Here is a 72,089-nt window from a genome sequence, read left to right as displayed (position 1 = left end):
CTATTTTCACCTACCTCAGCTGAGAACCTCAGAAGTATAATGCATACAGTATGTCCTCATGTGAAGAAGAGAAGCTCTGGTGACCCAGAGCATTTTTTTTTCCCCGATAGTACTGGTATATGTTTACGCACAAAGAGGTTGCGGGGAGAGAAGTGTGTTATCCAGAATGAGGGAACAGCAGTCATCAAGAGTTGATAGGTCTCAGTTTGTGCATATACAAGCAAGTGTTTTGCAAAGAAACAAGATGGGTTCCTCCCACCCCAGCTGCTAACACACAGGCTGAGCTTAGAAAGGCCTGTCTTCTGCTACAGAGTATGAAATGCTCAAAGGCGGCTGGGACTCATTTTCTCAGAGCAGAGATGTTTTTCTCTCAAACAAAAGCAAACACACAAGAACACAGGGGTGCACTGCCCTTGGCATGGGAATCGCCTTTTTTGTGAGGGGTCTGGCACAGGGATGCTTGAAGAGAACTGCTGCGTGAGTGCTAAACAGCTCCTTGCTAGAAATCCCTGCTCCCTGAAGCCTTGTTTGAGATACTGACAGAGCCCAAAGGAAAGGGTTATCAAGAAACATAGCTAAAAAATCCTGTGGCTCATAATTGCCAATGCAAACCTATTATGTAGACATATCTCCAAAGAGGGCTACAGGTCTCTTTCTGCTGATCTCTCTCGTCTTCGGTCTGCCTCCTGGCTAGTTTTGCTTTTGTCATCTGCTGCAGGCAGCAATGTTTCCAAGCACCTGCTGCAACTGAGATTCTACCCCATTCCATCTCAGTATGCACACAGAAAAAATTATATCTAGGAAAATGTCCTAACCCATTAAAGAGTGTAAGACTGGGGACATAAACAGCATATTTGGAGGCTTTCTGGGGGAAGGACAAACAGTTCAGAATTGGTAGATCATGATGTTCAGCTAATGGCGAGCAGATTCCAATCATGTCTCATAAAGTACAAGTGACCCATTGCTGTGAATATACCCACGGTTAAATTCTCTCCAACTCACCCAACCGCAACACAGCCTGAAGCAAACAGACACTGCCACTTAAGGCACCTCAATGTAAGGCACTTCAATGTCCACACACCCTCTTTCCACAGCACATTACCCTGCACAACTGAAGCATCCTCTCTCACCTTGACAAGCTACTATGAAGCCACCAACAGTGCAGCATCTCGACCCTGCTGCCAAAAAACTTCTGTTTTACTGCATGACCAAGCATCTCACCTCTGTCACGCTGAGAGTTAATGGCAAGTTTTGAGCTATATTTCTTCCCTTAGTACCATCTATGACTTATTTTCAACCTATGTATTTATAGCAAATCATAACTATCACAGAACTATTTACCATAGTCCTTCCAAAGTCACAACAGACACGATCCTCACTCCAAGCAAATCCTTTTCTGCCCATTTAGGCCAGCACGGGGTCTCTGCAGATCCCATACCACCAACCCAGGCACACATACATGCGCATCCAGGCTTTCCAAACATGTTTGCATCTCTCTATTTCCCAGAAGCAGAGAAATGTGAGAAGGGATTGTTTTGTCACTGGTTATATCCAGAAAGCATCCAGAAACTGCGTCTGGTCATGCAGGACATCAGAGTGGGAGTCAATAGACACGGTCACTGGAGAAGACACTTCTCAAAGGTCCACTGCTGGAGAGAAAACACTCTGGAGTAGCTGAAGTGCATGTTACATTTGCTCTCCAGTCTTGCGTGCAGCACTGCTGAGCAAAGCACTGGGCAAGGATGAGACCGGCCTTAGGACCAGTAGCAGGGGATATTGGTGCTACCTCTGCTGCACTTGTTCATAGAAGGCCACTGCTCTGGCACACATCATTTCAGGTAAGTGCAAGTGTGCAGAAAAAGCCACCAACAAGCAGGTAACAGCAGGAGTCTGCCAGCACCCCAGGAGAGGAGAGCCGGAGTGATCAGCAGCTCCTCATTTCCCTGGTCTGCTCCAGAACATGGCTACAAATTTGTAGTTCAATAGATAACACAAGGACCATGAGGTCTCATGGAACATGTCACTCTAACACCCAAAAACATCAAAGCAACCACTCTGTGGGCTTTTCCAACACCTGGGAAAGTGCTAAACAAGCTGTTCTATGTGTGGAAACACACCCATGGGGCTCTCCAGTCACCTTTTTTTCTACTTAGATTTCACTCCAGCCAGTAATTCAAGAGAAGTAAAAAAAAAAAAAAAAAAAAAAGAGAGAGCAAAAGAAGAAATATTGATCTGATAGGCTTCTGTTTTCCAGTCCATTTTGGAGAGGTTATCCTCGCTATTTGACCTGACTTCAGAGTTCCTCAGGGAAAGAAAATTGCCTTGTGCTTAAGAACCTGAAATAAAATTCCAGTGGCAAGAGCTCAGCTCCTGACCTGGCAACACCCTTCTGTGGCTCAGACCAGATGGGCAACCTCCATGTCATTTCACCCCTACTGTGCCCATATAGGGAGCCATAACCACAGAAGGAGGACTATAAAACTAGATAGAGCGGACAGCCTCCTCCAGGAGCAGAATGACTAGATGGTGTCACTCTGGGCCCTTCTTTGTGGCTGCTAACAGCATGTAAACCATCTCCAAATCCACCATACCCTGTGCCACCAACAGCTGTTGCAAGTCTGAGAGAGATCTTGAGGTTTTCCAGCTCCTTGAGCACTACACTTTGGCAGAAGTGGCACTGGTGCTCTGCATGATGTGGGCAACCAGCTTTTTTTACATGTCTCACACGGTCTCAAAAGCAAACTCCTTTTGCCCAGACAAGACTTTCCCACACAAACCACATTTACACATGGAATATTTCATGCTAATACACAGTGTCAAATGGTCCCAGCTCTGACCCCATATCTGGAAAGCTGTGTCTGCCACCTGAGCCACCAGAGCAGCAGGCAGGCACGGCTGCCACTGCCCCAGCACACAGGCTGGAGGCACCGCAGTAGCAGTGACCCTGACTCTAACAGATCATGTCAGCCCAGATGAGCCGAGTACAGTCAGATTTTCCAGTAGAGCTGGAGCCAGGATCTAAAGAAACTAAATCCTGAATGTCCACGGTGCATCAGATCTGGGACCTGCAGTGAAGCACATGTACAAAGCTCGGTGCAAGGACAGGCAAGGCACATCAAAGCTTTCGACAGTTTGGTGTTTGTTTCTTTTGTTTTGTTTTGGTTTTCAGTCAGGCCAAAATTTGGGGTGGGGGGAGGAAAGTGGAGCATCATGACTGCTCGTGGAAAACAGAAAGGCAACTCTTCACTCAGCATTGCTTCCCTAAAGGAGTAGATATTCCAGATATGATATCCATATGCCTGCAGAGCACATCTCACACCTAACAGCAGGCATATAAATTCACAGAGCTGCTTACAGAAACACTAATGCTACTTGGCATTAGCCTTTAGGACTCCATTGCTTTGACCAGGCTGAGCACTCCTTGTATTAGCTACAATCAGAAATTTGTAAGAGGGTAACTACTCAGCAGCTCCAATTGCCCAGTTCAGCTCAGACGTAACAGTACCTGGGTGCATTTGTATCAACAAGCTATGGATCCTTGCTCCAAAGAGAGCCCCTGATGTATCCCAGCCAACTTGGAAACCCCAGAAAGGCACTGCACCAGGCACCACTTTCTGACACCTCACAGCTAATTTCATAGGAAAGCTGGATTTCCCTGTGGAAGGAGCTACACAGAAGGGGAGCAAGAAACCAGCAATTGAAAGACTGGTCTCTTTGTAACTATCTGAGCCCCAGAGCATTTAATCTTGTTCCCTAACGGCTTGTCTACAATAACATTTTCTTTGAAGACTGCTCACTGAAAGAAGATAATTGCTTTAAAGCAGTCAGAACTATTTATTTTGAATACTCAAGTGCATAAGCCTCCTTTGAAATTTAGAAAATAAAACAACACCCTGCTCGTGGCTGGGCAGCACAATGCACACTGGTGCAACCATCCAAGTGCTGCAACCCACTGAGGATCTGAAATACGTAAATCGGTTACCCTAAGGGGAACACAGACTAGCTTTTCCCGGGGAACGAACTTTCCAGCTCTTGAGGACTTGGCTATGGATCCAAGACCCCTGCCCTTCTATAGACTGCACAACCACCCTGCCAGCTGTCCTTCTCCCGGCACCCTGAAGAGCCCCATGGATTCCCTCTCACACCAGGACAGAAGCAGTGTCCCTCTCACTCCCTTCCCCAGGAATCAGTGCCACTTTGCCACGTACACTCTTCTCAACTATGCACTTAAGAAACAAATTGGACACAACCAGTCTATAAAATAGGGCAATTTCGACAGTTCCCAGTGGTGCGAGACAAGTCCCCAGATTTCTGAAGGCATCCATGCCTGCCAGAAGCAAAAACAGCCATGCCAGACCCACACTAGGATTTGTACTTCCATCTTGTCTGACAAGGTCCAAGAGACCAGGAAGAAAGGTTGGAGCAAAGAAGATGCACTCTTGGAGGAGGAGAACCAGGTCAGGGAATACTTAAGCAAATTAGACAGAAGTTTGTCCACGAGCTACAATGGGATGCACCCATGAGTGCTGTGGGAGCTGGGAGATATAATCGCAAAGCTGTTCTCAATTAGCTTTGATCATGGTGACTGGGAGAAGAACTGAGAACTGCAGAAAAGCAAAGGTCACGCCTATCTTCAAGAAGGGCTAGAAGGAAGATCTGGGGAATACAGGCCAGACAGCCTCACCTCAACCCCTGGGAAGCTGATGGGGCAGCTAATCCTGGAAACCATTTCCAGGTACATAAGGGCAAGAAAATGATCAGGAAAAGGTAGTACGGCTTCACCAACAGGAAGTCATGCTTGACTAACATGTTAAACTTCAGTGATGAAATGACTGGCCTGGTAGACAAGGGGAGACCAGTGGATATTGTCTGCCTGGACTTGAGTAAGTCTTTTGACACTGCCTCCCATAAGACATGCTGGGGCCTGATCATCCAGAAAGCAGCTTTGCAGAAAAAGACCTGAGGGTCCTGGTTGACACCAAGTTAAACATGAGGCAGATGTATGTCATTGTGGCAAAGATGATTAACTGTATCCTGGGCTGCATTAGACAACATATTGCCAGCAAGAGAATGGATACAAACTGAAATATAAGAGGTTTCCTCTGAATATTGGGAAACACTTTTTTACTGTGAGGGTGACTGAGCACTGGAAGAAGTTCCCTAGAGAGGTTGTGGAGTCTCCCTCCTTGGAGGTATTTAAAAGCCTTCTGGACATGGTCCTCGGGGCAATTGGCTGCAGGTCACCTAGCATGAGCAGGGAGGCTGGACCAGATGACCTTCAAAGGTCCTTTCCAGTCTCAACTATTCTGTGAGCACACAATTCCCAGCAGTGGCATACTACTGAGATGGAAAAAGTGGAATCAGATCTGCTGTATCTTGAATGGGGTTCTTCCTAAGAAGAGAAAGCTTGCACTAGAGCTTTTCAATTTTCATGCATTTAACTTGCCGATCCACCAGCTATTGTAGTTATTAGGTCCTGCCACTGATCAAAACACAAATTGTGACATAAGTGATACCTCATGCCTGGAGGTGAATTTTCTTCAACATCTGGTTTACCATGTTTTCAATGGTTGTACTAAATCATTAATAGAGGTTAGTGGTAAATTCATCTGAGAAGTGCTGAGCTGAGTCAGTGTTATTCTCCCACTTTGGTTTATCCTTGAAAATCAGCTTGAATGGAATATCTCCCTTATTCTGCACCCAAAAATAAAACACATGTAGAAGCTCATTCTGGGACTTTGTTGAACAGGTGCTGCTTTGTGGAATCAAGTACATTCAAGCTGATGTGGTGCGTTCAGCCCTTGGCAGGCAAAACACTCCATGACAACCACAAGTGTGCAAGCAAGAGGGAAGATCTCACATCAGGAATTAACTTCAGCCCCTGGAATTCACCTAGTGAGTCATGCAGCTCCCTCCAGTCCCCACTGGTGCCAAGGAAAGAATAATTCCCTCATCCAGGGGCTCCCAAAGGGCTTGGTATTACCCTTCATGGCCAATGAAGAGGGCCCTCTCTAAGGCAAATCCACTCCAGATGGTGGAAGAACTGGACATGTTCCATCAGCCATTATGGTGGTCAAGTTAACCATGCCCTGTATGTTGGGACAGGTAAGATGACCTGGAGAAATCCACCGTAGATAGGAAAGGAGATATGAGCTAAGGCATTAGCCTGGCCCTGCAAAACCAGCTGTGAAATGCAGACAATATAGCTGGTGCAACAATAGTAGTAGTGATAAAGGAGAACACGGTGTAACACAAATTCCCTCAGCTGTGGGCAGTTAATGAAAATTAAGCTACCATCCAGCAGTGTCCTGCAAAGGATTAATTGCATTTTCACCTTTCAAAAATCACTGATGCACAGACTGTGTCCTCCCCCTATTTACACATCTCTCCCTGGCCCACAGACAATGGCAACACCCCAGAAGGGGGAAATTACAATAACTTCCCTAACGACAAGTTTCCAGTCCCTCCAAAGGCTGTAGATCACTTTGGAAAGAGATGCAACTTATCATTTGTGCAATTGGAAAAGTTGTCCCGCCAGAAGAGGGGCAAGGCTGCAGAGAAGGGGTGCTGCACACCCTTAGACAAACGTCACACTGCTCATCAGGGGAGAAGGAAAGCCTTGGTGTAAGGGTAGAAGGTCTCCTCTGTTCACTCTGGAGATGGAGAGCTTGTTTGCAGGAAGCTGAGCATTTCAAAACACTTTAGTAACTTTTCCTTAAATCCAGATAAACAGCAAATATGTGATGGCAGGTCTAATCAGCACCTGACTCAGTGCAAGGCATCCCACCAGCAGATCCCACTCTTTCAGTGTCTGTCATGGGCAAAGAGCCATTGGGGGGGAAAAAAAAGTCTTAATATTCCCCACAAGAAAACTGAGAAGAATATCTGCTATGAAATCATTCATTGCAACGATAATATTATGAAGTAAATGATCATAAGACAAAAATCACTGCATGGAAATTCTTGATTACACAAATATCCTGACATTCTCAAGCACTATATACATAGACACAGTTACACCAGAGCTACTCTACATACTTCTCTCTTAGAAGAAAAGCTCTGCTGTTTTCATAGTTGCTTCTCTTCTTGCAAGTTTCAATCTTTTGTGTGACTATCAGAGCACAAGTCTGCAGCAGGACAAAGACAAAGATCTGTCTTCAAAGACTTGTCAGAACAGGAAACAGCCAAGCACTGGGGCAGATCCTAGTTGCTGATAGGCAAGCAATCCTGAGAACTCCATTTAGCTTGCAATGCCAGGCTGACTCACACTTGTGTAAGAACAGCTTATTTTTCACTCCTCTAAAAACAAACATGAACCAAAACAACAAAAAACACCACAAAGAAAAAAAATTAAAACCAAATCAACCCCAAACAAACAAGTTCCAGGTGGTTTTCACACCAGGCAAGAGTTCTTATATACAGAAGGAGTTGCCAGGAGCTGGGCAGCATGATACATGGGGTTTTGCAAGAGAGCTCCTGCACCAGGAAGGATGTGCAGAGGACCAGCCCCCAAACAGAGAGAGCACAACTCCAATCCCATCATTGCAAGGCCAGCATGGTTTGGCCTGCAGGCAGTTTAGCAAGGACAGAATTGCAACAGAGTCTACTGCTCTCTGCACCATCCCCTGGAAACACAGTCATGGGAAGGGAAAGATCTCCAGGAAAACAGGCGCTGCAGGAGGGACAGGACAAGCCGTTTTTCTGCTGCTCTACAGCCTCCACCTCCTGGCTAGCATATGTTCTTGAGCACCATCTGCTGGCATCTTCTCCATGCACTGGCTTTTCAGAGACCCAGGTGGCTGTCACCCAGGGTCAGGGGATTTGGGCTGAGGACAACTCATGCCATGAGCAGTAACTCTGGCACAGCACAAGCACAGCCCAGGATTTCACAGGCAAGTCTTACTCCAAACACAGCCGATCTGCTTTCCGGCAGAGCTGAGGCACAACACACAGTGGATCCATGCAGAACCAGCCCAGACATCCAGACGTGACAGTCACAGAGCCCCAGGCTAAGGTCTCTGCAGAAGCCCATGGGTTGGGACAGCCTCAGGGTGCAGAGTGACAGTGGTGACAAAAGCAGATGGGAGCAGGGCTACAAGAGAACCCTAGCAGATTAAAAATATATATATATCTATTAAAAAATCCCATGTAGACGTCTCAACTCTCTGTGACTTCTTTATCAAGCTCCTGCACAGAAGCTCTGCTCCCTGCCTTGCCTGCTGGGTGGCTGCAGGAGCAAAGGAGATCCCTGGGATGCAAAAAACCTGTGCTCAGCCTGGCAGCAGAGCAGAATTATCATTGATACACACATTGATATGCACAACATCTGGAGTTAAACCATAACCTGGCACTTTGCTGTTACAGCCAAAGTTACTGCTGCTTTCCACCAAGTATAGCTGCATTTATTTTTATTTTCTTTGAGAGCGACACTCAGAATTAAGCGCACAGTGCGGATGAAGAGCCCTCTGCATGATTACATATGGGCCCTCTGAACTGCACAGAAATGCTGGGGAATCTCTTCTCTGTAATTAACCAAAGCAACCAGGGAAAACACCAAAATACAAGCATATTCCCTTTGGGAACAAGTACCCTGTGTTTCAGGAACAAAACATCTTTGAAGTGTTACAAACAAAGAAAGAAAGAAAGTCAGACATGCTGAAGGAGGAAGGAGAGATATGCTTCCTTTCCTGGTTATCTTGAATATTTTAATTATGATCCTACTGAGATAATTCAGAACTCCTAATTAGGATATTTCAGGATTGCAATTTGCACTTTTTTTTCCAAATGACTTTCTAAATGTGCCTGGTTGATTGCTGCCCTTTGTGTTCCTCATTCCCCATACCCACTGCACTTAACCCCAGCCTCTGCCTTTTATACATCCAGGTAAGGTGTATACCTTAGGGACTGCTTATGAACAAACTAAGCATCATTGTTTTTCCCAGGGACTGTTCACCCAAGAGGGCTACTTTTGCCATAGAGGAGCAATATGAGGACACAGATACCTGAGAGAACATTGATAAGGATTGTCCTTGCCTTCTGAGCAGTGTGGTCCTTGCACCGTGAGGTTACACATCAGGTGCTTGTCTCCGCCTTTCCATTCTGTGTCTGCCTCACATTTGTCTTCATGCATTTTCTTCTAGAAATACACCTTTATGGGGTACTGTCTGCTGTACCTGTTCCCTTGCGGTCTGCACATAGCACCAAACACAGCTAAGACCAAGGCAGCTTAATGCAGCTTTGACTTCCCCAGCCATAAGCATTGTCACTTTCTTCCTCTATTTTTCCCTACTATTATTCTTATGTCCCAGGCATTTACTATACATCCATGGCCAACAAAGTTTTGTATTCCAGTTCTTGCCAGCTCTTGTTATTGACCTGAGGCAAACCCCTGTGTGAACAGATGTAACCTGAGCAACTGAAACTCACTTCTCTCTCTTGCAGTGATTTCCACAAGATACCTCAGAACTCACAGAAGAGAATGAGTTTAAAATTGCAGCCATTCAAATGGAAAATACCGCTGAACAACTACTAGATACAATACAAATAAAGATGGCACAATTGCAATTGTGGAGCAGGAAAATCTGCACATTTTATCACCTTCCAGAAAGCTCTAGAAACATTGAAAAACACTATGGAAACATTTAAAAAATACAAAACAGACCAAAAAAAAGTATAATGATCCAAATGATTGTGCCAGTCAAATCTGAGCCACGTTTTCTGGGTGTTTGTCCTCTCTGCTGATCTGAAGCTATATGGAAAAATAATATTCAGCTGTCACCAATATGAAAAACTAAGGAGCAGACCCCATGAGAAGAGCTCCACTCACCCCCATCATCAAACAGCAGATCTGAGCAAACAGACCTGACCTCAGCTGCTAAATGATACATCTTGTTCACCAAATGGAAAGAGGACATGAGAGAGAATGTTACTTCAAGCTCGTTATTTCTGGGCTGTTTCAGCTGTCAAAACACTGTACAATGTCCCTGTAATACAGGAACAGGGCTAGAGAGTTCAGATCCAAGGTCCAGGTTCCCTAGTCATGCCCAAGACATGGTGGGTATCCCACCTCCCGTGCCTCCCTACCTAGGAGGAATGTACTCACCTACATACACTGAAGCACCAGCCCTGGAAATGGCTGTGCAGTAGGATGCTTCATTCCTTCCCCTGAGGGTTACTGCTGTAACATCTCTAAACATCTCCACAGCAAAAAAGAAAATTCTAAACAAGAAAGAAAGAGGGGAAAAAAAAAATAATAAAAGGATGCTTGAGCAACAAATTACTTCCTACAAATCCACAGAGTTATTTTTAGTCTCTCCTTCAGGATGGTATCACAACAGCCAGTTTCAGTGCCCCAAGTCCTCCATCTCTGTTGGGAACAGACCTGCACCACAAGCAAGATAAGGGCACATAAAAGTTTCGTGAGCTGAGATGTAATGAAACTTGGGCTTTGATGGATGGTTTTTCATGGCTGATTACAGCTGACAGCTGCTTGCGGATGGCGTGCTTCTGGTCTCTTCCCTGTATGGATTTTCAGGCATGAAAAAGGTGTGAAGTCAGTAGGAAGTCAGGGAAGGATTTGTTCAAGCACGGCTAAGACAAGCAGCATATTTATGCTGCACATGTTCAGTCAGACTCCTTCAGCTATGAAGTAAGTGCTCCATGAATGGTACTGGTTTTCAGTGGTCAGCATAGACACAGATGGGATGAGATGCACAGCCTTGTCAGTCCTGCAGCCTTGTGCTGTTCTTTGGATAGGAACTTCTCCATCCTCCCCTGCAGCCAAGCACCAGGGTGGGCACAAACAAGGTGGTATTTAACAGGTACCTGGCTGCCTGGCTGCTCTTCCCATCTCCCCACACTCCTGGAACAGATCTGGAGCCAGCTGGAGATGATCCGCTCTGCTCCCCCCACTGCACAATGAACTGCTCGTACACCAAACACAAACGCACAACAGCAATAATGAGAGTGGAAAACGCAAAAGTAGCTACCGCAAATCTAAAACACAGCTCAGCAGATATTTATCAGGCTTGAAAAAAATTACTTTCTCCAAGCAGTGAACCAGAATTGAACCAGGGAGAAGAGATGTACTGCGGTTGCTTTTGTCAGCCTCTGCAGGCTGATCATTCTCCCAGGACTTCCAAACAGCACAAGCTGCTGCTGTTCTCATAGGGAAGGAGCCTTGTTTTCCCAAGGACTTCACAGGAGAAAGGCAGGAGTGCTGTAGAATCAATGCTGAGCACGTCTCTTCCCAAAGCTATAAATGTGAATAATTTCTCTATCATCACGGTCTGAGGGAAGTAATTGTGCCCGCTTGGAATTTATGTCCCCAGATCTCTGCACCAGAAAGGATCTGAGCGATTGCCAGAACACAAGCTGGGAAAAATAGGCTTTAAGGATACAGAAGGGGTTGCACTTGACTGGTTGCTTCTTCCCCAATTCCATCCTGTTCAGGCTGTGACAGTACTGGCACTAAGATTTGGAAAAGATCAGGGAGGTCTCTATAGAAGTAGCAATGCAGCAGGATGTTGACTCCAGTCATGCAATGGACATTGGACCATAAAAGAAGGGCTCTGGGATGGGAATTGCAGATTTTTACTCTTTCCCACTGGTGAGACAGGTGTTTGTGGAACATATGGAGAAGGAAGTCTTAAAATTTGTGTTTCTGGTTCAAAGGAAATCAGTTAAGGAGGTATCTATATTTATTCACTGGAAATACATGTCTGAAATTGACACTCAGATGTTGAGATCCCAGGGCAGCTAACAAGCCTTGTATTAGCTCAGGACTAATATGCACCATCTGTCAAAGTCAGAGAGGAAAAGAGCAAAATTCCTGCTTTTGGGTTGGATTGCCTTGCCACTGGTCTGGCTGAATTGGTTTGTAGAAGTTAAAATTATGCTTTGTTGAGGAAAGCCATGGTCTCGAATCAATAAGTACTTTTGACACCCATAAGGAAGAATCCAATCCATTCTTTGAGAGGTCTTCAAAGGCCTCATATCTCTTACTTATAGCTACTTTGAAAGGAAGGAACAGAGGAGTGATTCAGCTGAGCAGACACCCAGACACAGAGCAGCGCTTACAGACACCTGACTTCAAGTTCTTGGAAGGAACAGGAGCACATGTACTGGGCTTTTCCATGGTGTAGATTAACAGCTCTCTCCCCAGTGAAGTGAAGGACTGGAATTAGAAACTCAAGACACAGTCTAAGAGATCTTGCATCCTTAGGGAGAAAGAGGGATGTCTGGAAGGCTTTCAGACCATAGGACACACGTAACCACCCCCATGTCCCTCCTCAGTCAGTTTTCTACCAGAGAGAACTAAATCCTAGACGTCTTCCAGCACAGATAGCTCTAGGCTATGTGAGCCCAGAGAGAAAAGCAAGTGGAATAAAAGGTCAGGTAGCAACAAAAATGGTCCTTCTCTCCTGACAAGCATTACTGCCACAAGAAAAAAAGCAAGATGTCCCATATGGATCTTGAGATATTTCTCCCACTTCTGAGGGCTCCCATAATGAGGACCCAGGACCTCCATAATGAGGTGTGGCTGTCAGTGTTTCTCTTCTTTCCCAGGCAGTGTTCAGACAAATCTGCTCATTGAAAGCAGCTATTTTGGGCTCTTTCACCTTGGATTCACAAATGCTTCCACCTCCTTCGCTCACGAGTCTGTCCTTCCCTGAACTGCTCTGTCCATACTTCAGGATGTCATCCTGAAATGGAAACCAGCTATCTGCATCTCCCTGCCCATCACTGAGCTGTAATCGCAGTGGGAGACCAAAGACGTCCTTCAAGCATCAGTCAGCGGGTTACTCATCCCTGCGCTCAGACCTGCCCAGCATTCAAACCAAGGCAGCCTCCAACTGGGTTCTGCATCCCCTGGCTGAAGCAAGAGCTCCTATTTCTATGCTTGCCCTAGTTTCTGGTCATAATTCCGTGGTGCATTAAGATCAAGGCTGCTCTGACTACCTGTATGAATTTAGAAAGAGAGGCTTTCTCCAGAGGAAGCTTTTAAAAGCAGCAGTTCACTTGGGGTAGAAACTAGCCCAGGTATTAAAAAAAAACCAAACCAAAACAAACCTTCAACCACTAAGTTACAAACAGCAAAATTAAAAAAGGAGAAAGTTGTGAAGAGTGATAGAAACACTTCTAGTATGGGTCAAGTTGAAGTTGTCCCAGAATCTAATTGAAGATATCCCTGTTCATTGCAGGGGTTTGGACTAAATGACCTTTAAAGGTCCCTTGCAACACAAACCATCCTACGATTCTATGATAAGTGCATACCAAAACCTAGTTGGAATTCTCAAAGCAGCTTAAAATGCCAAAATCAGCATGGGGTACCGTGTCACATGTGACAGCACACTGCAAAGTAATTTGAACAGGAGAAAAAAGGAGGAAGGTTCAAGGTAATCTGCTGGTAGCTTCTACACAAAGGCATGAGGGTGTGGGGTTGTGGAGGATATGATAGGTTTGTGGGCTCCTCTAGGAGACTATCAAGTTGTGTGAGGAAGGAAGATTTTTAAATAGCGAGAAGCAAAGAATAAAAAGAAAAAATGGGGAGGGTAAGAAGGAATAGAAGAAACAACAAATGACCATTTAGCACAAAGAAACTAAGATGTGAAGAACAACATTAATCGAATCACCAAGGGATGAGACAAAATTCTGTAATTGCCTCTACACCAATGCAAGAAACCTGGGTAATATACAAGAGAAATGGGAATTGCTCATTTACAGAGCATAAATTTGACCTAGTTGGTATCACTGAAACCTTCTGGGAGGCATTTGCATGATTGGAATATGTAGAAGCCACTACTCGTAACCTGTTTGGGGAAAGGAGGAGTGCTGTGTGATGGCATTATCCGTGCAAGTCTCAGGTGATTGGAGTGACATAATCTCCAGCCCATTCTCCACCAGCGGGCAGGGAGCGCTGGCTGCTCCTGCACTGATGGAAGGATCATTAAGCTCCTTCTCTGCAAAACGCAAAGTAAACTCTTACCAGGACAGCAGTAGGAGTGATTCATCCTGACATTTCCAAAGCCTCCCCAGGACTACAAGTCTTATCTAAATTTTTTTTTTAGAATTTACTAAAAGTGTCTCTGAAGCTGGGCCCCCTGCAGTGCTGTGCTGACACAGACCTTTGTCTGGGCAGAGAAATGCGGGAAGACAGCTGAACTGAAAGTCAGCCATTGCTTCAGCGCAAGCAATCACACTAATCTCTTAATGCACAGACAAAGCAAATGCCAAACTAATGAAATACCGGCTTATGTGTTCAAAGGGGAAAAATTCAGGCTGAACACAGTAGTTAAGGGAAAAAAGTTGCAAGAAGTTAACAAAAGTCAGAGAGAGGATATTTTCCCTCAAAAATAAAAAAGTGCTAGACAGCCACAAGTATCATGATTCAAGGGAGACTGCTGTTTTAAAACGCCTGAGGATGAAAGACCAGTACAAGTGATGTGAGACATGTAATCTTCATGAAGAGAAGGAAGAGTAAGGAGGGATTTGATGCAAATCAGTTATTTAATTCCTAGTTTATATTCATTGCGAAGGGAGGGGCACTCAAATAATTCAACATCCAGACAACTTCACAAGAGCTTAAAGAATCCTGGCAAAAGCAATGCTATTTCTGGTATGCCAAGAATAATGCAGAGATTAATTATTCATTCTGGATTTGGGAACAGGCACAGGCATTGCCTTCTACCTTATCCTCTAGTGACTGACATCCCTGGGAATAGCCACTGTGATCTATTTCTATTGCTCCCTCCAAAGAACAGTCATGGGTTTTCCACTTATTTTGGGGGCTTTTGTTGCCAACAACACACAATAACTTGGTAGGAACCAAACTCACTTTCAGCCCTGCAGCCTCACAGTCCCAAGCCTGGCACAGCGCATACAAGCACTCCCAGTTCTTGTGCCCTGGCAGCCATTTCAAGTCCACAGATGAACCCCCTTTCTCCCCCCAACACTGACTGGCATGTCTCAAGCCTTTAGTAATCCTTTGTGTCCAAACCACATCTCCCAGCAGTTTCCTGCTATCTCCAACAGAAACTCCTAAAGGTCTTCACCACAAAGGTGTCTTCTCTGGCCACAGCATCTCCCAGTTAAGAACCTCTGAATTTCTTTGGACTTCTTTTCTCTAATCTATTTCATGGTGAAAAAAAATAGCTGGTAGGTTCTCCCAGTCTCCCATCCTAGCCTTCATTCTGTCTTACTAATCAGCAAGCCATCACTTCTTCCTCTGCACTGTCAAGTCAACAGGCAAATCTGCTCCAGCCCCATGTTCCCTTGGAACTCTTGCAGCTCTTTGGTGATCTCTTATCTGCTGATCAAAATCTCCCTTTGCTCCCTCCTTGGCTTATTAAGAAACTAGTAGTGATGGATTTCATTCTCATGGTTGAACCCTCCAGTGGACTAAAGAGGGTGTCTGCCTAATGTCTCTCATGCTTGGAATATACCCAAAGCCAGTTCCTTTCTGAGCAGGGAAGTGCACATCAATGGTGAGCCACACAGCACAGTTCCCTCTATGGATTATTTGATAAGGTTTTTCTCCTAACACAGAAACCTATATTCACAAGACTGGAAGGACATTCATGTCTTAGAGAAAAAGAGGTTACTAGCTCATTTTTACTCCACTTGATAATGGTTTTGAAAGCTATTGGCATATAGAAAAAGAGACAGCTTAACCACATATCTTATTTCCTTAGAAAAACAAGCTAAAGGAAGCATTCGAGTCACGTTGAAAACCTTTCTATACCAAGCAGTAATGCTGAATAGAAACTACTAATATCAGATAACTTCAGAATCTTTTCAAAAAGAATCCTCTGGACTGTTCAGATTAGCTCATGAAAAGCCTTTGAACAAAGGTAGTCCCAAGATAACTGGGAGACACTTTACACTTCTCATCCAGTCTTCAGTTCAATGTTTTATAGATGTTCCAAATCAATCCTGGACACACTGCAGTAGTCAGGATGAAACCAAGTAAAAATATTTAAAGGACTGTAATTTTTATTTACATCAATTATGTTGTTTTTATTAGAATAACATTATTTTTATAAGTTTTTGTTAATTAATTTGATTGAGAGATGTCATGTTCTGAGCACCAAAGGTCTGGGAAGCATAACACAGTCAGGCATCACCATTTTGGTTACTATGTTGTTACAATACTAATGCTAATACAAGCCATAGAACAAACTTAAATTGGTTAATCAACAGGTCTCAAAGTTTAATTATCAATAGGGAATCAGCATTTAGAGGTGATATGTCCAGGAATCTCAGGTGATCAACCTGTGTTATAACTGAAGCCAAGTTATGATTAAGTCTGCAGGTAACAACAACCATTGGAGAAGGCTAAATAGTGAAAACAGTTTCAAAGATATTAGACTGCATGTTCAAATAAAGCCAAACAAGGTTATATCTAGGGACTAGAAAAGCAGACCATTCTCACAAAATGAGACTGTCTGAGCCACCATAACAAAAGAACAAGTAGGTGTAAAATTGCCAGCCAAAATCAAGTCCTACATAAAACTCCCTAGCTTAAGAAGTTTTCAGTCATTTCATGCATAACCTCAGGACAATTAAGAGACAGTCCTCTTTTTTTTTATTGCTGAGGCATAACTGTCCCAAAGAAGCCATGCATAAGACCAGCGAGGTTTCAAGAACTCTACAAGTTATTGAGATACCTGGAAAATGGGCTGGAGAGCAACAATGTTTAAGTGCATCATTGGTGATCAGAGCACACATTGATGGGGAGACAAAAATATTAGACAGAGGTTTCTTTCATTATAAAGCAGAAGCAAAAGCCATTAGAGGGAAGCCCGATGGAGGAAAATGCAAGGCTAGGAAAAGTATGTATTGATGACATCTCAATAGAGATAAGAAAACCCAAATCAGAGCAAGTAATCTCAAAGCTATACTTAATTTCCCATTGCTTGGTGTCTACAATATGCTCTAGCATAACTTCAAGACACAAGTTAGACAAGAGCCAGTCAGGCTGAGCTGTCCAGGCTACATAAAAGAGGCACCTGTGCTGGAAAATGGCAATTACAGATAGTCCCAGAATACAGGGTGTGAATTATAAAAAAGAACTTGGACATAAACGCTGAGCTGGACTCCATGCTGCAAGAGCTGATTCCCTGCTGTGTGCAGCTAGCCTTCACCAGAGAGAAAACTATTTTACATTTCAGCCACCTTTAAGCAGGGGGAGGAAATCCACCAAGAAAAACAATCTATTGAAGAAAGAACTTGTTCATTGATCACAAACTACCTGGAGTGTAATCTATGTGGCTTAAAATGTGTCTACACAGGAACAAGCTCTGCACAGTAAAGCACATCCTACAAAGCCCAAAGAAGCTCCACTCAGATGACTGCACCTGCCTCCTCTCCTGCTTTCCAGCCTTTCATTCATTCAGAGCCAGGGTGACAGACCAGGGAAACCCATCACATCCATGAGACTTCAGCTTGTGAGCTTGTCATGTGCAGTAACATCTTCTTAACTATCAAACCAATTTCACTGTGACTCTGGTTTGCTTCCACTGAAGTTTAAAACCAATCCAAGCAAGATAACACTGTGTCATAGTCAAATAATCCCACAGTAATCAGAAATCCTTTGATGCTTACATTAAACCAAGAATATTCTTAGAAAAATGCTGGCTTCAGCTAAAAGAAGAGCCCACACTATATACTAATAGTCAACAAATCAACATATAGATCTTATCTATAAATAACGCTGATCTGAAGAGAGACTGCAACTTTATAAAAAGACACTCACCAGCTGATTTAAAGATATAGAAGAGAACACAAGCAGAAATAGATGCAGGAATGAAAGACTCAGCTCAAAGCATCAACATTTTAAGAAGAAAGCAAAAGCCCTGGATGTCAAAGAAAAAAAAATTATCTAAGCCTCGTAAATGCATCAAGCTCATATACTGCAGCAGAGAAGTATGGGTTAAGGTTTTAGAGTGGTGTCCAAGTCTGGATCTCCCAGGATGCATAGTTCCTGTCTTGCAGATCACTTCTGAAGACCAGGTGACCACAGGTTCTCAAAAAAATCAACTGTAAAAGAGCATCCCCATGAAAACTGAGCCCAGGTCTTGGTAGCTGGGCCACCAGGGTCCCCCAGGTGTAAAGAAGTAATTGAAGACATGCTCTGGAGAAGCACCAGGGATGACAAGGCAACAGTTGAAAACATATTCAGCCCCACATGCTGGACTTAGCACAACTGACATGAAGCATGCAGCAACTAGAATGAAATGTCCAATTGATAACCAGGGTAACATCCGCAAGTAATTCAGACATAGCTGCTGTGTCTCTGGAAGGCACTGGTTTCCAAAGCTTGCCCAGATACTTGCGAGCTGTGCAGCATGTTCACGGAGAGCATACCTTAAACCTACCTGCATTTTAGGGATGCACTGATCTGGTCACTCCAGTCTATTTTGGAAGAGAACTGAAATGCTGCCCAGTCATAGGCTTGTTCCAAAAACATGAACTCAAAGCCTTCCACATATCAGACAGTGACATTAAACATTCATCCCAAAATATCCCGTCCCACATTTAAGCATTTCCAGCAGGCATGACCATATTGTCCACATCATCCTACGACAGGGCTTGTCACAAGCAGAAGAAAATTAATTTGCCCAGCTGCCAAGAAGAGGAGATGCTAGAGTCTACTTTGAATCACTCACAGCCTCTGTACTCATGAGAAACCCTCGCTTCAATCATGCCCTGTCTTGCTGCAAAAGTTATTTAGTCACAGGAGTTCTGCACTTTATATGTCCACCTAGATTCCTTAAGATCTTCAGAACTGCAACTTAAACATTCTCCTGGCCTGAAAATCTTCACTGTAGAGTCAAGAAAAAGAATTAAGAGAATACAGCAAATACACTTTTCATTCCAGTTCTCTCTCATTACCCTGTTAATGCAGCTGTATGTTTGGTGCTTCATTGTTCATCTCCAGAAAGACTACCCACTGTCTCTTCACATAAAGAGCTGACAACATGAAGGAGGTCTATTGCTTTAAAAGGTTACTGCACATGCCCTAGACTACCCGATTTGTATTATGCAAGCTGTCCCTGAGCTTGATCATTTCTTTCATCTGTTTGTTCAAAATGTTCTTATATCTTCCACTAAAGTTTTTGTCTTTTTGGATTTTTTGTTAAATTCTATTTCAATATCATTACCAAAGATGTCTATTTACAGAATGCTTAGCAAGTGTTATTTCTACAAAGCCACATGGTCTTCAGCCTCTTAACCATGTTCATTCATTTGAAGAAGAAACACAGATGTGGTTACTCCTGGACATTGTCTATAATATTGTTACGTACAAAGACAGAGCTTCTCCATTAACAGAGGACAGCACATGTTAAAATATTTGTCCCAAGTAATTATATGTATAATTTCCATAAATTTGTTACAATGCAAAAGAAATAGAATTCACTTAAATGCCTCAGCAAAATGCAACTTTTTCTTCACATACAAACAAGGATGGTCACACTTTGGCCACTGCCTGTCAGAGAGGAGTGCTGACTCTGGGGTGACGGGAGTAACTTCTCCTTTGGCTTCAGGAGACTCACTTGCAATCACCTGTTATTCTCAGACTGCATTCACATCATCTGCTACTGCAAAAATGTCTTTCCTTGCAGGCTGGACTTCTCCCTGATGTGAAAGGTAGCCTCACATCGCACTGAGGCTAGAGACTGTGCTAGAAGAATTAAACAGCAGCGCCACATGTTGTGCATCCTTTCAGCAACACAGTACCCATCATCCCTGGGCAGAAGGCTGCAGGACAGTAAGATGACAACGCACTATTTCAAGTGGAAATACACAGTCACTAGTAGCTGACTTGTGACATACAAACCCAAAAGCCCAGGGCAGCTTATTTGGTGCACAGAGCTTTTCAAGTGCATAACAACTATAATTGAAGATGTCAGCAATGCACCACTAAGGTTTGTATCATGAGCACAAACAGCAGGGCAGCCAGGAGCAAAAGATAAACATGTACTTGTCATGATCTCTAAATTCAGGATATCTGTGTATTAACAAGTATGCATGGAGATTTTTTGTTTGTTTGTTTGCTTTTAAAGAAAAAAAAGAAAAAAGAAAAAAAAAAGGCAGGCCAGGAAAAGGGTGGAAGGGAATAGGAAAAACAGAAATACTCAAGACACAGGGTGGCTTCAGGTAGACGACAGAGAGATAACCCTACCTGGGTGCTGCTGTTAACCCTACCAGGCTGGCTGTTAAGGGAACTGAGTATTTTCTAATGCCAGTCTACCAGACACAAAATGAAGACCATAGAAGTGCACAGCTGTATCCACTTCCATTCTCTCCATGGAAACGCCTGACCCCTTCCCTAAAAAAATATTTTCAATAGCATTTTGCAGAGGAAAAGGTCAGGGAAGAAGCAAGCACCTGGAACAGGAGGAACATAAACATGTGCTCTCAAGCTTAATTTTTATTTTGGACCCATGAGTTCAGATGTAAAAATAAAAGCAGAGAACAGGCTTTTCTTTGACCATTATGCAGAGCGAGCAGTCTCATCTCATACCTGGAGGCAGGTTACAGATGTCCTGAAACCAAGGGGCACATTCAACATGCCTCAGATGAGGCACCTGTCAGGAAGGATTCTGTTGATGAGTTTGAGATACTTGGCCTAATTATCTCATCATAATGACATTCACCATGTGATGCAATCGACTTCAAGCTAATTGTAAAATATCCCGAACAACTTCAGTAACAACATCGAAGCCACGTCAGACAGAGTATTTCCATTCAAGCCCTCAGGCAGTACAAGCCCACCCATCTTTGCCCACCTAGGGGGTGGCAAGTTAGGTCCTTGGGGAAGGGCCAGAGGTTGGAAAGGTCCCTGGGAATGGCAGAGCCTTGGCCAAGCCCAGTGGGTGGTGCAACATAGAGAAAAGGATGCAAGAGGGAGCCTTCCCAGGCACACATACCTCCTCAGCATTTTGTTGGGGAGCTGATGGGCTCCCGTTTCACTGCACAACTCTTACAGTTCCTGCTCACAGACACTCAGCTCCATCCATGCTGGTGACAGTTCCCCAAGACAAAGAAGAACAGCAGTTCAGAGTCAGCAGCAGCATTTCGTGGAGATCTTACCAAAAAGACAGCAAAGAGAATGAAACCTGAATTACTGTTCCTGTTACCCTGCTTGTCCTGGGAATAATTTACAATCACTGCAGACAGCTAAGCCTTACGGTTTATCAAAAGCATCATGGCTTCTTAGATCCTTACAAGTAAAAACACAGTTACTCTGATGCTTTTGCCATTAATACAGAAAGGACACAAGGACAAGGCAAGTTCTTTTATTACAGTCTTTATACAGTAAGTCAAATTCATCTGTGCATCAGCACCTTTTCCCCCCCCAAGATGGTTTTTGGCTGCATATTCATTTCTCCATCAAGGCATCTTAAAAGCTCACTATTTCATTTTATATGTAATGCATGTTAAAGTTTCCCACTGAAATTCACTGCTCTCTATCCTCACCACTGTGGTGTTTTATGGAGCAATTGCTTTGAGATACAGCAGTGCAGAAGAAATAAGTTCAGTAAGCACAGCAAGACACCAAAGTTTAGAAAGAATTAAGAAAAAAGATTCTCAACAAGAAAGCTCCTTAGAGCAATGGAATTGATTTTCCAGTCCTTCTACAAGTCTATCAGATTAAGTATTTTAATTAATATTTATCCTACCTACTTAAATGCAATGATCTGTGCAATGTTAAAAATGCAATATTCAATAACTAATGCTGTAAATTCTACCCAACATGGCATCTCCCTATTCCAGATGCAAAGTAAAGCATACAACAGAGAATAGATATATTTTGCAACCTTTCACATGTGCTGAAAAAGCAACAACAGCTGTAATAATGCGCTCAAGCAGATAAACAGTACAACACAGGAAAGCTTCTCAAGTACAACATTTCTTTAAAGAATCAGTTTTGTCTTCCCTTCGTTTGCAAGTGCCTGCTGTCAGCCTAACAACAACTATTTAAGTCAATGCTTTGCAAAATGAACAGCTAATAGGCCACTGAAAAGAGCTCTTAATAGATTCAGCTTGTGACTCTCCATAGCTGAAATGAAGCTGTATGGTTTCCCTGGAAATAAGGAGCTGGCATGATACCTCAAACCAGCTGTCCTCGGAGAGCACTGGCAACTGTCTGGCCATGGTGTGCTGACTGCAAAAGACAGAAGAAAAGTAGTTGCATTGCCACAGAAGTTTCAGTGAAGAACCAGGTCATTTGGGAGCTGTTAAGAACCAGAAAGCATTGGCTCAGCTTCCACTGGATGTGGCTGCAGGTCAAAACTGGGGAAGGAGACAGGTTTCCACGTAGACTGAGCAGAACAGACATGGGGACACAGGACCATAATTACACTCTGCACATCCAGGGAGACCAGACCCAGACCAGACCAGACTGGGCTCCCGTGACTGTTCACAGGAGACTCTAGCACAGCCATTCACGGCAGCAACCCTCATCCCTGACAGTGTCTGCAAAGATAAAAGGTCAACCCAGAGCACCAAGGGCCAACCCTTACTTTTGATATGCAATAGGAGTCAGCCAGACATGGCCCTTCAGTTATTCCTCTGAACTCCCTGGGGCAGCAGAAGAGAAACTAAAGAGAGAAGAGCCCTTTCAACACTGTCCTGTGGGGCTGCAGGCTCCCAGGCACAGGACAGGAGCTCCATGAGCTCCTATCCCTCAAATACAGCAAGCTCCAAGGGCCAGCAGCCCACAGCTCCAGGATGCATCACCTCACAGGCTGCTTGTTAAGGAGAGGAGCTTCATCTCCCGAGGAGGAAATCTGCTCCTCCATAACATGTCACAGCCTAGTCAGCAATCTGAGGAGTGCTCATGCTCATGGCAAAGAGCCATCTCCACCACTGAGAAATAACATGGTTTCTGCCTCATAAAGACTTGGGGAGAACAAAGAGTTAAAACTCCCCCATTCTACATGGCTTTCAGTGTCATCTCTATTTTTGCAGCAAGCCTATCTTCAGGAACATCCTGTCTGACTCAAATTCAATTACCCTATGCCAAGAGGTGATCATCACTTGAGGGAAGAAGAAGAAAAAAAAAAAAAAGAAAAACAACAAACCTTCTTCAAGCTTCAAACTGCAGAGCATGAGAAATCGAAGAATCCTAGTATGTATCAGGGGGCCCTATTAAGATCATCATTTGCTGTCAGAAAGTCTTCAGGCAGCGTGCAACCTGTTCTAAATATAGAACCATTTAAAGCTTTTCTAGGAAAAGAAAAAAAGAAGGGGGGGGGGGCTGGGGGGGGCAGAGAATAACCTGAAGAAGTAACTTAGAATGAGGAACAGCATAAAAACAGACCCACAGCAGCAGAGACAGACTCCAACAAAGTGATTTTTAAAAGCAAACCTTTGGCCCCACATGCACAAGATCTGCATGGATGCACTCTTTGAGGAAGAGATTTTCAGTAGAGAGCTATATCTCCAAAGCTCCGCTGCCTTTGGTGACTTACACCTTGAACAAAAGAGTTTCCTGGCTTTCTGCACCCCTTACCAAGGTCTCTGCAACACAGCAGTTCCCAAGGGCTGACTGCCTACCTGTTGGAATTGAAGTCTGAGGGACCATAAATCTTGTGGACCACCCTTGCAAGCAGTTTTTATAGGTAAAGGACAGCAAAGTGCTGGCAGGAAAGTTAGGAAGGCTATCAGCAAACATTGCCAGAAAGCCTTAGTCCCTGCTTTGAACTACTGCACTTTTTCAGAGTTGTGGCATGGCCAAGGGCATTGCTGCACATGCAGCCTGTGCACAGAAGGACTGAAGATGTGCAACACAAAGCAGCAACTTCCACCCACCACAAACACCTTTCTCTCCTTGGGCAGCTGCAAGAGCAACAAGTTTGGATCTCCAGAACCCTGCCCTCCATTTTTTGGGACAGAATCAGCCTGGTCCATCCAGCAAAATTCAGTGTTGCTGCTGAAAAGCATCAAGCCAGCTCTGACATGCTGAAGGACAAGCTTCATATTTCAGACAAAGAAGAGAGACTACCCCATGGCTGATACACTGCAAAGCTGGGATGCCCCTGATTCCCTTCTGACCACAAACTGTGACCTGCAGGGCCCCCCATCCCTTCAGGCTGGATATGACTGGGGTGAGATTCAGCACAGGCTGTGTCAGCTCACAGATGCTGCCCTCTGGGCTTGGAAAAGCAGCCCATGTGGGCAGCAGTCCCACCAGCAGCCACAGTTTGTCCCAGCCTTTCTCACTGGAAAAAGCTGGTGTCTGTGGGTGGAGATTTCCCATCAGTTGGCTTAAGCATGAGTAAAGGTGACAGAGCCCCAGTCATGAAAGTTTATATCCTTTTCAAAACCCCAGTTCACTTTAATATTTGCTCTAAGGGATATTGTCATTTGTGCACATAATCCCCTTGGGAATTCTGGAGCCCTAGCTTGTCAGAGACACTTATAGCAATAAATTCCTGCGTCTGGTTCTAAAATGCAGAATCACTTTTGGTCATGGGGCAAACGCCAGCATGCAATGGTGGGTTTTGCCTCTTTGTACTCCTGGCAGAAGAGAATACCAACAAGAGATTGTCTTTTCCTTCTCTCTATGCTATTGACAGTGCTGTAGTGCTTTTCCCCCACTCATTAAACTGAAGTGTAGAGCAGGTCACCTCTCTGAGTTGGGGTGCTGAAAACAACTCCTGCACTTCCATCACCTGCTGCAGAGGAAGGTGTCACTGCAGCATTAGCCTCTTGCAGCATCCCAGGTGAAAGCAAACCTGGAGGGCAGTTGTCTTTACTTACACGGTATAATGTTGTCAACATAACTACTCTGTTCACTGGCAAGTCCAGGGGACAGATAGAGAAGGGTTTGTTCAGAGCACATGCTTCCACAGACAGCATAGATATGAACACCCTTTTGAGAACAGCCACTTAACTCTAAGCCAATTAAACTAAATTGAATAAAAAGCTACTCTGATTCTAAAGGAGTGACATTAATCATGTTTAGTTTCTCAAATTAATCCAGATTAATTTCCACTGCATACATAAGATACAGTATCCTTACGTCAATATATTGCCCCAGCTAGCAAAAATATCTTCATTAACATGTTCATGGTAGAGCTCTTTCTTTTCTCTCATCTACATAACTGTTTAAGCCTTTCCCGGATGTCAGGAACTTGCAGACAGGCTGTAACTGGACTCCAACCCCCTCCATTCCAAACATCCACCCGGCTCACAGAAACACTGGCTCCTTCCTCTGCATAACCACTTGCTTTTTATTTTCAAATCATATAAGCTCACCCAGTGTTCCACCTGTCTCTTGCAGGGGACTCTGCTTGTTTTGCCTTTAAAAACACATGCACACTGTGAAATGAGCAGGAGTGTCTGCTGTCAGGCTAGCTGACCACCTCGTGTGAAGTTCACCTCGAGCTCTACCCCAAGTAGACGTGCAAGAAAAAAAATAAATAAATCCATTCAACCCAATATGTAACAGAAGTTTAGCAGCAGAACAAGCCACCTTGCAGCCACCTACAAGGCTGGCTCCAGGGCAGGACAGACTTGTGGCAGGATTAGCGATGCTCCTGAGGGCTGCAGGAAAACAGGCCAAGTCAGCTCCTGATCCTTCTGAGAGAGACAAACGATTCTAATTTGGAAGCTGCTTTTTAATACGGTTGGTTTTTCTCTTGCTTTTCAGAAGTCTGTTTTGAGCCTAAATGAAAGCTTTGAAGCAGCACTGAATCTTAATGGACCTCGCACGTGCACAGGCAGCTGCTCGCTGCCAGACTATAGCTGCTTTGGGGAGCTGCTCAGAAGCATGTATCTACCCTTTTCTACAAGAGATTGTAAAAGCAGCCTTAAATGCCTTTTTTTTTTTTTTTTTTTTCATTTGAAACAACCAACTCCACCAGTCAAAGAACATCCTCTCCATTGCAATCAATCTTCCTAAAGGAGATTAAAGCCACTGGATCAAAAATAAGGACAGATACGAAAGCACTGGCAGCTTTGTGGGAGAGACAAAACACCGAAGTATGAATAACACAAAGCTGGGTCCTTGTTCTCTCCCTCCAGAAGACTCATAACCAACGGGATACCTTTACCAGTCTTAGAAAAAAATGCTATGTGTTCTGTATCTGAAAAAAATAGCTATGTGTTCTGTACTCAATCCAAGAGACAGTGATGCTGCATCTCCCAGATAAGAGTCAGTGTGAAGTGAAAAAAATGCAGTTATTGAAGACCCTGGTTTTGGTCTGCCAGAAGTGGCAGAGGAGAGGTGGTACAAAGCTCCCAGGAGAGTAATCAAAGCTGCCTAGCACAGGATTAAACCTGTTTCCTCTTTAATGAGCTGCTCCATTCCCAAGAGCTGTCACACTATTTTTTTTTTTTCCTCCCACATTAGCTTCACTAACTAAAAATCAGCTCCCAGAGGAAACCAAGGTCTTTCCAAAGCACAGGCACTGCAGAGGAGCTTGGACAGGCCACTAACCTGCATTGTACCCTGCAAGAATAATCCTCAACCCATCCCCTGCCCTGTGCAAACTCAGCCTTCACACACCAGGCTTCCCAGGACAGCAGGGGCTACTTGTACCCCGGCAGTGACTTACAAGACCACTGCAAAAGTGGAAATTCAAAGAGACATGAGTGACTTTCAAAGGCTTTTTCTGCTCTGTAGTTCATGCAAGGGTGTCCGTGCTTTCCCCAGCAGGCAGGGTGGCAGAAGGCAATTTGTTAATGCAGAGGCTGCAATGCTGCGTGGGTTCATCCACGCACAAGCCATTTAAGGGCAGCATTTGGGATGTAGAAATCACCCTAGAGCTTCACAAAGGGTGAAAGCACTGAGGGAGTGACCTCAAGAAGCCCTGTCCTGGTTTTGTTAAAAACAAGACCAGCTCTCTTTTAGTGAATTTTCCTGTTGGCTAACTTTTTCTAAGTAACTGGACTTTTCTGAATTTAGCTACATGTTTTTTGAGATGCTGTTCACTCCAGGACTGATAAGATGACCAATGGAATGCAGAAGAAGCTCATGTTTAGATTTAATGCTATAACAACCAAAAAGACTGATAAGATTTCACACGTTCCATGGCAAGAGGGGTGTATTTCCAAGGAGAGGTGGACAGAACAGGTGACTAAAACTGACCAACTGAGTATTCCATCCCATACGCGTCATACACGAGGGTCTCGCTCTCTTTGACCGTGGCCGGCATCTAAAGAGGATTCTGCCACCCATGGCTGTGATCCAAGGCCTGAGACTCTGCATCCCTGAATCCAGTTTCTGGTTTACTGTGAAGTCCCACACAGGACTTTTGGGTGCCTGCCTTGCAGCTGCTGGAGTCACGCCAGCTCCCAGCTCTGTCACAGTCACTGTCACTGCTGGAAGCACGCCTACTCCACACGGGAGGCATTAAACACTGCTCTACCCTGGGACATTCAAGATTGGGTTTGTATATTTTATATCATTTTCTCTATTCACTAGTAGCATTAGTAAAGCCTTTTAAAACCTTTCCAACTTGAAGTCTCTCTTCCTTCCTCCTTATCACTTTTTCCTATCTGAGGGAAGGGTGAGTGAGGGGGTAACAGAGAGCATCTGCTATGGTTTATTGTTGCCTTGCAACTAAACTTTAACAAGCCCCGAGAAGTATGAGACTCATATCAGCAGAGAGATTTATGGCAGAGCAGGAACACTTCAAGCTAATCTACACCTGTCAGAAACCACTGACTTCTTTCACTTTTCAAAAGAAATAGAAACTTCAAAGTCTCAGGCAAAAATATTTGATTGCAAAGCAGATATTAGCTGAACTGAAAGGAGAAAGCCAAGTCAGGGCTCTGAGCCCAAGCAGCCCTTCTACAACGTATTGCAAAGTGAAGAGAAACTGCTCTGACAAAGTAAGCAGAACAAAGAGGATTTCTCTTCAGATAACAGCTATGAAGAAGGCTGGGCTGCAGTGCACTGTTTTTCTGTCTCCATTTACTAAGCACATCACACCGTTCATCTAGCCAAAGCATTTCCAGTAACACTCTGGAGAGTCAGCATTCCTGGTAAGTGAGCATTCATCGCCAAGGCACCGCAGGCTGGAGACTCTGCAGTAAAGAGCAGAGCAATGAGAGCACTGATTGGGGACAGAAAGCAACCAAGGGACTCAGCTGCTCCCCAAGATGGGTGCAAGAAACAAAACAAAAGGAGAATATATCCTGGGCTAATATTGGAAGGCTGGCTGCGTGGTTTGTACTCAAACCAGAAGCGAGACTCTGTCTGTCACCTGGAAATGCACTGTTGAAGCAAAGAGACCCTGGTTCAGCTGCGTCATCCACAGCAGATAGGGCACTCAGCACTACAGCTTAGCAGTTGTCTCCCCATTTTTTATAAGCAACCCTGTGTCTCCATGGGTCTCTTGAAGGATCCTGGCACACAATTGCTCAAAGGAGCTGCTGAGAAGCCTTTTTTTTTTAAACACAGTCCTCTGGAAACAGCTGTCAGCAAGGAAGATATCCAAGGGACACCATTTCTGTTAGGCTGAGGGTAAGAATTCTTTCTGGCAGAAAGGTGCTGCTGGCTAGGCATCAGTTTTCTCTTGCCCATCTCTCAACATCCACAAAGACAATCCATACACATACCAGACTTTGCAAGCAAACACAGTAGTTGTTTAAAGGAGCAACTGGGACAGATCTTTCTCCCAAAGAGCTCAGACACCATCATAATTTCAGAACAGGAGTGCATCCAGCAACTGTTGCTCATTAACTGCAAAGTAACACACTCAGGGACATCATACAAATACACACTAACCAACTCTTTTTCAAGGGTACAATTTCAATTGCAAAAGTCTATAGAGACACGGAGCAGTATAAGGTGCATCTTCCTGTAAAAAAAAAAAAAAAAAAAAAAATGGTACGTGATTAGCTAGATGTAGGGAAGAGATCAGGTGATCTGAGAAAATGTAAGTATACTCTTCATGCTGAACACAACCATCAAGCTTTAATAAGCAAGTGGCAGCCCAAGTTCAAAGCCCCCTGCAAATCATTTGTGACTTGAGTATAAATGATACTAAGCTCTATTTCCAAGCCAAGTCCCAGAGCTAGTACTGATGACATTCGATTCATCCTTAGAGTCTAATGTCACATTTCAAAACCCCTAAAACATGAGATGACAGAATATTTTCTAATACTTGTACACAATAAAATTTATGAAACAGATAACAAAAGCCATCCATCTTCATTTATAAGTCACGGCTTTTGCCTTTTGTTAAATTTAATTGCTTCCCCTGTGGCTTTAAATCAAGGGCAGATTCTATTAGAAGTAATTACTTTGCCATGCAGCTGGCATAGCAAAGTTGCTTGATAAAGGTTAATCTTCTAAGTGACAGTAGCTACTAAATGAGGGTGATGATTTCCATTAATAACTTCATGGTAAAGATGATGCTAGAATTAACACATGCATTGATATGATAGCCACAGCTCCAGAGAATCTGGTTAGCTCTTGGATCCAGAAGTCACTACCCAAGCCAACCAGTGTGCCAGGACACACAAGATGCTGTTACCAGGGGTTCTTGCTGCAGATGCCAAGCTATGGGATAAGGACAGCCGTGGACCAAGTACTGGCTGCTTGCTTGCTCCTTGCCCACACGGTTGCCACTCACACTCAAGGATGTGCGAACGGGTCTGTAGTCTGCTGGACTAAGGGCTAGCACCATGCTGCTGGTCCAGCACAGGAGCAGCATCTCGCACATGATGAGTTCAGTCTGAGGCATTTGCTTTTTGGAGGTTAATTTTTTCTTCAAGGGAATAAGGCAATTTTCTGCTGAAAGAAAAGCTGGGGCAGGAGGCTTCTAATATTCAGGAGATCAAGTGGGGCAATGTGCAGGAGAAAGGGGAGTTATGTTGCTTCAAAAAAAAGCTCCTAAAAAAGCAACTAATTTTTCTCTCAGTTCTTCCTCCCACCTCATCTTTTCTCCCCACAGAGCAGCAGCCCAGAAACACAGCACATCCAAATGCTGCAGAATTCTGTGCAGAAAACCACTCATGTAACAAAAAATACTGGGAGAAAGGCTAGAACATCAAAAGTATACACTTTTTTTCCTCTAATGCCAACTTTCAGCAGTTTGACAGTCTACTGGGGGATTTTGCCACTTCTACCTCTCGTGACCTGAGTGTCCAATTGAGCAGCAACAGCACGCCATTTGCTTCAGTCTAACTCTGTACTCTTAGGTACCAGCATTCAACCCTGGATATAGGTGTCCAGTGTCTGCTCTGACAGTTTTTGAATAAGCCAAGTCTTTCCATGTTTTCAACAATCTGCTCCTGAAAACACAGAACCTGGCTTTAGAAGAAAGACATTTCATAGAAAGCTACACTAGCTCTCTAACTACAGAGAAGTTTTACACTGTAAATCACAAATTATTCTGAAATCAGTAGTGCAAGCAAAAAGGTGAGAATTAGAATCTTAACACAGTAGCTATTTTTAATATAATACTGAGAGTAACACCCTGCAAGTGACATGTACACATGTTCTATGAATAAAGTAAAAATACAGACTTCTGCAAACGCCTGCCCCTCCGCAAAGGGAGCTGCCATCTGCACATTGGAAGGATTGTTTTCCATGTGGGAGGCCAGAGAAAGAAAAAAAGAATATCTCACAAACCTTCTAGCAAACACAGTCAAAAGGGCAGGTTGGCTCCTTTTTCAGCAAGCAGAGGTGGTCGGCACAGAATGGGCCTGGCAGAGGGAAGCGCTGGCATTCCAGCCTTTCACCATTAATTCCTCGTTCGGTGGGCTGCGCGGGGCGAAGTGGGAGCATGGCTTTTTAAGGACATTTTAAGCAGGGGCAGAACGAATTCAAGCGCAGGTTGCCATGTACCCACCATGGGCAGAGAAAACGGGCATATCTAAACCAGTAAACAGCTGTTTCAAGATTAGGTACCTTCAGGGCAAGGATTGGGGCTGTGGAAACTGAAAGGTCTGGCTGCAGCTTTTTGAAGCCACTGGCCTCCTTGTGCCCATTGAGGTTTCCTTAGTCCTTGGTTTCTCTGCAGAAGCAAACCTCCCAGCCTTGCCCTTGTGCCCAAGATAAGAGATCAAATGGCACTTATACACTGGGGGTTCCAGTTGTTCTCGGCAAGTTATTACTCCAGAGCAATAAAAATCTCCTCGGGTCAGATGTAAACAACACATGGCTACAAATACTTCAGATTCTACTGGAAAGTCACGGGAAGCTGAAATATTCCTGGGACTAGAAAGAGAAAGCAGTTATTTATTCCTACAGTTACACCAAGCGAGAGCTGAAAAGGTGTTACATTGCTGCCAGCTTAGCTACACATTCAAAAATAAATCTGTTTTCTTGGTGGTGCTGAGAGTGCGCAAGTCACCAGGGAAAGAAAATCAGAATGGAAAGCTGGTGGTGAAGAAGAAGTGTTTATTCAGACTATGGCTGTCAGAAGAGCAGCACTTGCCCACAGCCTCAGCAAAGGGCAAGGGCTGCGTCCAGGCTCCCAATGAGCACTTCGCTGTGTAATTACATGAGGGAACAAGCAGCAATTTCACCGGAGTCCTCTCAAGTTTAATCAAGACTTCAGTAGATAAATGAAGTGGTCGCAACTGCCCTGCCACATTGCTGCTCTTGAGGAAAACATCACAGAGGAGACAATTAATCACTCAGGGACATGACAGGAGGACGTTTCGAAGCGGGTGGGGGGATCAGGTCTCAGTGCACTGGTCAGCAGCTGAAGCAATCCCTGGTGCAGAGATCAAGTTTAAGACAAGGCAGAATGGGCAGGATGAATTTATAGGCTGACTCAAATTGCAATCTCTGGAAAGAGTAAAGAGGTATTTTAAACACGTGTTTTACTGGACCAGTTGTATGGCAACAGTTGTATCATTAGAGTATTAGTCATATCATTAGAGTATACATGAGTATATCCCACTCGCCTGCCCAAGGTTTGTTTTGGAATTTTTTCCATTTTTTTTTTTCCCAAGATGGAGGCAAAAGAGTGACCCACAAGAGACAGAAGGAAAGCAGGAGCTTAATTATTCCTAGCAAAGAGCAGGATTCAAGGCACAGAACAGTCTATACTGTGCTTTTCAGCTCACTGCAGCAGTGTGCAGGAGATGAATATGTGGCCAGTGGAGGCCAACGGAGCAGAAGTATTTCTTTTCTGCAAGGCTGTAGCAGCTCTATGAAGTAAAATAAAATAAAAAAAAAAAAAAAAATCAATGTCATCTTTTCAAGCTCAGCTGCACATTCAAGTCAAAAGGCAAATCTCAGGACAAGAGGGTAGGAGGAGGATCAGTCAATCCGCTGCTGGTGACTCCTGCAACATTGATGAAAGCTTTTCAGAGGATAGTGGGGTTGTTCTTCAGTTTCTCCTCCTGCCCAGCTGGAAGAAGGAGTTTGAAAGATGCAGGCTGGGACCAAACTAAAAACAGCTGCAGAAGTAGCTGGGGTTTGACAGAACCAAGGCAACCCTGCCATGAACTCTCATACATTGCCTGTCCAATCTGGAATACCCTTGGAAATAAGATGGATGCTCTGAGAGCCAGCCCAGCTGTACAACTACAAACACATTTGATTGGCACATTGCAGAAGTTCATGATGCAGCATTAGGCTTTGTATATGGTTCAGGAAAAAAAGCTGCCATAAACAGGCTTCAGCCTCGGACTGTGTGCCCTTCCACAATTTTGGGGTTAGCAATATGTAAGCTGCATTGCAACTCGCTCTGCTGTAGTGCTGCCAAAACCAAGGCACTCTGGTTTTCTTCTCACAGTAGTGGATATAACAAAGAAGTGGTGTGTGCTGAGTCTTGCCCCAGCTTCATGAGTCTGAGAATTCACTGCCCTGCCTTGGCACACCCCAGACATCATTTGCCAAGAGAATGCCTTAAAATATTCTCACACTCTCTCAAACTCCAGTTTTCTGTCTGCATATCCTCTAAAGGTAAAAGATTTATGGAAACTATTGTATTCCCAGTGCCTCAAACTTAAAGAGATGTTACATTTTCCAAAGGAATCTGATGTTAAGAGCTTTAACATAAAAAGGAAGAAGAGGACCTAAAACTGGATGCTTTGTTTCTTGTTTTTATGGTCACTTTAAAGCTCTTCAAAGGGCTATTAACAAGAGCAATCACTAGTATATGAGTGCAATATGATTTCTTTGTACCTGTTCTGTGCCTTCAATCCTGCTCTTTTCATTTGTACCTCAGTACTCTGCTCCCTGGTGCAGACAGGCTTGGAGAATTGCTGTGCCTGCATTGTAGCTGGTGAAGGGAAGGCAGGAACTAAAATGCATTTACAGACCCCCAGTCACCAAGGGCTGACTAGAAACCAGCTGCTGTCAGAGAAAGAGGAAAGGAGTTCAGAGAGGAAACAAGTGCAAATACTCAACAAAACAAACTACATTTTTTCATGCAAAGAACAGTTTCATTTGCTGACATAGGAATCCAGTCTAAAACAAAAAATCTCTCTGGAGAAAATGTAAGACTAATTGTAGCCCAGTATTTCAGTTTCTGGAACAGAGCCCTGAGGCTGGTCCTCACCAGGGAAGCATCGGCAAAAGATGATGCTTTAGCAGTATCTACCATAGGAAGACAAAAAAAGGCAAGAACACAGCCAAAAAAAAAAAAACCCACAGCACACAAAAAAACACATAAAAGAAACCAAAACCACAACCACCCTTTAGATTTCAGATCTTCAGCTAGAAACAGAATATGAGATGGCAACAGAGCTCCCTCTTCTTCAGCCTCTGTAAAAATCAATATAAGAGTCCATCCAAGCTCATGGTAACCAGCAAAGTAGGATGCTCACAAACATCAAGGCAAGATTTAGAGCTAACCCAAAAGCAGAAACTCTAATTTGTCAGAGTTTTAATTGGTTTCAGTCCCAGAAGAAATACTCAGTAAATGTGAACTGGACCTGGCAGCCGCACAGGGATACAAAAGAGGCACACAGCAGTTCTACAGAGAGATCTTTAAACGACAAGACTAAGCCTTGGACACTTGAATTGGTTTCTGTGGAAAGGCAGTAATGAAATTTTACGGCTCCTTTACAGCCACAATAGGACTGGTTGAATTTGAGCAACCTTCAGTGAAAAACACACACATAAAACAAACCTCTTTTTTTTCCCCCCTTTTAAAGGAAAAAGCTTGCTACTTTAAAAATGAGGCAGGGAGGAGAAGTTAAAGGGAAACTGGAAAAGCTCTCCTTTTAAAAAAAAAAAAAAAAAAAAAAAAAATCAAAGGGTTTTTCCTCCCTCAAGGCACCAGAAATTAAAGATAATCATGAAAAAGCTGAATGAAGCAAAAGTTTTGTGGATGTTCACGTGTGGATTTGACCTAGATACAGTTAACTTTCTTGTGATTAATTCATAGGTTATCATTTTCTACTAGAGAGCTCAAACTCGAGCTTTAAAACAAATGGGACAGTGTCATATTATTCTCTCATACCCCTTGATAGATTGCTAAATAACCACGTATTTTAATTATTTGAAACATACCAGGATTAATTATTTTCCCTTTGAATCCTGCTATGGAGCTAGGTTTTCTTTCATGCTCTGCAAACTGTATTAGACTATAAAGGGACTGGGATACTAAAGAAATATTAAACCCTTTGCCAACATGTGAAAATCTGTGGGAGGCACCAGGCGCTCATGCCCACACTGCACACTCCACCTAAAAGAATGTTTAAAGCTAAAAAAGCAGGTGAATAGGGGTTTGAAATATATATATATATATAAAATAATAAAGCAGCTGAATAGGAATAATGCTTCTTGAGAGCTTCAGACCCATGGGTTTTCTCTTCCCAAAAAGGATGGGAAAGTCTGAAAAAACAGACACCCCCCCCACCCAGCTAAAAAACTAATTGAATCGTGAATCAGTGTTACTTCTCTACTTCTGTTCCCATCCAGAGCTGGATTTCCTGTTTTCAATGGGCAGCTTCTGGTCTGTCGCCCCTTTCCTATGGCACCTCAGAAGCCCCCAGGACCCCCCACAACCCATGAGATTGGTCTCTGTCCTGACCCCATCTCAGCCCACTGATAAATGGAAGTTACAGCATTTAAGTGACCACATATATCTTATGACATAGGCTGGCATGCGCACCCACACAGGACATGACCCAGCACCTGAATTTGTCTCCTAACACAGTTCCACAACATTGCATAGGCAGCTTCTCTTACCAACAGGATCAACAGCAGGCCTAAGGTAAACATTTGCAGCAGATATAGTAAGGAAGAAGTTAAGTAGTTTTTAGTAGAAAAAATTGAGCCACCTTAGACACACATTAATTTCCTACTAGACACAGTCTCCAAGATCTGAAAGCAGGGAAAATGCTCTTGCCCTCCCTGATAGGTCCCTGGGTGATATGTTCTTGTCACACTTAAGGCAACCATCTCACTCAACTAGATGAAAAATAATAAATTACAGCATCTCTGCCAGGGCAGAGCTAATCTGAAGGTTGGTTTGAAGATTAAAAATCCTGCTCTGGTTTGACAGATGTGAGCACCTAATCACACTGCGATTCTTGAGCTGGCTGTAGAGGTCTCCTTCATTTTTATGAATTAAACATTCCCAGCTCATGTTTCCTCAGCTGTGGTGGTTTCATGGATATTCTCATGGTCACCTGAGCATCCAGGGCTAACTTATAATGTTCTGCAGATTTCTGCAAACAATTTATCCACTGATGCCAACCTGAACAATCCAGAGAGCCAAAGCCTGGACAGCCCTTTTGTCTTGAGAGAGTTCCCAGTTTTGAACTTAAGAGAGTTCCCAGCAGCAAATAATCAGCTCCACCGCTCATCCTCCAAATGCACTCAGATCACTGAACCTGCCTGCAAAGAAACAACCCTCTACCAAGGCACTGTCTGCAAGGGGAACTCACTTGTCACATCAGTTCTTCTGGCAGCCTTAAGTTTGATAAGGCTCAAGGTTTTCCTTGCTAGCCCTGTCATTTCAGTGAGCTGTGCCACTTGCACTAGTACTAGCAAAAGAAAACCAAACCCAACTAAGCACCCCAACAGACTCTAGACTCAGAAAGCATCTTTTGTTTTATTCTCCCACTGTCCCATGAACACAGCCTCCCGTTCTCCCACTGGTCAGAACAATACTCCTTCTGTACTGTAAAAAATAGGGCAGGTGACTTCAACTAGTAGATACCTCTTGGTTCGTGAAAAGCAAGCACCTGTAGACAGAGTTCATCCTTAATCTTTGAGTGAAGACAGGAGGAAGAAAGCCCTATAAAAAATAATTTCACGTCAATTACCTTAATGGCTCAAGTTAGTGGTAGTGTCACCCTCCAAGTCTGCACAGAACTGGCCGATGTCTGTGCAACCTCATATGGTCATGTCTGCTCTGCCAACATACACCCCAAGCCTTCCTTGTTGTCATTTCAAAGTCCAGACATTTTTTTATTTGCTCTACAAAGTATGAGCCAGACAAGGGAAAGCCACAATTGACATGGTGAATCAGTAACACAGAGCTCTCCATGGACTCATGAGCTTCACACCAGTGTCCGAGTTTGCCTTTTGCAAGATGCTGAATGGGTATCTCCTCAGAAAAGACAGTACAAGGAGTTTACCCAAGTTTCTGGCAAGTGTCTGCTAGCTGAGAGAATGCCATTCCAGAATGTCAGTCTGCCTGTAAAGAGACTTGAACAGCAGAGCGTTCACAGATTCAATTTAAAATCCCTCTTTCCCTGTCCAAAAGTTTTTTCACGGTTGTTGGTGTGGACAAAGTAAGGTGGCGGCTACACAGCATCATGGCAACAGGGAATGTACATGAATACAAATACAAATCGTCTCCCAGGTACTTCGCAGGACTAGCTACTACTGCTTAAAAGCAACACAACCACCACCTCCAGCCACTTCTTTGACTGTTGTCACTGACAAAACAAAATAGGGCTCATTGCTACCACTGTCTGAAACTTGACAGTTTTTCTGTATTATGGTCTGATTATTCAGTCAGCCTCAAACAGGAGAAGTTCCTGAGCTAGAAATGCCAAAGAAAGCCCATAAAACCAGGGAAGATTCTGTCCTTGAGTTGTCAGCTTCAGTTACCAAGGCACTCATTGCAAGACACCAGCTGAAGGAGGATGAGTGATGTCCTCTGCTGCTGATTCCACATTAAAAAAAAGTGTTTCCTTCTCTGTGCTGTTTGTTGCGCCGCTTGGCTTTCCCTCTTCAGGTCAAGAGCCCGCTATTTCTGTGGGTATCTCCCCCAAGGCTCTTATGGTGAAGGTTCCTCAGAACTACACTCACCCTTTTCCATGGGGAGTTCAAAGCCTTTCTAACCCTCCCAGCCCACCACTTGCACTTCTGTCTGACTGGGAAGGAGATGCCTCCAGGCAAGCTACAGCAAGGTCTGTAGATATTTCCCCCAAGAGAGAGGAAAGCAATGGGAAGGAGATGCTGATATTGAAGAAGACAGCCAGCTCACATAGGCATCTCTGTCTATTTCATGCCTTAGGTATTCACCTGACATAAATTTGTCTTGCTCTACAGACAGCATTTTAAACAGAAGAGAAAGTTTTTCTTCTTACTACTTTATGCCCAGAAGGCCAAAATCAACATATCCCTGAAAACAGACTGGTATAGGTACTGAACAGCTGAAGAATGTGCTTTTCCCCTAGGCTATATACATCTAAATAACATTCGATTCCACTAATGGCAGATCCATTAGTATTTAGAAAAGCAAGGGGGGAACACAAGCTTATTTTGAACAGAATCAGCATTGTGGTAGCCAAAGATCATTAATTATGAAGTTTATCAGCTGCTCACTGAAAATTTGTTCTGCTAGCACAGTACAATTAGATGCAAAAGTGATGCTTTTGAATGAAAAAAATATCATGCTACAAAATAACCTTAGTTTTCCAGTAGATGCCACCTATTTGAACCACCACAATGCTGAGGGAATCCTTGAGATTCCTTAACCATCCTGTTGGAGTAATCACTGCAACAAGCACAGAAGAGCATAATTTGGTGAAAAGTGCATGCCTCCCCAGACTGGAAGCAGGAGGAATAGTTTCTGTTATTCTGCCACAACTCAGCTTTGACATAAGGATTATATGCAATAGCACCCTATCCTCGGTGCCGGGCTATGGATAGTGAGTTAGCCACCATTCAAACACAACATTATTCTCACTCTTAAGGCTCTTGTTTAAGCACTGAACTAACAGAAAACATCAACCACCAACTCTGCCAGGCTCAGGCAGTATTTAACATTAGAGTTATTCATAGTCACTGATTTTAATCAGCAATCAAACACTCTCTGCTTAATTACATTTTACATGCACACACATAGAGATTTACCTTTACAGTAGATCAGCATTTTGATAGCAAAAAAAAGGATCGTCCTCAACAGAACAGGATCTTTACATCAGGTACTTTGTGAACATCCAAGCACTGAGCTTACGAACACCTGTAGTTCTTGGGTAATTTTATTTGAACAAGCTGCCATCTAGTTTAGCCAGCACTTTGAAATCCTCCACTAAAACTATCCCACTAATAGCTAGCTCCTTACACAGACAGTGCTGTTAATAATACCAGCTTTCCAGACCAATAACTCTCTGCTTTTTGTTCCTTACTGCTCTCTGGTGTGTTCGCACTTGCTTAAATAGCATTTTCCCAGATGTGCCTCACCTGTGGCTGATGGGCTCAGCTGTGCCCCTGCTGGGTCCATTGGAGACAGCTGGGACCTCCACAGAGCCCCCATTGCAGCCCCCACCAGCTCCTGGGCACCTGCACCCAGTATAAATCACTTATCACAGAGAGATCAATAAATTATGTATCTATATTCAAAGAGCAGCTGTTGGACTAAAACAAACTACTTCCAACTCAGAAGTAATAAAGGATATTGTTATCCCAACTAGTGCTGGTGAATTAGAACTGTCCGGGATGACAATGATGTGGGAGTCCTGGAGGAGCTGGTTGAGATCTTCATTGTCCACTGAGGGTTTTAACACCAGCAGAGCTCTAGGTGCCTTACTGATGTGATAGAACCATCTGGATTAAGCAACTGAGATGATGACCTTCACGGTTACATTTCTGTTCCACAGAGACACTGAAAATGTGCTGTGAGATTTGACTTCCTTCCTTTTTTACCCTGATGAAAGCATTAACAGAGCTGATTATTAGCAAGACCTCAGTCAGGTATGTTAATGACTGTGTAAAGAGATTCTGTTAATCAATTATCAATGAACAATGGTATTTCTAGGATAATTTCCAGATGCAAAGCTGTTAAAGAATATTTTCGTTGACAATCTGCATTATATTTCCTCACAGTGATATTTTGATTGGGATGAAATGAGATAAAGTAGTATTACTCAATCTGAGAGAGATCTATTTCCCTTCTTAAGCGGGGCCCTTTCAAATAAAAGACATGTAAATACTATGAGATACCAGACACAAGGACACACATCCTGCACCAACATAGGAGAGAAGCACAGTGGGGAATCAAATTTGAGCTGCCAGCTCAGTGTCACTGTAGAGGAGAACTACAGCATCCCTACCTGGCGAAAGCACAAGACATAAAATGTGCTACAATGAGATAAATTCACAGAATACCACCACGCTACAAATAATGGCAAGTTTGTTCTTGAAGGGAGCGGCTGCAGAACGGGCAGCCATCTGTGCTTGGCTTCAAATACCCAGCCTGCCAAAGCCTGTGATTAACGCTGTCCGGACAGATCTTCTCCTGTCTGCTGTCAGCAGCACTGTCTATTCCTGAGCCTGCCCATGGCACTAACAACAGATGTCCCTCACACTTCAGAAGCTTGCACAAAGCTCCACGTTTGCATTTCAATTTCCATGGTGTAAGCTGCATCACTGGAAGATATAGGAAAGGTTCCTAGTGTTTTAAAAAATAAGCTAAATATGTCCTTATGGCAGCTTCTCTATGCTGGAGGAAAGAAACCTCAGCAGAGTTACCATCAGGTGGGACACTGAAGAAAGCAGCACAGAAAGGGGGACATGGATGGAGCTGAGTTGTCAGCTTGCAGCAAGGAGCTGACATGCGTTGGATCCTCTCTCACAGGCAGCTCTCAGCAATGCTCCCTATTGCTATTTTGGTAACGTTACAAAGGTCACACCTCTAATGTCCCATCTGGGATTTGTTGCAGTTATTCCTACAAGGTACCATACATCCCACTGGCATCGCTGCTAAAATATAGGAAGCATCCTCAAAATCTCCCAGGATACATTTTTGAAAGACCCTAATAGGAAGCACTGTAATTAAAATTTGTTGACACAGCTTCAAATGCAGACAGGTTAGATGACTTGTCCAAGCCCATATATCAAGACAGTGAAGGGCACAATTAAGATTTAGCTATGCTCTCCACTTGTACTTTTCCAGTGAAAATTTCATAACCCCCAAAATAAATAAAAAGAGAACAAAAAAAATCCACCACAAAACAGACAGTTGAGTAGGAAATAAATAGTCCCGCAGTACAGCAATAGCTTATGTAAATTTTAAATAGCCACAGGGTCTAAGCTGCATGAACGGTCTGGGTAAGACCTTCGGGGAACACTCTCAGTTGTATTAGCTCAGAGAAGCAATCACCACAGAAGCGTGACAACAAACATTCATGAGAAAAAGCCTCTACAAAGCCACTGATAGCTGTCAAATTTGAAAGAAAGCAGCAGGAAAGCCAGGGGCAAGCTAGCGCTGATTTAAAAGTTGAGAGTTCCTGGAAAATATTTTGTTATTGGGTAAAATAATTAACTTACAATACAATTAGATATTGCTGCTAATACTTAAAAAGTAGTGTACTTAATATAAATCTATAATTTGAGTAGCAAGTCAGAACATAAAACAATCATTTGGTAAGTGGAAAAACATCTCCATCTACCTGCATTACAGAGGGGCCATTCTCCAGGTACACAGGTAGGTGGCCAGGTTAGACTCATCCTACCTAGGTCCTCAGGAAACAATATCGTTTTGGTGCTAAATTAATTTGAAAGGACACAAAGAGTGCCAGGGATGCTGAATTGTGCTCCTTCCTTAGTGATGTCCCTCAGGAACCTGCTGCAAACTGTATAAAAACCCTGTTTGCTGTCTGGCAAAACATCAAGACATACAAAACATCTTCCAACCATTTGCAAAATACCACACTAGAAGACAACTGCAGGAGACAAAGGTCTCAATATTGAATGAAATGAAGAATAAGGCTGTTCAAAAATCTTGCCGAAAACTATGGTGAAATATGAAGTTAGGCATGTAGTCCAGAGGTTTCTACTCAGTGAGTGCTTTTCCTAGATAGGAAAGGATCGTGGACCATGAGTTTACTTTGTATAATGCTCTTCAGCGATCTGTGCCTCTAAGCACGAGACTCCCACTGACATTTGTTAGAGCTTACATGAGGTGACAAAAGCATACAGCATCCTGCCTGCTTGCCAAGTTCTTGCAAAAACTCCACTGCATTGAAGAAAGGCACAGCAGCTTCGCAATGCAAGCTTAATCTAAAAAAGAGCTGATGTCTTTGGCAGATTTTACAACCTTTCATGTAGAAGGAGCCCATGCATATCAAAGATGATTTCAAAATTCCTTGTAGGTTGCTTGGCATTTGTGTGCCGCACAATCCAAGTTCCCACAATTACTGCTGCAAAGAAAGCTTTCGAAATCCCTGTCCAAGTGCATTTCATCACCTTGGCTGAAAAGTGACAGGCAGTGAAGCTGACCCTGATTTTGGAACTACCGATCAAGCTTGAAGAGTAAAACTTCAGGGCAGCTTTTTCTCTACTTTTCTGTGACTTACTGGAAAACCAGCCTGCAGTGACATAACCCAAAATAGAGAGTTTGTTTACGTGGGACACAAAGTAATTTGCTTTCAGAAGGCTGAAGTGGACTGGGACTGCAAGTGTAACAGGATATTTGACAGTCACTCCTCAACACCATTTCCAGATAACAGTAATGATAGGTATTACAGCTTGCTGGAGCTTGACTTGACTCATTTTTCACAGTCAGACACAAACCAACAATGTCAGCACAGGATGGTGTTTGGTTTGTTTGTCCATGGGAACCAGCATCTCTACCATCACAATGGCATTACTGACTTGCATGCAGAAGTCCTAGCATTTCTTGGTTGATATACAGGGAAACAAGTTTCGTTTTGCAGAGGTAAATTTTAACTGGTACATAACTAACTGATGAAAACACTTCCGGAAACAGAGCTAATTAAAGGGTGAAGCAGGAATTACCAGAAACTTATGTATGCATGGTCACTCTCCATATGATCTCAACACTTTACAGAAAGGCTCCTGCCAGGAGCATATGGAGCCCTGGCTGAGTAATTTCCCCTACCACCCCTACCAGGGCAGCGGCTAGATGCAAGAGATGTTTTGCCCCATTAGACAGCCACTCATATTGGCCTCACCAAGGGATGACTGAAGTCAAAGATCAATGACTCAGACTTTGTGGGTTTGCTTGCTTTTTTAAAGACACAATTGATTCATACTACAAGATAAAAAATTTATCTTGGGGCAGAAAAATCCTGAAGGTTGCTGAAAACAGACAACCTGTATACTTGATAGCTCTAGTGGTATTTCTGCAGAGTCCAACTCTGTTCCAGCTGTTTACTGAAGTCACACCATTTACAGCAGCCTCTGTCATCTACCCCCCAAAGTCTAAGATGTAATGACTGTTTAAACAGACTGTTAATGCTATGAAGGTTTTGGAGAAAGTTAACTACTGCAGGAAACTTCTGGGGGCAGAAGGTCAGACCCAAGACCATACATTTGGTGTGAAAAGGCTAGAAATAAGAGAAGCTATTACTGCACAGATGGAGACCAGCAACTGAAGCTTACTGCCCTCTGCCACCAACTCTCACTGAGATGGTAAGTGCCAGTTTTCCATACACAGGGCTTCCACAGCATCCCCAAAGCCACATCCCGCACCCACATGCAACCAAGGTCAGCCGATCCTGCTGAAGGGTAGAGACCCTATGCATGGCCCAGCTCCTGTAAGCACAGCAAACCCTTTCTCGTGCCACAGCCTGGAAATAACTAAATATTGGAGAAAGTGACTCCTAGCAGCTCTGGTTAACAGTGCAGTAGCAGACACAGATGTTCGTGCTGTCATAATTACAGCCTGTCATTGACAGTTAAGGAAGCATGAGGGCAAGAGAGGTTCTTCTTCTCCACTTCTGACTCAAGCAATCAACAAAACTTCTGCTTTGAAGCAGTGAATGTTCAGCTTTTAACACTGATGAATGCAGAGAAAGTGAAAAATACACATTTAGGCTTGTCTACTTCTCAAGTTTCTGAGCCATGGGTTAAATTTTAACATCTATGCAAGTCATTCTCAGGGTAATGAAACAGGAATCATTTTTGGATAGGCAGGAGTGACAGCACTGCAGCAGCAGTTGTTCCTGCTGTGGAGCACTGACTGCTGCAGGGGAAAGAATGGGGAAAGACTGAGGCAAGGATGTGGACAGCCTTGGACCTTCACATTTCCACCTCATGTCTCTTTATCAAGGTTCAGACCAAAGCGGTTTTAAGGAGCCACCACAGCTCCACCAGTCCTGTCCCTCTGCCTCTTTTCAAGCACAGGTCTTGCTCTCTAACAGGCTACTTGTTTAACAAGCTGCTGCTCCATTCAGCCTGAATAATTTAAAATTTGAGAACACAAACAGCAGCAAACACACACATGCAAGACAGGATACAGACTTCAAGCCTCTCTAATTCAGCAAACACTTTGCAAGCGTGTTCAAAAGATAAGGTGGGAGCTGTTTCTGAAACTGTCACCTCACTTCAACTTTCACCTGCTTCCCAACCCTGCTCAGTGCCATCCTGGCATGCCACATTAATTTCAGCATCTCATTAGCTCATTCATTTTTTCTTTTTCAGCTGGATGCCAGTGATACAGAGCATTCATTTACATTTGGCAAGACTGAAGGGTATCTTCCATTTGTTTTAATTCTGCACATTCCTCCAGCTGCTACCTTCACCTTCTCTTGTCTCTCTCTGTCCTTGCTGTCTGAACTCCAGGAGCCTCCAGGGGCACTGCCAGTTCACAGCAGCTGTTACCACCCTCCTAACACATTAACAAGGGAGCATGTTCCTACAGGAATCCTAAGAAATCTCCTTCATCACAGCTGGTACAAAGTAGAAGTGTCAAGTTTCTGTATGGAAAAATAAAAAGGAACCTGAAGAATATCGAATCTGATATTGACTCAGTCAGATATTTTGAGGTCAAGATGAAGCTAAAGTGTCTCCAAAAATAGAACTGGTTTTAAAAGAGCTCTCCAAAAGATTTTTCAAAGGTGGGAAAATTGTGAAGAAAACAAGATTGCAAATGGGCTCTAGTGGTGGTGGTTTTCCAACTGGAAACCTGCTGTTTCCTAGAAACAGGCTAGGAACTAGAAGAGTTTAAGGAATCTGCCTTACAGTAAGAAAAGTACCCATACATTCACATTGACAGACCAAATTAAAATGCTTGCTTTGGATTTTAGAACAATGTAGATAAAGCCAGATACATCAATAGCAATGCAGCCAAACTGGGACAGGGGAAACAGCACTATATACTTCTAAACCTCACAGCCAGGTAAGTCAGGGGTTTAGGGAAGAAGTTTCTTAGCTAAGATTTAGAAACTAGATTACAAAGGTGATATTAGGACAACTACAGGTGAGAAAATCTGCATAAACAGGAACTTAACATCCATTCCATAACAAAGATTATTTTTCATCATCTTCTGGCAGGCAGAAACCATCTCAGGTTCTGTGAGACAGAACCAAACTTGCATCACTGGAGTTCAGCATCTTTTGGACTCTGGCTTTGAAAACTCCATTCATCTTGCCTCCAGCATTTTCCTGGTATTCTACTCCCTGTTATTTCAGCAGTCAAACTGAGCACTCTACTATCTTACCCAGACACCATAAAAAAGTAATTACAAATCATTTTTGTCTGCTAACTAATATGCTTTTGAAGCCTTTGTGCAATATGAGATGCTTGGAGTGTGCATCTTGTATTGCACACATCTGGTTTTTACTCTGTGCATTTCTCGATGTTAAATCAGGGCACTGTGGTTACTCTAGGTGTTTACAAATCTCTGCCAGTTCTGACTGACATATCCAAAAAGTCCTTCCAAACAAAAAGCTAGGTCCATATCCAAGATACTGCAGACTGTGCTCTTAAAACATGTTTTCCTGAGAAAACATGGCTGATGGTTCATTAAGGAAAACAAAAGTGGGAGGAGAGTAAAAAAGTTCTTTATACCACATATCCAGCTGAAGTACTGGCAAGTTCCAGAGGCTTAGAGGTTTTGTTCAATGAGCCATCCAGCTCAACTTGGTATGATGTGACACGGGGGTTTTTAACACAGATGATGAATTTGGCCCAGATTTTTCTGTTCTGGAAAAATATCTCAGCTCCCCGGACTGAAGCAGCAGCTCATACAGCTAAGGCCCATAAGCATCTGTTACTCCTATAGTAGCTGCCAGGAAAGAAGAGAAGTGGGAGGACCGCAGGCTTGAGTTTGCTTCAGCTGCTCTAGCCTGGCTGAACGAAAAGCAGCCTATTTTTACCAGCATAGAGAACATTCCTGCCCACCCCACAGGAAAATCAACCCTTGCAATCTACCCCCAACCCTGCTTTCTGTCACTGGGTGAGCCAAGAAGCTACAACTTCTGCTGTGGCTTTGGGTTAAGTGCCAAAATCATGAATGCGGTTATGCAAATGCTAAACCAACATAAACCTGAAGTGACAACCTATTAAACTGTCTTTAATTCTCAGTGTTGTAAAGGATTTATTGAACACTACATTACAAGGCCTGAATGAGCAGAGAAGTAGGAATTTTAAATAACTTGGCAGTCTGACTACACTTTCAATTAGGACAGCTATCAACTGAACCCCAAATATTTTACAAGAGAAGATCAATGTTGTTGCCTGCATTAGACTTAGAAATGAAAGTCCCAAGGACAAATTCATTCGCCCACAGTCTAGATTTCTCATGTCTCAGACCATTATTCTCTACCATCATAGCTGCTCTACAGCCCCTGCCCGCTACCCAGCAGGTACTGGGTGCAGAGAATGAAATTACAGAAGCACATTGCCTTGATCAACAAAGCAACAGAGGCTGATGTACAAAAACACTGCAGTAAGGCCACCACTGATGCTGGTGCAAGGGGGAATCTTGCATCAAAGCTATTATTGCAGATATGGTGCACTGGGTGTACGTTGCAAGGCACTTTACCCACTGTTAGACACAGCTGAGCCCATTGGCAAAGCTGGTGGTGCTTCTGGGATAACATATTTAAGAATGGGCAAAAAGCATCAGAAAGCAGTGAGGAGTGAGGGAAAAAAGGTATGTGAACACCAGGGCCAGAGAATAAGGAGGCAGAAGAGGTACAGCCCATGGAGAAACCACAGAGGAGCAGGTATTTCTCTGCAGACCATGGAGAGAACCATGGTGGAGAAGATGTCCACTGCAGCGCATGGAGGACCCCATGCTGGAGCAGCTAGATATTTCCTGAAAGAATTGAAGCCCGTGGAAAGCCCACATAGAGAGAAGCTTATCGTGAAGGATGGCAGCCCGTGGGCAGGACTGACACTGGAGCAGTAAAAGAGTGTGAGGAGGAAGGAGTGGCAGAGAGGGGCTGTTATGGGTTGACCACAACCATCCCCAATCCCTTGGGGAACAGGGGAGGTAGAGGAGTCAGGAATGAAGGAGAGAACTTGAGCTTGGGGAAAGGCAGGTGGGGAGAAGGTGTTGTTTAAATTTTTGCCTTTTTTTCTCACTAACCAAATCTATTTTAATTGGCAACAAATTAAATTCATTTCTCCCAAGGCAAGTCTATTTTGCTCATGACAGTAACTGGTAAATGATCAGCCTGTCTTTATCTTGACCCATGAGCTTTTCTGTTGTATTTTCTCCCCCTGTTCTGACAAGGAGAAGCAGTGCAAGAGCAGCCAGGAGGGGGTCTGGCAGTTGGCTAAGGTCAACCCATCACATGTGGAGAGAAAGGGACCTCTTGATCAGAACAATGCTTTCAGAGGTGGACCTATTTTTGGCTTGGAGTTCAGTGTTTGTCTGTCCTATCCTCTCCCTAACAAATGCACATAATCTCACTTTAAGGTGAAAGCAATGACAGCTGATTTTTCAAGTCTCAAGATACTCTCTCGACATTTGCACAATGCCTTTTACCTGGGAATCTGCAGACAGCAGAACTGGCTTGTTCACTGCCACTTTGAGGGGAGCAGTCATCACTGTCTTTCACTTAAACCAAGAGAAGACAAGGTGCAGCATGCTGCTCTGAAGACGCCTTTCACTTGGAAAAGCTTTTATTTTTTTGGATAAAAAAGGTATATGGTTATTGTGAGAACAAGCAGCTGATGAAACCACTCTGTTAGTCTTTTTCAACATGCCATTTTATGTTGTTCTGCACCATTTTCTTCTTATAACCTAGCTTTTAAAAAATATATATTTTCTTTCATCCTTCACTTTACTCAAAGAAACCTCAAATTGCAAATACAGTCTGGCTTCTGAAACTGAATTCAGCAACTGTCAGGATTCCCAGTGCTCCAAGATGTGCATGTCATATCCAGTCAAAGGAAAGGAGGACAGGGCACAAAGAGCGGCTGAGTGTTGCCCTCTGTATTCCCAGCATCCCCAGTGATCCTGCAATATGTGACCTTGCAGAAGCCAGGGAATGGCTGCAGAAGAAACTGGGCTATGATATTTTTCCTAAGGCTTCTCAGGTCCCAAGATCTTACAGGAAAGCAGTCCTGTAAGAAGACAAAACGACTTCCTTGTGTCACAAAATCTCTACCAGTACCATGCAAGAAGACACCAGTGCACTTGGCATCTGTACAGCTCCTTTTTCTCTATCTCTCATGAAAATAACACATATTAGAGATTTTTGGTATCAAGGGCTTTCCAGCCTACTCAGCAGCAATCCAAAATTAGATGGTTGGTCTTGATGACATGTCACTTGGTAGCTTTCCACGCCCTGGAGTTTTCAGTTAAAGGCAATTACCTGGTTAATTCAGCAAGGGACACTATTGCAGCAGAGGACAGGCTGCAAGGTCTGTCTTTCCTGAGGACCAAGAGAAGTCACACAACTCCTCTATTTCATCAAGGACAGCATAGAGTACAAGGAGTAATCACATGGAGGTCTCACTTCTGCTTCCTTGTTTTAATCCCTTCCGTTAAAAAAGATTTAGATTGTGCACATGGAAAAAAATGTGAAATTTGGATGTGTGCCTCTTGATGTTCTGCCAAAAAGAGGCATAGCCACAGTGCCCCACTGGCATTTAACCATAACACAAACCAGGCTCATGGCAGGAGTCAGAGCAAGTTTCATCAGAGACAAACCATTATGAGTAATTGTTCACAAAAGTCCCACAAAGTTTTGTAAAGGAACCACCCAAACAGTCTTGTTATCAGCAGGAGAAGAAAAGGCGATGGCTCTTGTGTAACCCCTCAACGGTTTCATAAGAGGTCCTTATCTCCTGACGTCAACGCCTTGCAGAAGGTCAGCCAAATTCACTGGCTCATGACTTTGTACTCACCAAATGAATAAGCACCTGAAATCTACCTCAGCACTTAAACAGTGATGTCACCCAGACCAAGAGTCCCATCCAAGCCTTTGAAAAAGCATGCACTCCCCAAAACACGTTCTTGCTGTTAAGAAGAAAAGAATTAGCAATACAGGGATTTTTCCTTAGCCTTTCTCCAACTCAGACCAGAGCTTACATCCAGCCTAGCAAGTAACCAAGACTATGAGCTCTTTACCCACACAGTTATCAAAGACTGAGCATACCTCATTTCTACAGCACAGATACCCAGGACTACATTTGAGACTTCTTAAAAATCTAACTTTCAGTCCTTTGACAATCCAGCCCATGTAATTTTATTGCCCTTGGGGAACTAAATGACCTTCATACAGAGCTGTTTTTCGCTGTGAAGCTCTTAGACACAATAGAGGGCTGCAAAGGCAGCTGCCTCTTTATTTAGCAGCAAAAGCAAGAATATAGCCCAGACCTGCGTTAACCAGAACACCACCTCAGGTACCAGGCTATGCTGAAAAGTCACTCATGTCAGAAAAGTTGAAGAAATCTGGCATTTCTATACTGTATGGTTTCCGTACAGAGTCCTCCTAATCAACAGCAGCTGAAGAACTGCAGAGCAAAGGGGGGCAAAGAAAATCTTCCAGACATTAAAGATAACCACATTTATATCTATATCTACATATATGCATGTGTGTCCAGGCACATGCATGTTTGGTCTCCAGCCATCCCAGCCAGTCAGCGTTAAATAGCCAGAAGGTGCTGCAGTTTCTGGGAGAAATGGCGTCTTCCTGGTGCTGCTTTTCCTAGAAGCTTGTACGGCAGGAGGTAGCCACTTGTTAGGACTTGCTAGCCATGCATATGTCTGCATTTCTGGAAATAAAGAAGTCACCTGATGGGCCCAAAGAGACTGGTTCTTCAAGCTAGCTCCAAATGAACACGAGTTTGGCAGTATTTTGCACTGTAAACATTTGGACCTGAGCAACAATGATGTAATTCTTGTTTTTAACTAGAATAAATAAATAACAACCGCCATGAAACAACAACAACAACAAGCCAAACCAACAAAAACCCAACAAAACAAAACAAAAAAAAAAAAAAAAAAACAAACAAAACAAACAAAAACCCTTGAGGGCATAGTTACGTCATTCTAAAGTCTGAATCTCTTAATCTAATGGCAGATGCAATGGGTTCCCACAAGCCAGTCTCCAAGCTCTAAAACCTTTCCTCTCCAAGAAGTTGGCAGGGAGTGTAAACACAGATCAATCTCTTATTTAGACTACACTGACACTACTATCAGCATGACAGATTAGCTGTTATTTGAACAACTCACACCAACATTCTGCTTTCCTGAAATAAGTATCTGGCAGGAAAGATCAGAACAAGATCTGAACGCCCAAGGTTACTACTGTCCCTATCCAGAAGGGGTTTGGAAGCCCAGGAGACCAAATATACACCAAAAACCCTGCTCTGCTCAGGTGTTCAGTGAGTGGCAGCAAAGGTAAGAGCAAACACCGATGCATAAAATGGAAATACTTTCTTTCTGAGCTGCCTGAACAGAGAAAGAATAGCTGTGATGGTAAATCCTGGCACCAAATGATGAGTACTACCTGAACAACGTAGTAGCAGGGTGCATATGTTAGACCCTATGGGGTGGAATAAAGCAAACGTGAGTTTACTTTGAGGGATCTGCTTGCCTTCTGGAAGATGCTGCTCTTGCACTCTTTCCTCTACATCATTCACATCCACATGGCTCCTCTCAGTTTCTGTCTTTGGGATCCAAACAGTAATGCAATCCCGAGATAGGCTAATCACACCATCTCATTAATCATTTATTTCATCAATCATTTCGAACCATTTCCCTGGGGCCACCCAGCCTTGCCTGCAGCTGTCAAATTTCAGGCTCGTTTCATCTCTAACCTAGTTTCAGAGCTGCCTTGTCTCCCCTCCTTTCATGTTTTTGACTCTCATTTTTCTTGCACAGTTGAACTGTCCCTGATCAGTGAAGAGCAGGATGAGAGGGGGGAGAGAGGGGAGTCAAACTTTTATTGTTAGTTTTGCTAAACTCAGTGTCTTGGAACCAGATGGTGGTTGGTTTGTTTAATTCTACTCTTAAAGCGGACTCAAAAGAGAAGTAACCTCAAACTGGGCAGTGCTCCATGCTAGCAAGTATCTACAGGTCTCTAACAATTGCAAAGCATTTGTTCACTGTTTTTTCATGCACCAGTGTGTCCTCTTGGTTACGTTATATGGGATGAGTGCAAAGGAAACTGGCAAAGAGTATTGCCCCACACTGGGCTCAGCCATTCGCAACATCATTTACCAACTCTATAATGAGTAGCTGCAATACTTTTTTAACACATTAGGAACTGGGGAGGTGTATTTTCAGGAAACCAGCAGCACAGCAGTCACTTCACACACTCACAGGGACAGCAGGTAAGAGATACGACATTAGGAGAAGGACATAAGAAAGTGCTTACAAGACTTCCAGCTTTGCATTTACTGAGCTCTGCCATATGCCATGGGCTGCTAAAATTTCCCACTCTTGGCAAATCACACATTTAGACAAAGAAAGCCTTCATGCCTCCCATTAGTTGTGAACAGAAAAGCAGCTCTTCTATGTAAACATGGATCATTTCTGTTTCTCATTTTCTCTGGAAGTAGAGAGGAGGTACAAGCACAAGGAACCTGCTCCTGTGCCAAATAGACTCTTGGCTCCGACAGCTCCTGGATGGAACAAGCCCATTTCTCTCCACCGCTGCACATACCAGAGCTGCATAAATGGTCACAGATCCAAGAGTGCTCAAGGTTGGAAGAAAAACACTAACACAGGTCTCACAGATGCCTTATCCTTAAATTAGTAGTAGAACTTGACCCACTGGCACCAAATACCCTAGACAAAGAGTCTAGGCCTAAATCTTGCAATTCCTAGGCCAGACTCCAGTCTACCCTAGACTTGAGTCTTGCAGTGCCTTTTTCTGCTCAGATCACACTCCAATACTACAAGCCAGGCTGTTGGGCACATTGGCTTTTGAAGACCCTGCAAGAGCAAAGCATCATCAGAGCATGGGTACAAATACAAAACAGACGGAGTCTCCTGCATCACCAGCAGCATTCACATTCAAACCCTGTCAGACTCCAGCCTACCAGCGTGTCCCTGTGGAACTACAAACCTCTGCTCCAAGTTGCTCTTCTCCAGCCAAGCCAACACCACAAATGTCGATGACAGGCATGAGCACCGTGGTGAGTATCTGCACTTTTGTTCACAGTGGGACCATGCAGCATTTTCAATAAATAGTAAGTTCTCCTAAAAATAGGATTTTTAGCAAGTATATATATTATTGGCAACTTTTTGCAGAGTTGTATCAGCCAGAGAGGGACGAGAAATTCAGAAGCATCAGAACGTAGCCTGTTGTGCAACAGCAGATAGCAATGAAAGTCATTTAATTATGAAATAGTCATAATGAATACTCATTTTAAAGAAGATGCAGTCATGTACTTGGGGCAGAAAGCCAAGGCTTAATATTTCACTTTCAGACTTCAGTTCCATCCACTTTCAGTGAAAGAACTAAATCTGTGTTACTCTTTAAACCAAGGGAGACCAGCAACAGCACCTAACCATTCACTTCTGGTCTTTCTCCAGACACCCTCACTTCAGTAGGTATACGTGCAGGCTTTGCCACATAAGTTTTCCAGAGAAAAAGCTGTGTTCTGCTTCACTGAACATGCTGCAGATGCACAGATCTGCTACTCCAACCCTTTGAAAGAGGCAGGTTTTGATTGCTGCTCCTGTTCTTGTGACAGTTGTTCTTGATGCAATAACCTCATCTATATGGAACATTTTCTTTCTGCTAGAAAAGATGGTGTGGGGCCTGGGTTATCTTTTTATACTGCCTGTCCAAAAAAATTCAACACCAGGACCCACGAATCCTTCAAAACCATTTAGGAGCTCAAGAAGCTGAAACAATTCCATGGACAAGTATTTACTCTAGTTCCTTCCAAGATGATAAAATGTTTGCATGAAATTTTAAGAAAAAAAACCAGTTTTTAACTAGCTTAGAAAACCAAACAAGTCAAAGGCTCTTGCACTCATTTTTAGCATTTCCTATAGTCAGTGCTTCGTCCCCTCAAAATACTCTGCAAGACCATTCCACTAAGCAGAAATGCTATAAAAAAAATATTCCTTAGTGGACCCAACATGAGAGACTGTCCCAGGGTTTTCTGTGGTTTGGTTTTGTCTGGTGTGGGGTTTTTTGTTTTGATTTTCCTCCCCTCTAGATTATACAAAGTACCTGGCAAACCTGCTTCATGGAGATTTCTCACTGTTGAACAAGACTGCCTTCAGTACTTAAATATTATATGAAAGAGAATCAATTATCTTTAAAACACACACAGAAAGAAATGGTTAGGCTTTTGCTGTCCCATCCCAGTAACCCACAGGTGCCACATAGTTTTTTCTAGAAGCACAATGTTTGTAAGGGTATGAACAATACTATTCACTGCAGTCTCAGGGGTTGTCTGCTACAACAAGCCCTGCTCCAGCTGCACTTGCCAAGTGTCACCCACTTACTCTGTAGTTTTGTTTCAGAGCTGTGACACTTCTTCCCCTTCTATCATACCTATTTCATTACTTCATTATCCTCTTTAAGAAGACCTGTCGGAAGACATTTGGAAGTCTAGATCAGGCCTTACCTTCCTCATGCATCCCAAACACTTCTGAGCTTTGTTCTGCAGAAACAGCACTAGCAGGACTCCACTACAACGCTATACTCCAGGGATACTTTCAAGATCATTTCAATTTACATGCTTGGTATGGACACAAGGCTTACTGCTTTAATTTCCAGGTTTCTGGCCCCCAGTCCTGTACATAGTACCTATTTTTGATGAGACTATGGGCTTCCCCCCCCCCCCCCCCCATTTAAATCAACAGCCTTCAATTTCAGAAGCTGTTATTTTTTTCTTCATTATTCATTCCAGATCAGGAGGCTCAGCCAGCAGCAGCATATCCCCACTGCTCAGAAAAAGATTCAGCCTCCAAAAGCACATAAGATTCTTTTTAAGTTCTCATTAATCACAGCCTGTAATCCCTGGGATCCTGCCAGGCCCTGCAGTTTTCCCGGTGGTCTCCATCTTCAAATCCAAGTCTTGCAGATAGCTAAAGCCCTAAACCAATTTAGTCTCTGGAGGCCAATGAGAAATCCCAGTTTCCTTCTTACTCCCTATTTGTTCCAGTTTCACCTTCCTCCAACTTAATCTGCTATGAACATCTAGACCACTTCCAGTAGCCCGACTTCCTCGAAAGAGTTAAGACCCATGTTTGAATCTTCCCTTTCTAGCACTGGTCTAACAGTGGTTTTCTAGCACAGACTCCCTACTGCTCACAGATAAAAAACAGTGCCCATAGACACGTTCACCACCACCTAGTCAGAAGCATCTGCCAAGTGGAAGATTGCCAAGTGAGCTACCAGGCATCCAATGCTACCTGGATTGAAGCTGCAGAAGAAATCTCTTGCTGGTCTTTGCCACAAGTGCCACATATGTTGACAATCAAGGCAGATAGGCACAGATAGATCAGGCTTCAGTACCAAACTCTGAAAAACAAGCAGTATTTGGAAGATGGAGAGGGACATGTGTCTAGGTACTCCATGATCTATGGATCTCATAGGCCCCCAAGCATTCTAGTGCTTGAAGAATCAAACAGAACTAGACCAACAACCTGAGGGGAAAAAAAAATAAAAATAATAAAAGTGTTTGCCTAACAGCTTCTCAGTAAAGGACTGACCCCTGTTTTGCTTCTTCCTCACGCTAGGAAAAGCATTTCATTCAGCTGCAGCTGCTAAAGATTACGACTTACAGCTCAGTCAGAAGTAGTAACAAATTCAGGACTAGACTCTTAACTACAGCATAAGTTGTTGTTTCACCAAGAACGGAAGACACAGACAGTATGAAGAAAACCCAAAGGTAAGCGGGAAGGAAACATATTCTGGGAAAAGAAGAACCAGCTAAGGTAGGGACAAGCACATTCAACAAGTCACTCAACGTAGTGCTTCCTTCCCTGGGAGATGTTTTGAGCCACCCTTGACTAAGCCAGGCATGTGATAACATCATAAAGGAGAATGAGCTTTCCCCACCAATGCTATAGGAAAAAAACTACAAGAATGTGTCTCCTTGGCTAAGAACCAGCTGGGAGACCTTCTTGGGTCTTCACATGAACCACCAAATCCCACCAGCATTATGCACAGACACTCACTCAAGAAAACTGGTCTGAGGTTCCCACAACTTGCTGGTACTGTTTCCTACAGAGTCCCCACTGCATCCTGAGACTGAGGCAACAATTTGCCCTGGGAAAAGGAAAATAAGAGAATTTCAAAGCCACAAGAAGATCTAAAAGAAGAAAATGCAATGGCATCTGTGGGGTGTCAGAGAAGCAAATTTCTTGCTGGCTGCGCGGGCATTAATTAGTGCACTTAATCTTTAGAGCCATTAAGATACCCTTCCTAGCATTAATCAGCTGCAGTGGATAAGCTGATCTCTTGAATAAGACGCAAGACAGAAGCTAGAAGCAGGGGTGAGGGGAATAGGTAGAAAACTTCAACTATAAAATCAAACCCTCTGTGCAACCAGCATTTCTCCAGCTTTCCTCTTACCAAAGGCACCTTACAGCCTGTACTCCAAGGCAAAGGATGGCTGGGAAGTTTGATTAAAAGCCATTTTATCAAAAAGAATAAGTTTGTCACGCAAGACAGAGCAAAATCTACTGTCCTCAGAAATAAAAAGCAAGAGCATTTTTGTGCCCAGAGCAGAATTTAGGCTCTGGGCTCCCACATGCAAAACAAGCACTCCAACTGTGCCAGGACTTTTTGTCTCAGTCATTTCTCCTCGTCCTCCCCTGTTCTCTTCACCATTTAAACAGATCCTCTTTCCCCAAAAGTAATTTTATCTCACAGCAGGCCAGATATCAGAATGGAAAAAACAAAACAAAACACAAACCACCAAGGCAGAACTATTTGAAAACTGGGATCCTATCTCCCCTTTGGCAGCCTTTGCATTTATTCAATTCTGACACCTAGTGGGCATCACCACCAGTGGGAGGCAAGAGCAGAAGCAGGTAGACACGCTCACAAACACTCTTAGCAGTAATGCTGATGCTCAGCATTAGCTACAGACCAATTTCTAACATGAGGGATGTCCTCCATCCGTAGCACAGCTGCATCTTCTTAAACCATCCCAAGCCTCCGTGCTGAACTCACACTTGCAGATATACTGACAACTGCATTTTCTACAGTAAAGACTGGAGAACACTCAGGTCATGATCCCAGCATCTCACTGCTCTGAATCAGGACATAGGTTTGGCAATTAAGGTCTATCCTTCATTTCAAAGAGATCATCCAGGGGTCAGTCTGGTTTGTCACCCACCTGAGATTAGGTTGCTGACAGTACAGTGTATGCCAAGAAATCTCTACATTCCTTCAGGATGAGCAATAACCTTATTTCTAACACGGGTGAGGCTCCATCCCGCTTTCACTCGAGATGATCTCTGCCCTTTGAGAAATTTCTCACACAAATTTCACATAGCACTGAGCCTCTCTTTGTATCTAGTAATTCCACCCCTTTCTAGCTAGCCCCTGTAAGCTCTGGGGCTACCAACACACTTCCCACAGAGGCACAAACCACACCAGTATCAGTCACTATATGCAGCAATTATCTCTGAGCAGAGAGGGTATGGGAAATGAAATGCTCCTACTCATTCCCCAAATTATTCTGTGATTCTCAGACCAAAAGGTAAGATTTCTTGTGACTTCAGGTTTAGCATTCCAAGCAAATTATGCAAAGCTACCTTAAATGTATTTGGGAGGAGAGAAAAGTTCAAGTCAATGTAAGTCCTCACTTCTTTCCCCATCCTACAACTACTGCAGATGCTCTGTGCTGAAGGAGTGACTACATTTTTACCGTCTGGTGAGGCAAGGCTCAAACAAACCACCATAAATTCCCATTATGCAGCAAAACCCAGTCTAATATCTCATGGTTTTGCTCTCTCCCTTCAGACCCTTTTCTGCCATCTCAGAGATTCTGAACAATCTCAAAGTATACAAAACGATAATTTCTGCTCTGCATATTGCTTCCACCGCAAGTAGTGTCTCTAAGCAGTACATGGAAAGCTCCCCCCACCCCAGCTGCTGCATAAGTCCTCACTCTCCAAGCAAAATCCAACAAAAAAACTAGTGGTCCACTTACATAGAGCCCGCCTCCTTGGTGTACTTTGCATCTTGCTATTTGGAACCTTCCTCCTTTCTGTGTTAAACGCAGAATACCATTATCACTTATACAACAAAGAAGAAAGGTGCTATCTCACCTTACCTAACCTGTGATTCTCACTTAGCAAAGCTACTGTAACTCATGGCTTGGGGAGGATGGCCATGGAGAACAGAGCACACAAATGTACAATGAGTCAAAATACTTCTTGTTGTAGGAGTGCAAAAAGGGGCTGATGTTCTCCATTTCAGCTTGCTCCCTCTGAGGGAGGCAGTTCTGGAACCTTCCAGTGTCCTTGGGGGCTGGGAGTCCAGAAGTGTGAGGACGTGGCTGAACACAAACAAACTCAGGACCCTGGTAGGATTTCGGGCTTCAGTTCCAGCAAGGAGAGCTTTGCTGTTGGATGTAGTTGTAGAATTTCAAGCCAAACTCTTAGACATGGGAGTTGGAAGGGAACATCCGTAGCAACTATCATTGGTATGTTGGAGCAACAAGTGCTTTAGCCAGCAGTTTGAGACCACGAAAGATTTGAGTAATGTGGACAAAGAAAATATTACTCCCTAGTGCCAGATAAACATCTGCACAGCAGATGCCACATCAGCTTCTAGGTGTGAAGGCATTTCCATACACGAAGCAAGGAGCTTAAAGGACCCGTAATCCATTTTGCTGGGAGGAAAGTGGGAAGGAAAGCATTTGCTTTGTTTTCCTGTAGAGAAATGCAGATATGATTAGCATATAGGTGTCCCACATATGCTGGAAAAGGATGGCCTTTCATTCCTTTTATTATGCCTATCAAAAGGAGATATTACAGCCCACGCACACATTACAATGGTGCTTGCCCCAAGGGACATCACTGCAAAGTCCAACCTTCTGAGAAGTTATTTCTCTTCAGATATCCGTGTCAGCAATACTAAGATAAAAGACGACATTTTCTACACAAGGGGCATATCCAGAGATCAAAGGCAACCCCAGTTTTCATTCTTTAACAGTAGTAAGCTTTTTTGTTTTTGTTGTTGTTGTTTTTTTAGCTCAGACAATAACAGTGAATATATAATAATCCAAATGTCCACATATTGCCAGCGACAATGCACTGACAGTATACCCCAGAAGTGATGGAAATCACTGCAGGGACAGATCCTTGCCACTGAACTTCTGTCCACAGAGGGCAGATAAAGTAATGATGCTGAAAGTAGCTTCGTGAAGTAGTATTCTGCTGTCATTTGCTTACAAATAGTTATTTTCCCAAACACATGGCACCTGACAGAGCAAGGGACAGGCTCTGTTCACCATTCTAGCAGCAGTTGGCCCTCCCTTAGCTCAAAGACAAGTTTTCTAACTCCAGGTCTTGAAAGATCCAGTGTCAAACTCACTTGATTCTTCTGTCTCTTTTGCTGGACATACAGAGCCACAATAGAAGGATTTTTGTAGCAAACATGCTCTCTTCCAATTCCACCAATGCAGAGGCCTGCCACTATTCTCAACCAGCAAAATACACTTGTAGGCCAACAAAACTGGCTGTTGGGAACTGAGAAAAGAAAGAGTGTCATAGTAAGAGTACAAGCACAACTGGAGCTGGCTCAAGTGTCAGCCCACAGCATCCCTTCCAGGAGACAAAGTATAATTTTGGAGGAACAGCCCAGAAAGCTCTTCTGCTCACCCATGTCTTTATCTAGGACAGGAAAACATATGTATCTACATGGGAAGACAAAGTCCACAATCACTTGAGCTCAGGATTTTCAGGAAGCAGCTAAACTGTTTCTTTCCACCAGAGTCATGGTTCAGGCTAAAGTGAGCACAAAGGTGTGAGATCACCCCTTTTACAGAGAAGATGCTCAGTAAAAATTCCCCTACAGCAGCAGAGAAACATTCTGCAAGTACACTGGGTTCCAAGAGCTGTACATACACAACAAAGGAAAGTGTGATGTTCCAAATCCTGTTGGCATAGGCAGAGAAAAATGATCATGAGAAAGTAAAGCAGCTCTTCCTCAGCTGGACCTCTACGATACACCTTACCAGCACCTTCTGCTCCTACGGGTAGTCATCAAGGGGACTGGGGAGTTGCTTTAGAAAGAAAAATAAGTTGCTTTTGAAAGGAGGGACAGTAGCATAACTGATCGAGCGCCAACAATTCTGCAGCTCCCATGACTGCCACTTACTGAGAAAAACAGTACTAGGGAGCACAGCAGCAGAACTGCAAACCAAGCCAGTGTAATGTGTGATGAGAGTGAACAGGGATGGAAGTAGATCTTAAAACCCAGTTGATGCTTCTTCCTAAAGGAGACAAGTCTGCAAGTTTTAAGGATTTCTTCAGCACCAAATGGCACTGTGTTCCACCAGATATCTAACTAATTTGACTGTTTCTATCTCAGAAAACTAACCTGTTATTTTGATCCAGTTTGACACAAATCCATCCTGAGCGTGATAGAAAACACCTATCTGGATTGCAACTGCTCAGGCAACAGGCACCTCCCCTACAAGCCTCTTCCCTCCCATCCGAGAAAAATGGAGCTTGAAACAGGGAAGGAAAAACAAAGATGGCGAGAAAACACATTTGGTCCCAAAAGTGCAAACTCCTCACTTGTTTTCTTTCCATTGCAGTCACGAGTTGTGGAAAGACTTCTTTCCCAGGAGAGAACAAAGGTGTTTCCCAGTGGGACTTACTGCATAAGCTGTCAGTACCTGACAACCACTGTCTTTAGCTTCCCTCAGCACCCCACATTAGTGGTCAAGTACCCATTAAAGCCAGATTGCCCATGGGCTAAAATTCACACCCTTGGGTTTGTAGCAAGACATCTTTGCCCACAGCTGCTGCACCCCAGAGAAAAAGAAATTAAGTGCCTTTATTACTTTGAATGAATCAATAATTAGCTACAAGCATTACAGAAAATTACAAGCTACTGCAGAACAAACAGATGGAATAATGATCCTTTAATAGCATCATGATGTGATGGTACAACACATACTGGACACAGTTAAGGCTGGATGTCTGAGACAGCCCTCCCAGTGAGCTCTAACCCATCAGAAGGCAGCTATCCACTGACAAGTGCATGCAGTTGACATCTCATGAGCTCATCCAATGGCCATTTGATGTCACTTCAGAAAGTTTAGGGAAAGACTGTCACTTCAATACAGAAGAGTTTTTCATAGAAAATAAAAGGAAATGGCATCAGGTTCTCTCTTCGCATGCCGGATCTCTGAATCTTGATTCTTCTTATTCTCCAGTCTACTTCAAAAAAAAAAAAAAAGGGGAGGGGGGAGAAATATCATAGCTCAAAATTCATCCCATGCTTCACAGAACCAAACATCCATGACCTTGGAAAAAAAAAAAAAAGTATTAATTTTGTCTGAGTTGCTTATTCATTTATTTAGCATCAGAATTCCACCATGAGGAATCTGTGAAAAGAAACCTGCCTATGCAAAACACTTCACACGTGCACAAATGTCATGTCAATTACTAATTCATGTAAAACAAAGAAAAAAAGGAAGAGAATGATACTGCTAGAAAAATTAACAGTGAAGTAACACTGGCCACAAAACCATGCATACTATAAAGTCTCAAAAGCAGAGATGATTGAGACTATTAGCTGTTGTATGGTCTTCAGAGAAATGTATCTGAATTAAGAGCTAAAATATGCAAAAGAAATGAGATATGTTTTTTCTAAAGCACATGACTACTTCTACAGCAGTCTGTAGCCTACACTGTATCCTCAGCAAGTTTGTCACCATGGCAACCTGACATTTTTCTGTAAGACAATTTTCTTAGTAAAATTACAAGGATAGACTCGTGCCAGGAAGGAGTGTCCACACATGTGGTAGTGATAGACACAGAGACCCTCTGAGAGGGGCTTGTCCTGGAGCACTTGGGTCTTGCCCAGCCCTGGAGATGGGGGATGCAGACCTAAGAACCAAGAGCAGCCGCTACACTCATCTCTGGGGTCCAAGTGACAAGAAACAAAACAGGAGCAAGTGAGAACATGGGAAATTCCAGTTCAGTTTAAGGAAAACACTTCCCCCAAGGGTGCTTCAACGCTGAACCCGGAGTCCAGAGAGGATGAGGGTTCTATATCCCAGGATATTCAAACCTCAGCTATAGAGCCTCTTGAGCATGGTCCCATTCTGAGCAGGGGCTGGGCTTCCAGAGGTCCCTCCCAACCTGCATGTTCTGACAAGCTCTTTTCCAGTGTTTGCAAAATGCAACATGGTGCAGTAAGCTGGAAGAGACAGTTGAGAGACCTTTCTGTTCCTCCAGCCAAGTCCTGTTATTTTTCTCCAGCAATTAGATTAAGGGGTCTGCATTCAGGCCTTGAAGACATAGTGAAGCCTAAGGAATCATCCTAGCTCTGCATCCTTCAGAAGCAGGAACAATTTCCTCAGTGCAGCAGTCAGTCTAATCCTTCAGAACAGAACTAAAATAGGTGGACAAAGAGTAAGGCAAAAATCACTGCTGTTCAAAATAGCAACAAGAGATTGTCACAGTGATTCTCCTCTCTGCTGTAACACCTTTGCTTCATCCCTGCACCCCGATCTGATCTGAGCATCAAGAATGGTTTTGCCTGGGTCTGCCTCCATTTCAGTTCTTCACCTCTGAACAGATGAAAGCATGCTGCTGTCTTTTCTGCTACAGCATCACAGGTGCCAGGTGACACCAAGGACTTACATGACAGACAGACTCCAAGGCAGGAGGAATCTAAGTGTAGCCTGTCATTTCCCCCACGTTGCCTAAGCGATAAATTGCTCTTGCTCTCAAAGCTGATCCAATGCAGAGCTCATGCACTATGCAACAGATCCCATTCTGAAGGGATTTTCCTTCCCTCTGATGCTTCATTTTTTTTTCCCCTTTTCCCCCAGGAAGCAATAAGCTGCTTTCTGAGAACCAGAGAAAACAGAGTGGGTGAATAGAGAGGAATAAAAAAAACCACCACCACAAAGGCAGAATACATGAAGCCATAAGAACACAAAACTGGAACTAAAAATCAAACAGCTTCTTAATGAGGTCACTGGGGATTAAAAGCTCTTCTTTCCATGCCCCAGGAGGGTTATACACACCCAGCTCCATTATTATTTTTCTAGAAAACAGACAAACAAGCACCCATTTCACTCTGAAGGTTGGATCTTGGATTTCTTGGGCATGAGGAGTATGAGGAGAGGCCAAATGTTGCCAGTTATTCCTTTATTGAAAACAAAAACAAAAACCCACAACACCCACACCAAACCCTAATATTCAAGGATGCTAGTCTATTAATTTCTGCTTCTGCAAGGCTGCTAATCAGCTGCTCTCACCGCATTCCTGCCAGCAGTGAGTTATACCAGGTGAGAGCTCCATCACAGAGCCAATTTAATAAAAAGCAGAAAACTCAAGGAGGAAATTATAGCCCCATTGGCTTGAGGCAGAAGGAATCTGATTGTCTGTTAAAAAAACACTTTCCTTGTGTGATTAATGACAGTAAAAGGAAAATCAGTATTCGTAATCTACATGTATATTGCAAGCAAAGACAGGAACTTTCTTCCTAATTTTCCTGTTCAAGGAAATGAAGCAGTGCTGGTGAGACTCCAGACATAAGTCATACATCGGACTCCACCCTGCACAAAAGACAACTGCCTTAGGCAGTTGATTTTGGAAGAAGAGAGCGCTGGGGCCCTTTTCTTTTGCTTTCTGGGATTCAAGGTGTTCGGTGAGTTGGAGACAATTTTAGTCTTCTCTTTGCAATTCAGAGCCACGAACACCATTAAGCAGATTGCAGTTTAAGGGAACCCATAATTCTGCATACCTGTGAACACTCAAAAAGCCTTTCCTATTGTGTGTGTGTGCGCCAAACTGCATCCATTCAGTGCAGGAGTCCCTCTTCCCCAAGACTTTCAAACAGGGCACTAACTGCATCACTGATATGCCCTTTGCCAACACTGTGGTGAACTGATGGAGCTCCAACAAGCTCTGCACATCCCTGGGAGGCCAAGCTAACTAGAGACCTTAACACTTGTCGCATAGTAAGGTTGTTAACCAGTGATCAGCTGTTGTACAGCAGCTGGCTCTCCTGCTGTCACTCACTCCTGTGCATGACCTATTTGTTGGAAAGGCTGGTCCACAGCATGCCATGTGAATTTTACAGTCTCTCTCCAGTTCCAGAGATGCACTAGGAAATAAATCCAGTAGATCTGATTAGGACTTGTCACTGAAGCAAGCTCATTAATCATTGATGTGGTTCTTTCATATGCAGTTTGCCAACTCCTGCAGGCATCAGCAGACGGGTGGGTCTGCAGACTGCAGCCTTGAAAAAGTTCTTCCTTATATAACAATTGCACTGATTTTTTCCCCCCCTCCTGAATATTTAGCTTGTTTAACAAATAAGAACAGCCAGAAAGCACCCGTGAGATAATTTAACCTAGCTTCTTACATGGAGTCCGGCACAGAATTTCCCTGAAAGAATTCCTCCAGCCCAAAAAATAAGAAGATCTAATTCAGAAAAAACAAAATCCAGCATCAAAAAACCCATCAGCCATGTGTCTTAGTAATTTTTCCAGTCAGTTACCCATACTGTTGCGTAAAAAAAACAAACACAACCAACCTCAAACCACAACACACAACAGCACATTTCATTTCTCACCTGAACTTGTCTAGCTTTGTCTGTCAACAGCAGGATCTTGGAGTAAGAGATGAAAATCTTCTGTTATTAAATAGCTGTTGCCCCAGACTCCCCCAACATATTCTCAGCTAAGCTAAGCCATCTGAGCTACTGCCATCTCCAAACACAGTAGATATTTCTCATGACCTAAACACTGCATCACAGTATGGCTTGTAATTGTGCCAGCCATGATCACACAGGTCCCAAAACACCAGGAAAAGAGAGTCATGAATAACCTTCTCTAGCCTCAAATACATGAAATAATTTGGATACATGTGGCTCCAAATTAAACCAACTGATGAAACCCTCTAATTCAAGATAAAAGTGAAATTAAGAAGACTTCTCTCCAGACTTCGCAGATAATAATTCAAATCAATAAAATCAGGAAAAACAAGGAGTTTTGAAAAATCTCCCTTAATCACCTGATATATCTGCCTCTGTGATGTCCAAAACCTAGGACAGTGGTACGAAACACAGTTCTGCAAATGACACAACCTAACTTCAATAGAAAGCACGAAGTATTAAAATTCAAACTGCACAGGATTTCAAGAACCATAAATTTATTTCCATTTGTTTCATATTCTCATTCAAGAAGATTTTACAGCTTGCAGATTGAGATTTGTTAGGCATTAGATCCAGGAACACAAAACGTTTGATTGCTTCTTAATGAGGGCAGCTCCTCTTGAGAGTCTAATAATGAATTTCATATACTTGGTATTTTCCAAATGCAAAGAAAAGGATGTCTGCTCATTTCAAGCTCATAGACCTCCTTCCCCACGACTCTTCTGGAAGACAGGCTGAAGAAGGTTCAGCTCATATTTACCCAGCCAAAGACTGATTTTCAGAAGCAGACCACAGTTAGGCACTTATAAAATTTGTTCCTATGTTCTGTGGAACAGAAAGTCAACCTTATGCTACTCTTCCGTAAGCCTCAGCCTTTCCAGACTGGATTAAAGCTACCCAGGACACAGAGCGCGCACCAGAATGCCACTGCAACATGCTCAAGGAAGTTCAAGGACATGTAGAAAAGTTAGAGAGTCCTATAATAGGAAAGGCTGGCTCACGGATAAACTAAAATAGCATATGAATTTAATGAAATCACTTTTACAATGACAGACCTGACCTAGCAGAACGACTGGCTTTTCCTTTCATATTTAGTTTCTAGGCGAGTAGGGGATATGTCTCCCTCAGCACAGGCAGGTTTACCACAGATCCACTTATGAGTAACATGTGTTAGTTTCTGGTGAGTCATCAGTGCTAAATTATATCTAAAACTGTCCTGTTTCCAATGCAGCAGGCCTAGTCTGAGCTCCACACATAGAGCATTCAGTTCTGGCACCCTCTACAGGGACTGAGACCTGTTAACAATATGCACCCAAGTGATTGCACGAAACCTTTACAATCACATTGAAAGTCATTTCCTCTTCCTTTCCCAAATACTTTAAAAATGTTAAGCATGCCAAAGACTGATTGCTGTTCTGCATTGCTACAACTCTTTCAAAAACACTTCCCTTTAGATAAACTCTGTAAGACAGCAGGTAAAATATCAACAGCAGTTACAGCTGCTGCCACATGAAGCCTCAGAAGTAGGTGAGCAAAGCTGGTGTCTGTAGGATAGGCCTTACCAGCTCCAATGAGTCTTGAGCACCTTTCATTATCATTCCCATTAACCGAGCTCCAAACACCTTTTTCACAGCTTCTCTGCAAAAAACACTTGCCCTAAGTACTGCATCTTGGTTTTCCCAGATACTTTTCTACCACATTCATTTTTTTGTTTGATAAACTGTGCAGCCTTAGTTGCATTATATTTAGCACAAAGACATGACCATTCCTCCAAGAGTTTGCAGTATAAATAGACATAATTAACTGTGGGTGCAAGGAGAGCACCGGTGCAAAAAAGGCAGGTAATTTGCTGAAGGACTGGGGCAGAACTAGGTACCAAACAACTCATCTGCGGCTCTGCCCATAGACAGCCAGGGCATGTTCCAGATCCCACAGTCAAGTGAGACATCCCTGCTAAGGGCAACCAGTTTGGGTAAGGTCCAGAGGACCCATGAAACCTTAAGACGGAAACTTGAGTCTCCTAGGCAAGAGAGATGGAGGCAAAAAGGCAGAACTGGACCTAAAGGCTTGAGCTGTTTGCCAAACTCAGCACAGAAAATTGATTTTCTTGCACACTGTTCATACTACCTGCACACCAGGACACTGGTGTTTGCCTGAGCATATGGGACAGACCACCTGAGAGCGAGTGAAAGCTGTGAGCTCTGTAGTTGGGGTGTCTTCCTAGGAGTGAAGCAACAAGAGGAAAATCAAAAATATCTTCTGCTGCCCTGACAACTGGTCAGACCCTTGTTCTGTGGGCCCTCCTGTAGGCACCAGAGACTGCCACCCCATCAATGTTTGTCACAGGTGCTTATAGTGCTGTTTGTATTCTGGGTCACTGAAACTCACCATAAGCAAGTCCTACAAACATCTGGAATAAAATGGCTTTTAACACATTCACAGCCAAGAAGTACATTCCCAAAAGTTCCTTCATCCTGATCAGTTACTTTCCCACTCTGCCACAAAACCTACAGACCTAGGATGCACAAAAGCCACACTTTGAATTGTACTCACCCAAACCATGTCATTCTATCTTGTCAGACCTGAAATAGTTGGGTTTATGCCAGCCTCCACGGCTGCCACCTCTTCCACTTGAAGGGAAGGCTTCAGGAGCAAATACATCATCTAAAAAAAAGAACACAGAGACATACACGAGTCTTACAGGCCTTCAAACACGTGTTCATTCAGCATCCTGCACAACATCAGGACAATCTCAAGGATACATATAAGTACTGGTTATGAAAGCAAAAATCTGTCAATCCAGAAAATACATACACATAGTATTCAAACCTCAGCACGGCCCTAACTTAGCAGCCCAATGTCCTCACTGCTTCCTCAATGGGACAGCCCTCTGCACAGGAAAAAGCAGCTGGCCATGACCTGAGCAAACTGCTGGTCTGACACATTTAGTTCTCCCTCCAAGAGATTATCTTCAGATGGCCCAAACAGATGATACAAAAGGCAAACTAACATGTGACAGGACAGTCAGCATGGCAGAAATGTCTTACCTTCTCTGTGACTGCTGCCTCTTCTGTTGGGATTCATTATCGGTATATGCATCATCTGTAATTAAAAATATTTCTTTAAAAAGCTCATCTGTCAAGAAGCCAGCTGCTCCTTCATTTCCTCAGGTACTATATGGTCATTGAAGTAATTCCAAGCTTCATTTTTAATTTATCTGAAAACAAGATTACTGCTGATACTATTGCAAAGCAGTGTTGTTGCTAAAGAAAGTCTGCAGTTGCAGGTAGGTGAACATCCTTTGTACTTCCTACCTTATCTGACCTCCCTGTAGTGTAGATACAGTTAGGAGAACAGCGCCTGCTGTTGTCACACAGGGTACCTCTTAGACTCATTTATCCCAAATTACTAGTGTAAAAGCTCTCTATACTCTTCCTTTGTTGGTGTCTATCCCAGTGAGATTATCCCAGCCTTATTCAATCACAATTCCTTCTCTTATCCAAATGCCACCAGCATGACAGGAGCTACACCAACAGCATTCATCACAGGTCCACCACACCATCTCAGCCAGGATGGGGTGCCTTGAACCGAGTTACAGCTCTAGAGCAAGACCTGCAGTGCACTTGCTGCAGCCCTCTGCAGAAAGAAATACTTCCCTTTCCATGCGCAATTATGGCACATAAAATTCCCTTTGGCATTTATTCCTTCTTAACATTGCAGGAAATACATTCCCCAGCAGGAATATTGGCAGCAGTACTGAATTTTAAGTGATGGTTAAAGACAACTTGCAGGAAGATCTCTGCTTGTAAAAGCAACTGTTTATACTGAGTACCCTATTAAACAAGAGTTATGCTTCACCCATAGAGGACAGACTGAATGTCCAAGGCTACCTTACGTATTTCAGTACTTCACAAGGAGACTTTCTGCTCTGCAAATCAAGAATTCCTGTGGTGCATTCACTAGCTAGCTCTGAATAGAGATTCTGAACAACAGCAAAATAATAACAATTACAAGCTAATTTGGCAATTCAAATCAAGAGAAGGTGACACAGAATCATATTTGCTTCAAGCTATTCATTTATTCCCTTGCATCTTTCAAAAATAAAAGCTGTCTGTATCCTCTGGCACTTAGCTTGTGAAATTATCTTTGTTCCCTACATAAAATCCTCAAGCACAACACCTACCATAGATCTGTGCTGTAAATGCAGGCACTCAGGTTCAAGTATCAGTTCATGGAAAAACTGGACACTGGCATGATTTAAAAACAGCAGGAATTCACAGGTTGGGTCAGTGTTTAATTGCACCTTAATAACCAAGTAAGAGTTCAAAAAGGGAACACAAATCTCAGTAAAGCAAATGTTCTTCAGCTATTCTGTGATGACATGCTCAGCTGAGGGCTGGGTTTGGTAACAGAGAGAAAACCATCAGTATTTGTTTCTGTCTGTATATGTACTAGTCACTGTTCTCCAGGCACATAGTCTATACATTAATAAAGACAGACTGTTGGAGCTGGTGAATGTGCCAGACTGCCGCAGAGATTCACACTCTCCCCAGGCATCCATCGAGCAAAGTCAAACCTCTCAGCTGATGGAAAGCAAAGGCATTACAGGAGACAGCTGGATTTTAAACCACATTCAGTTTTTTGATGAAAACCTCCAACTGCAACAGGAGTTGTAGTACACACATATACACCTGACTTCTGCTTACAAGAGGATGAGCAGAATTTTCACTCCTCCAGGCAGCAGAAATCAGTTTTCCCCTTCCTTACCTCTTCACTGCTCATTGATTCAGAGCTGAATGTGCCACGATGGCACTGCACAATAACGTTCGAGATCAGCTCACCAGAAACATCCACAACACTTCTGCAGAAAGCAGTTGTCTGTAACAGATCAAAATAGAGAAAATCTTATAGAACAAAGCTACGGTGCAAACCATCTCATGGGAGTTTCACCAGGGGAAGGGAATCTGTACAGGGATTTTAAAAATCAATTCCAAAAGGAAGAAACTTAAGCAAAACTATCATTCAACAAATTACTGGAGCAGGCTAAAGCCAGACCAATATATTCTGGCAGCATACGACTACACACAAGTTATTGCTCCACAATTGCATATGAGCTGTATGAAGACTCAAGCTTGCTTGAGGCAGGAAAAAAACCAAATCTCTCAATCCTTCTCATGGCTCTGTTACCAACAATCACAAACAGAAGAGCTGTGCAAGGCTATGCTGATGACACCTCCAGCTCTAAAAGTTAAACTACCTTTAAAAAAGTTGTGTCCACAATTCGACAGAAGCTCCAGCAAAACCTGCCACCCAAGTTTAGAAAACAGACATCCTCACACTATCTTTCATACCATATTGCCCCAAGAACAAAAGAGGAGAGATAGTGTCTGTTTAGGACCCAGTGATAACTTCACAGTAGCCAACCCATGTGTCTTTGAAGAAAAAAAGAGCAACCACCATCAATCCTATGTTGTTCCATTTACACACACACAAGCTGCTTAGCTCAAGAGTAGTGATACCCAAAGATACATTTAACCCCCCTCTTCATGGGGTAAACTACCTCCTGAGGTAGTAGCATCACTAGCAAGCTATGACGAAAGCCTTTGCCCCTTCTGTCCAGTGCCTTCCCAAAAGCCCTCCTCATCCCTAAAGACTGTGCCTGGGAAGGACAGATAAGTTTGGCAGCCATTCACATAGGAAAAAAGATGTGAGAAGAGCTCAGTTTGGAGCAGCAAAAAGATGCAGCGATAATCTCTGCAGAAGTATGACACACAGTATGGCGTCATTGCACACAGGGATTCAAAGAGTTCCTCCATATGCTTTGTAAGATTCATGCAAACAGGACACAACTGCTCAGCAGCTTGCAATGGGAGCCAGGTTTTGGCAAAAACAAGTGTGAACAGAAAAGTCCAGATTAAAAGTTGATGTATTTTCACCAAGCTTGGTCATCAGAGTGCAGCAAGAGCTGTATCAAGAACCTGATCTGTGTTATCTCAGGCTGAAAAGAGACCTGAGAAATCTGAAGATCAGCACTCTCAGCACAGAGTGGGATTCTGCACTACATATAGCCTCCATATAGGGCCTAGATACATAACAGGCAAAAGCATATAAAAGGTCCATTTTTCTACCCTTTCAGCTTAGAAAAGAAGGTATACTTTCCTCCCAGGATTTGGTCCTAAAGCATGTAGACACTTCCACTGCACGTTGCTCCAAGACACACGTCTCCTTTTCAGCTCAGAACAGCTCCTGTATCCCCCACTGACCAGGCAGAAGAGTTTCCCAGCACTGAACCTTCCCACCCAACAACCACCCCATGCTGCAGCTTATGTTTGTTCGGGTTTGTTTTTGTTTTTAGAAAGCCAGCCATTCTTCAGTACCAGTAGTGTTTTGATATATCCTGAGAACATCCTGCATGGAGCAAGGGGTTCACACTCACACACTTACCACAAAAGGCCCAATTTTAAAGTCACAAGTGAACGGGTCTCTCCCTGAAGCTTTTGTGCACACAGTTTCACGAATGCTGAACTGCAGCTCTAGTTTATAAGCATTGCTGTTCCACATGTCAACCTAGTAAAAGGAAGGTCAACACAACAGGTAATTAGTCTCTGTCACTTCTACACCTGCTACATAACAACCTTGATGCTTTGTCAAGTAGAAGGATGACATAAGGGCATTATGGGTCAGTGCCCAATTTTGAGCAGATTACTTCATGTGAGAAAGTCTATTTTATTGTGCTCAGGAGTTACTCTTAGGCCAGTTTGGTAACAGCAGCACAGTTTTCCACAGGGGTTTCTCTTGACACCTCACAGCCATTGTGGGATCCTGCTAATGCTCAGAGCCAGCTGAGGGGGCAACAGCTGTCAAAGGCAGACAAGCATCGCATTACCCCTGCATGCTACCACACCTTCTGTGGGAACCATGGTGCTAACAGCTCAGCTTTGGATATATAGACTGCCAGGAAGTCTACTGCAAATACATGACTTGGCAAGTAAATCACACAACTGCAAGCAATTGCATTAATGCAGTTTATAGAGTTGTTATTTGTCAGCTCAGGTGCTTCAATGGGCAGCATGCACACATCACTTCAGGCTTCAGAGAGTTCAGTGGCTTTTGTTGACACATTATGATTTTCTTTTCTCATTCTAACAGTCCTATCAATGTTTTAGCTTGAGATGGGAGACTCAAAAACACCCTAAAACAAATAAAATAAACAAGAAAAAACCCAAACAAAACCCCCAGTGCTTTTAACCTTATTTTTTTTCTAAACTAGTTTGATCCAAAACTCATACTGTCATTCCTTCTTGCAGAAGATTCAATACATGCTATCTATAGAAACACAACAGCTCTGAGGATGTTCAGGAACATGCTAACTTCAAATTAGGAAGCTTCAACTCCTTAACTCTGGGTATCCAACCTAATTCTTAGCAGCACAATTTAAAGCCAGATAAGGGTTTCCTGCCTGCATTTAGACAGTAGTAGATTTATATCAGAATTGCTGTGTAGAGACAGATAATGTAAAAACAGATTGGAGAAATGTGTGTGTGGTGGCATTCAATTAGCAGTACAAATGTTCAGCTGAGACCTTCAAAGGAACCAGGTTACTTTATGCCAAAAACAAAGCAGTTAGCTGGAAGTATTTAAAACGACCAGTTTTAACCAAGATCTTACAAGACATCCCTGGAAGCTTTCTATTCTAAGGGTGGAAAATTTAACCTCCTGAAGTATTTCTAGCTACAAAACAACATACAAAGAATATCTGGGTTCCTAAAGCCATAGCTTCAGATGATACCTCAAACCCACCCTCTTCCAAACAGTTCAGAAAACTCCAACTAAATCTGGGTGTCCAGAGTTGGGAGGACAGAGTTTTCCACCACAGCAAAGCACATTTCAGCTAAAGGATCTCCATTATCTGCACACTTACTCTTGTGACATGGCTCCTGACGACACCATACAGGTTTGTCCCCCAGGACTGAGAATTGATCCTTGCAATGGAAGCATTGAGAGCCTCTTCTGTGACAGGTAGTTCATAGTCATACACTGGAAACCCTGAGACAGACGCATAGTTCCATTAGAAGTTCATTGCAGTGTTGGACTTTCCCTCCCTCAACCACTGTAAGGAAGAGGATATGGTTCCACTCTGAGCAACTTACCTGAACACGAGAAAACGCTCAGTGTGAGGACAAAAATTAAGATCCTCATAGTGTGACTTTCAAATTCCTCTGGTCTTTTCCCTTTCTGAGCAAGGTTTTCCAGTACATATTCCTCTGTCTTTATATAAATACAGCCTTGATCCTACACCTGACCTTTCTGTGCCCAAGCTCTGCTACAGACACTGCACTTTAAACTTAATTGATCTGATAGTAAATATTTGCTGTCAGCTCTTCTCCATTTAGCAGTAGTGTTCTGATAAGAAATGGAACACAGTGCCATTTTCCCAGGACTGCATCTACAAGGAAGTGCCGAATTCCTGATATCTCCATAGCCAAAGGCAGAATCTAGTTACTTTGTTCACTTTCAGCCATTAGTTACCCATTTAAAGCTGCTGAGACAACTCTTTCCATAGCACCAGACCCAATGCCTTTGTGTCTCGGCAGCAAGTGGAAGCATTTACAAGCTGATGTTCTCCAACAAGTGGAGAATTCCCCATCACAAAATGGGAGCCCACCCACACAGAACTGTCTGACACCACCACTCCAGAAGCCAAAGCACCCAA

General features: G+C 43.4%; 1 protein-coding gene and 1 long non-coding RNA gene across 4 annotated transcripts; one reads left to right on the top strand and one right to left on the bottom strand.

Moving 5' to 3' along the window:
- The first annotated feature begins 27,055 nt into the window (after positions 1–27,055).
- Positions 27,056–43,981, top strand: LOC110355153 (uncharacterized). The gene is made up of 3 exons (XR_002407592.2): positions 27,056–27,403; positions 38,995–39,088; positions 43,781–43,981. It is a non-coding gene; the product is annotated as an uncharacterized LOC110355153 (long non-coding RNA).
- A 15,532-nt stretch (positions 43,982–59,513) lies between these two features.
- SPP2 (secreted phosphoprotein 2) lies at positions 59,514–71,689 on the bottom strand. Of its 3 annotated transcripts, none has more exons than XM_005513120.3 (7): positions 71,527–71,689; positions 71,298–71,422; positions 69,821–69,943; positions 68,144–68,254; positions 66,424–66,478; positions 65,930–66,040; positions 59,514–60,005 (listed from the first exon to the last, which is right to left on the bottom strand). In XM_005513120.3, the coding sequence occupies exons 1-6, from the start codon at positions 71,573–71,575 to the stop codon at positions 65,940–65,942; spliced, it is 564 nt and encodes a 187-aa protein (XP_005513177.1). In that variant the 5' UTR covers positions 71,576–71,689; the 3' UTR covers positions 59,514–60,005; positions 65,930–65,939. The 3 variants fall into 3 exon arrangements, with proteins under 3 accessions (XP_005513177.1, XP_005513176.1, XP_005513175.1); XM_005513119.4 differs by having other exon boundaries at positions 59,514–59,919; XM_005513118.4 differs by having other exon boundaries at positions 59,514–59,916.
- Positions 71,690–72,089: the final 400 nt, after the last annotated feature.

This window comes from Columba livia, chromosome 7 (assembly GCF_036013475.1).
Source record: "Columba livia isolate bColLiv1 breed racing homer chromosome 7, bColLiv1.pat.W.v2, whole genome shotgun sequence".
Classification (NCBI taxonomy): domain Eukaryota; kingdom Metazoa; phylum Chordata; class Aves; order Columbiformes; family Columbidae; genus Columba; species Columba livia.
The sequence above is the reverse complement of the archived record's forward strand: the minus strand, read 5'-3'. Positions and strand labels throughout refer to the sequence as shown.

Excerpts from the sequence above, each read along its gene's own strand:
- SPP2 (XM_005513120.3), bottom strand. The coding sequence starts at position 71,575 with ATGAGGATCTTAATTTTTGTCCTCACACTGAGCGTTTTCTCGTGTTCA. Across the intron at positions 71,423-71,526 it reads GAGCGTTTTCTCGTGTTCAG|GGTTTCCAGTGTATGACTAT; the intron begins GTAAGTTGCTCA and ends CGTCTGTCTCAG. Across the intron at positions 69,944-71,297 it reads TCAGGAGCCATGTCACAAGA|GTTGACATGTGGAACAGCAA; the intron begins GTAAGTGTGCAG and ends TCCTTTTACTAG.